This window comes from Triticum aestivum, chromosome 5A, assembly GCF_018294505.1.
Source record: "Triticum aestivum cultivar Chinese Spring chromosome 5A, IWGSC CS RefSeq v2.1, whole genome shotgun sequence".
Classification (NCBI taxonomy): domain Eukaryota; kingdom Viridiplantae; phylum Streptophyta; class Magnoliopsida; order Poales; family Poaceae; genus Triticum; species Triticum aestivum.
The window spans coordinates 504066368-504137008 of NC_057806.1; the positions used below are offsets into that span (position 1 = coordinate 504066368).

Consider the following 70641-nt stretch of genomic DNA (forward strand, 5'->3'; position numbering starts at 1 on the left):
CCATCCGGGAGTTCGGCAACTACTTCAAGTGCAAGATGGATTGCACTGGCGCTCTTGGATTCACCTCCATCCGGAAGTGCACGACAGCGATGAGGATGCTTGCATATGGAGCTCCCAGTGATTCACTCGACGACTATGGGCGCATGGCCGAGTCCACCAGCATAGAGTGTTTCTACAAGTTCTGTCGGGCAGTGGTGGCAGTGTTTGGGCCACAATACTTGAGAACACCCAATGCGGAAGACACTGCTCGGATCCTAGCCCAGAATGCAGCAAGAGGATTTCCTAAGATGCTTGGAAGCATCGACTGCATGCATTGGAAATGGAAGAATTGCCCATTTGGTTGGCAGGGGATGTACAAAGGCGCCAAAGGCGGTTGCAGTGTGGTGCTTGAGGCGGTAGCCACACAGGACCTCTGAATTTGGCACTCCTTCTTTGGTATGCCAGGAACTTACAATGACATCAACGTGCTGCAGTGCTCTCCTATTTTTGCCAAGCTCGTTGAGGGCCATTCTCCTCCGGTGAACTTCGAGATTAATGGGCACCAATACAACAAGGGGTACTACCTAGCAGATGACATCTATCCGAGATGGTCGACATTTGTGAAGACGATCTCAAACCCTGCGGCAGGAGGCAAGAACGCCTGGTTTGTGAAAGTTCAGGAGGCTTGCAGGAAGGATGTCGAGCGGGCATTTGGTGTGCTCCAATCTCGATTCGCTGTTGTTCGGTACCCCGCTCAGACCTGGTCCAAAGATCAAATGTGGGAGATTATGACTTGCTGTGTCATTTTGCACAACATGATCATCGAGAGCGAGCAAGAAGACCCAGTGTTTAACACTGAACCATACTACAGGCAGGGTCCTCTAGCCGAAGTTGATCACCATCTACCGGCAACTTGGACTGCCTATCTCAGTATGTGTCAGGAGATCTGAAACCCACAGGTGCATCATCAACTGCAGAAAGATCTGATTGAGCACCTATGGAGGCTCAAGGAGGACGCCGTGTGATGAAATACGAGTTTTTATTTGTTGAACTATATAATTTGTATTGAACTATTTGTTGTTGTACTATTTTGTTGAAGTATTTGATTTTTCTGTGATGAAATATGTGATAAGAAATAATTGTGTTGATAATTGAACGCCGAGACACGGCGAAACCACGCCAAATATGAGCCTATTCTCGCCCATATGGGCCCTTTATTCGTCGAAATTGGGCTGCAAAGTGGGCCAATTTCGGCGCCTGGGGGCGACGACTGGGCGCAAAATCGCCCCCAGCGCCGATTGTATTGCCGGCTCGCCCACAGGGAGCGATTTTTATGCGTCCTGAGGGGGCCAACGGCTGGAGATGCCCTTAATGGTCTACTCATGCAAAGCCTGAGAGAGTACGATTCCTTAACTAGTTGTTGCCATTGATAGGCAGCTGTTTGACCACCTATAAGCAACAAAGATGAAGATCAAGAAGGCCCAACCGCTCCTGAAGAAGGCAGCAGCTATGTGGAAGAGCAAGAGCAGGATGGCCACGGTTGATGCCATTTCTCACAGGATCCATGCATTCATTCTGGCCGGCCGGGAAAAGTGTTCAAAAGTGGATTACCACAAGGCTCTCATGCTCTGCAAGATCGCGAAGCCGACGTGTCATGGCGGTGAGATGGTTGATGCCACCCACTATTTAGCACTGTTTTGTCAAGAGGATGGTTTTGGTGGCTTCCCTGACTAGACACTGCACCCCAGCTTCAGCAACGGTGACGATTTCTATTACACTGACGAGTACGACACTAATGGTGATGAGGGAGACGAGCCCTCGGTGATGAATGCAATGAGGAGCAACCTGGAGGCTGAGGGCTTGGAATTCAACATGGACGACGATATTGACCAGGCTGCCAAAATGTTCGTCAGAAAGTTCCGTGAGCAGATGAACGCAAGTTTTTCTTGATGTTGTCTTCCATGCAGGGGCGAATCTACTAGGGGGGCTTTAACAGGCTTGAGCCCCCCCTCCAGCACTGCAAAAATTTTTTTTACTACTAGTTTCATGGCCCAATTCAGCCACTTGCAACCCCAATCCAACAGATATTGGCATGATACAGGCTTTGAGCCCACCCTCCAGTTTCTGTCTAGATTCGCCACTGCTTCCATGTATACCATGCCCGGTAGCGCACATAGTGCTACGGCTATAACAAAGTGACTATAGAAGTGGTGAGAGTGAGACGATATCGTAGATAGGCCATGAACATTTGTGTCCATTCCCCAGGATACAAGATTCTGAACATGTCCTAGTTAGAAGTTTTTGATACATACCTTCCTGCCAAAGTCTGTACTTGTAGGTGTCTCAAAGGAAAGAAAAAACATTATATAATTTTTTTAGATTGCAAATCTTTTTTCTAAATTGTTTGAAATAGCTCCAACTGTTATTTATCTAGCCGGCTTCCACCAAACCTCGACCACTTGGCCGCTACGCCCTCCCGAAATTCCACACCTCCGTTGCTCACCAGTCTTGGAGGGTATGGCCCGCCACATTGAAGGAAACTAGTAAGGTTTGGCTCCCAACCCCCTTATTATCTCTTCTGAACCAAGAATCATAAGAATATTTACCCGCAAAAAAAGCATAAGAATAAATTAATTAGTTGCCCATGTTAAAGTCGGACAAGTAGAGCGAGTTTGAGTAGAACGCTTCATAGTGATAAAAATATAAAGATTGAACACCCGCAAAAATAGTTTGTGTCTCACTTAGCTGTATAGTAAAGATAGGTTACGGGACTTGACCTGGAGAACTTGGGCGTCCCTTCGCATCAAGATCTTCTTATGGCTCGCCTTTAGAAATCGATGCTGGACTGCTGAGCGACTCGCCCTGGACTTCCGCATGGCCCAGTGTGCACGCACAGGAGCCAGAGACCATGACGTGCCTGCTCCCTGGGTGTTCGGTCCGGTAGGTATGGCATGAAATCATGGCTTCATGTTGTTTGATGGTGACTATCCCCTCCAAGGACGCCCTATTTCTAGACTAGCTCGCATCTTTAGCCACCGGCGCACACACCATGTATGCGCCGCGGCTTACCTCTTTGGCTCTCCTCACTGCTTGGTGCATATGGAAGCAATGTAAGAGCATCTTCAATAGCCGCGCTAAACTAGCGCCGCGCCGCAAATTAGGCCATTTTAGCGCGCGCGCAATGCGGCGGGTCGCTCCAGCGGGCGCGCAAAAACGGCGCGCGCGCTATAACGGGTTGGGCGCGCGGTTAAAAACACTTACCCGCGCAGCGTATTTCGGGCGCCAGCTACAGCGCGCGGCACATTTGAGCGCTCGCGCCGCACTCTCTCCTCTCCTCGTCCTACGCCCCGCGCGCGCCGGCGCCGGCGCCCTGCCACCCACCCATGGACGCGCACACCGGCGCCGCGCTCACCCCGCTGTATAGCCGCGACCCCCCCCCCCCCCCCCGCTGCCGCCGCCGCCGGAAACCCTAGCGCGGGAAGCGCTGGCGTCGCCACCGCCGGAGCTCCGCCGAGCGTCGGCCTCGCGCGCAGCCTCTTCTTGCCGTCGCGGATGACCACGGCACCGGGTGGCGTCGCGCCGGCGCCGTCCCATGCCGCCGCCGCACCGTCGAAGAAGGTCCCCAATGCGGCGCGGACGAAGAAGGGCAAAACATCCGCGAAGAAAAACAAAGCGGCGGACGGCTCCGGCACCACGAAGGCGAGGGGAAAGAAGCTTGCAGGGCGTTCGACGGCCGCTGCGGCTACCAAAGCGCCGGCGAGCTCACTCGTTGAGCCAGCCGCCGACGCGCACCACGTGTTCGACGAAATGCCCCCAAGGTGAAAAAATTTCCAACTTTTCTTTTCTTCTAATTTTTTCAATGCGTCATCATCACATATAGATAGCTTATTTGCATTGTTCAAAAAACTTTATAGTCTCAACAATGATGCATACATGTCCACTATGGGTGTTGGGTCCAACAATTCGCATTGGTCTCAAACCAATGACATCCATTTCGAAGACCATGAGTTTGAGGTGGACGAGGAGGGTGAGGGAATTGTCGAGGCGCCGAAAGAAAGAGCGGGCAATTACTCAACCAACGATGACAAGTTACTATGCCATACTTATTTGCAAGTGTCGAGGGATCCATCCATTGGAGGTGATCAAAGTAGAGACGCGTATTGGGGGCGAATGAAAGAACACTTTGATGCTCACAACTTGAGTGGAATTGACCGCTCCGAGAGATCACTTCGGTCCCGATGGTCGACAATCAACTCGGATTGTCAAAAGTGGGCGGCCGTACAAAAGGCAGTTGACAAGATTAACCCAAGTGGCACAAATGAGGATGATCGAGTAAGTGGCATCTCATATATATTCATCATACTTGTTTTTGGTGACCGAAGTGCTAACTTGTTTTGTTTTTCTTGTAGTACAACATTGCACAAAACTTGTTCAAAGAAGAGACAAGGACAACCAAAAAGGGGAAGATCAAGAAAGGCAGGGTCTTTACCTTGCCTCATTGCTATGAAGTGTTAAAGGATGATGAGAAATGGAAGAAGCGTGATGGTTTGGAGGATTTGCATTTGAGCAACAAATGGAAGCGAGCAATTGAGATGAATGATGAGGAGGAGGAGGATGATGATGCATCAAGTGATGACGGCAAGAGAAGCCCCACACCCAACTCAGTTTCATACTCGAAGCCAAAATGACCGGATGGGTGCAAGAAAGACAAAACCGAAAAGAAGAAGAGGAAAGGAGATGATGAGCTCAAAAATGCTATGGAAGCTATTGTGAAGGCAAGGGTCGAAGCCAATGAGGTGAGGAAAATGGCAAGGAACCAAGATGTTGTGGCCGAGGAGAGGAGGTTGGCGGCCGAGGAGAGAAGGGTGGCGGCCGAGGAGAGAAAGGTGGCTTTGGAGGAGAGGAAAGTGAGCAACGAGGAGCGAGCTAAGTTGTTGGAATGGGAGAAGCACTTATTCTTCTTGGACACATCTAACCTCAATTCGGCGCAAAAAGAGTATGTAAATCTTGCCCAACAAGAAGTCTTGATCCAAAAAAGAGCCTTGGTTCGTGCAATGGGTGGCGGTGGCCTCGGCGCCATGGGAGGCATGGGTGGCTTCGGAGCCATGGGAGGCATGGGTGCACATACGGCCGCCATGGGAGGCATGGGTGTACATCCGACCGCCATGGGAGGCATGGGTGCACCTCCGGCCGCCATGGGAGGCATGAGTGGCTTTGGAGCACCCTCCGACGCTATGGCCGCCATGGGAGGCATGGATGGCTTTGGAGCACCCTCCGACGCTATGGCCGCCATGGGAGGCATGAGTTTTGCTTCTCTCATGGGAGGCATGGGTGCACCTCCGGCCGTCATGGGTGCAATGTCTTTCGATGTGCCTTCTCACACACATTCCCATGAAGATGCCGTTGAAGATCTTGCCAACACCGTCGGAGCTTCACATGATGCGGTGCGTGATGCGGTGCGTGATGAGGAAAGGGAGGAAGATTCATCTTCGGAGGCGGAAGAGTCGTCTTCGGAAGATGAGGACGAAGATGAAGATTGATGTGTCTTTAGGCCTTGAACTTTAGTTTGCATTTGAGCTTGGTTGGATGAACTTGTGGGCATGATTTTGAACTTGTGGGCATGAACTTTTATTCATCAACTTGTTTGTGTCAAATTTCACATGTTTATTTTTTTCCAAAATATCATATATGCAAAATGCCCGGCGAATCACGCGCGCTGTATTTTTTCGCTCTGCTGGAGCGGCGCGCGCGCTGCATTATAGCGCGGCTGCTGGAGCCAGCGCAGGCGGGCGCGCAAAACCAGCCACAGCGCGCGCGATAAACAGGTTTTTTTACGCGTGGCGCTTAGCGCGGCTGTTAGAGATGCTCTAACACCCACGTCTTCAACGCGGAGCGGCCATCCATCTCACACCTCACCTCCATGATCAAGGATGAGGCTAGCAGCTGGGCTCGTGTGGGTGCTCTAGGACTAACACATCATCATACCAGAGACATAGCCTTGCTGCCTGGGGAGCACACACCTTCACACTGTGTTTGTGCGCACTTAACTCTGACTGCCACGTCACGTCTTCATGTTGTTAGAGGTCCCCTGTAGCTACTCTATGCTACTTTTCCTACCTATCAGTGTAATACGCAAATTTTTGCGTATTCGCGGAAAAATTAGATTTGTAAGCTCAAATAAGAAGGAAAAAACACAAACGCCGTACTAATGCCCATGGGGAAATCCAGACAAAGCTGAAAGTATGGCTTGATTTTGATGAAATACAAGATTCTTTTTTGTAAATATGGCGGCAGTCAAGAGGTTGTGCCCATCTCTTCTCCATCCAACGGCTAGAGATGCATGGATGCAACTGATACATAGATTCGCCCCTTGCACTAGATACGTTCTCTCCCGACCAAGATTTCGGCTACCTGATGCCATTTTTTTTCTCTAGGACAGCGGATTTCCCGGTTACCATTGTAACCACAAAATTCAGATGATGCTAATTTATGTACGCAAACGTTTAGATTCAAAAAAGCCACGCTCAATTTATGTATGCGGATGTTTAAATTCAAAATATTTAAAATGTTTGCTATTTTTTGTCCAATACTTGCATTTACCCAGGGGCGGTCAGAGACGTGGTTACCGAAAAAGACTTTCGCCCCGCTTTATATATAAAGCAATGACCGACCACAGCTCAGATACAAACGCACACCACCACAACACACGCACACACCCAAGGCTGGATACATAGGCGCTGAGTGCAGCAACACTACCCCTAGTACTACAAGAGCAACCGGAGTCCTCAACCGCGGACACGCCAACGCGAAGAGAAGAAGCCGCATATGACGAACCGTGTGCTCCAAGGCGGCGCCTTCAGGAAGGTTACGTCACCAGAGCGCCGTCACTACCCGACCCGAGGATCAGAATTTCCCCTAGAGCAACACGAAGGGCAATGAGAGCCGCGACGACGCCTTCAAAAAAGAAGCGAGCTTCGCCGCCGCCAGTCCGTCCGAAGATAGATCAGGTTTTCACCCCGGCCAACACTCACCATCATCGGACGCCACATCCCATTGACCACGCTGTCCACATGGCCATGGCCACCGGGTAGCACCTAGCCACGGGCTTTGCCCAAGAGCACCACGGAGCCACCACCAGGGCCGCCGTCCTGGCATCCAAGACCTGGACACCACCTCACTCGAGATCCATCGCTACCCCAACCAAAGATACGAGCAGAAAGGAACTGCCTTTCGCACCCTTGGGCTTCCCCCAACGCCGAAACCTAAAGGCCGGCCAAAATTGGCCTCCATCGACCCGTCTTGCTGCCAGGCGCGAGATGAGCACGGTCCTGCTGCCGGGCGCAAGACGAGCATGATCCTGCTGCCGGGCGTGAGACGAGGTCGGTCCTGCTGTCGGGCACGAGACTTGGTCAGTCCTGCTACCGGGCGCGAGACGAGCTCGGGCCTGCTGCCGAGCGTGAGACGAGCGATGGACTGTAGTCGGGGAAGGGCCGAACCTTCGACGAAGGTAGCAACCAGACGACGAGGAGAGGGCCCAAGGTCGAAACAGGCCGCCTACAGACAAGCCGACACCGGAAAGCTAGCCGCCGCCCCAGTCAACCCGCCGAGTTGCCGTGGAGCCGGCACGGCGAAGCCACCTCGCCGCCGCCACCCACAGCTGGGACCGCAGGCATGCCGGGCCGGGCCCCAAACCCGCGCCGCCGGCCGGCAAAAGGCGAAATCCGGCCGGCACGCAACACCACCGCCGCCACCATGCCTTGCCGACGACGACGGGCGCATCAGCCCCCGCGCGCCGCTGGCAGGCCCTTGCCGCCGACCCGCCGAACCAGAGCCGCCGGGGCCTCCACCACGCGCAGCCACCGTGCCACCCACACGGCCCAGGACGGCCAGCACCGCCGCATCTCGCGGACGGTGCGCGCCCACCAGATCCGAGCAAAAGAAGCCCCGATTCATCGCCAAAACGGTCAGCCGCCGCTCCTCCATCGCGAGGGAGACAGAGAGGAGGAGGCCGCCGCTCCCTGGGGCTGCCGCCCCAGCATCCAGTGTCGTCGCGCCGCAGAAGAGGCCGGAGGGCCATATCCGCGCTGGCGCGTAGCTCCGCGATGCACGCCCCATCGTCCAGGGTCGGCCTTCGCGCGCGACCAGAGAGAAAGGCCCGCCGCCGCCGGCAGCCGCACGGGCTTTGCCCGGCGGGGACGCCCGACGGCGGCGAGGGGGGAGAGAGCAGGTGGGGGTGGCGGCGGCGGCGGGGTTAGGTCACCCGAGCCGCCCTCCTGGAGAGCGATGCGGTTTCAGAAATGTGGTTATCGGGTGATAATCAAATTGTGGACCAAGGATAAAATCACCCGATTCTAAAGGTTGAGATAATTAGCACCCCTTGCGCGCCAAGCATCACCATTCAAACACTCAAGACGTATCACCCGGCAGAACAAAAATATCTTCCCACGGTTAAAATCCGGAAATATACACCCACGCGGCCACGCCATGTATAAATGAGAATTGATGTGGTTGTTGTCACAGGACGCCAAGTCAAAAACTCCATAAAGGTGTTTGGAGACTTGCGAAAGCATGAAAAAACACGGAAGCTCCCATATAGATCTATCACGGAGATTGCTCCCTTCTACTTTCTGCTAGTTGACGAGCGAGCAGGAAAGCGGCCGGAGGAGAGGCAAAGCTACGCAGATCTCACGTACAGCAACGCAAAGCAGCGGGGAAAACGAAGGAAAATCAGAGACGCGTAGCTGCAACCTTTGGAATTCCGAGCGTGAATCACACGACCGGAGACCCGGCAAGGAAAGCTGTCCGGTCTGCTTATTATTCTAAGCCATCTATCAGCTAGCTTTACCACTTGATTAAAGGAGAGATATTGGCAGTTTGGTACCCCAACCCAAAAGGGCCAATCCTAGCCCTGGGACAGGTGCCTTTCGTGACTTATTAATACATACTTCCCCATAAGTTCCTTGCTTAGTTCCACTGTCAACATTCTTATAGTGCTCACTCCACATGCCTATTTTTTCTCTCTGGTATATGCTATTGCTAGCTGCTTTCACATGCTTTATCACGCGAGGAACCAAAAGTTTGATCCTGACATGACCTATGGTGGTTGCAATGTTAATTGCATGCTCAGCTTCCGACTATAAGTGCACCATTGGAGCCTCAGGACAAAGCCCATGCCTCATTTCAAGACAGCTTCTCTCATCTCTGTATCCCAGTGACCTACCCGATTCCAAGCCTGAGGCACCATAGCTTAGCATCCCACTTATTTCCCTTCATAACCAGCTCGACCATCTCTCAGAACCAAAGATGAAGATCGGGAAGGCTCCTGAGCTCTTGAAGAAGGCGGCAGCAATGTGCAAGAGCAAGACCGCAAGGCTCCTCATCCTTGCCTCGCTCCAGCGCCGTGGGATGGCTAGAACAGCCGTGGTCTCTCGCAAGATCGACGCGCTTATTGTGGCCGACTGGGAGAGAGTGGACCGCCACAAGGCTCTCGCGCTGCGCACAATGGAGAAGAGACCAATCATCGTCCATGAGAGTGACTTTGAGGCCAATTTCTCTCATCACTTGGCGGTGTTCAACCAAGAGAATGGTCATGGTGGCTGCCCAGCTGAGTGGACACTGCATCCCCTCTTCAACAACGACCACGACAACTGCCGTTACACTAAGGATGATGATGTGCTAATTCATGTGATCAAGACAACGATGATGAGCCATCTGTCGTGGATGTGATCAGGAGCAACCAAGAAGCTGAGGGGTTGGAGTTCGACATGGAGGAGGATATTGACCAGGCTGCTGATATGTTCATTAGGAGGTTTCGGCAGCGTCTGAACGAGGGATTTTAGGGTCTTGTTTGTACATGCATGTACCTTGGCTTAGGGTGTTGTCTTCTTTTTAGGTGCCCAAAAATTAGAAAATTTTGTAGAAATCAATATGAGTGGGAGTTGAGGCTTGACAAACAGTTATCCTTATCATCATTTGTTTTTGAAATCTTTTGTTAACATCCAAGATCCCTCAGCCGTACCCACCTCTATAGGAAAAACCATCTACACCGAGTACTTTGCGGGTCGCGGTGTAAATCCACAGGCACTTGGCATACATACAACATGTTTGCCGAGTATCGTGTAAATTAAACTTGGCAAATAGAAGGTACTTGGTAATATTCGGTCTTCGCGAGTTTCTCCCCAAAAAGAACACTCAGCATAGAGAAAAAGCCCGAGAAAGGAAGCAAAAGACACTTGGCAAAGAAAAAAAAATCTCTGGAAGGAAAACATGTGCTAACCCATGTGTTTGACGGTCCCGTTACATCAGGCGTTGTTTGCCGACTGTCCACGGACACTCGGCTTATCTTTTCACATGTCTTTTTTTTAATGGTGTGACCATTTGCCGAGTACCCTATGGAGAACACTTGGCTTATATTTTTTTTTATTTTACTTTTTAAAGTGCAGTGATCATTTCGTGAGTACCCGATATCCAATGCCTGGCTCCTCGTCCTTGCCTCGCTTCATCGCAGGATGGCCACGGTTTGCGCCATCTCTCAATGGATCGACGCCCTTATTGTGGCCGGCCTGGAGAAGAGTGCCAAGCTGGACAACCACAAGACTTTGGTCCACAAGGTCGAGAGCCAGGGGTATTGGGATGGTTGAGGATCTATCTCACTATTTAGCACCGATTGATGGGGAGGGTGGTGCTCGTGGCTGCCCTAACTGGACATTCCAACCCATTTTCAGCGACGGAGTTAGTTGCTATTACACTGACAAGTACAACAGCGATGAAAATTTTGACGGAGGAGACGAGTCCTTGGTGATTGATGTGATGAGTAGAAGCCAGGGGGCTGAGGAGTTGGGATTCAACATGGACAAGGATATCAACCAGGCTGCCGAAATGTTCATCGGAAGGTTCCCTAAGTTCATGAACACAAGTTGGAAGTTTTGACACATATTTAGCTACATGCTAAATTGTGTATTTGGTGTGTGCGGGCGCACATTGAAGGAAAGAAAAACGCTTAACTAAATTGTTTGGATTACAAATCTTTTATCCGACAAAGAGTAGATATTATTGGCTCAAAATAAAACATCAAGAGAATACAAAACAAGATGAGCACACACTTGGCCTCTGCATAGCTAGAATGCAGACAACCAACACCAACACACACGCAAAAACATGCCAACAACTAGGAAAGTTATATAAGATAAAAACTATGCTATATGTAGACGAGGAAAAAAGAAAATAGCCCCAAAGCAATCACATCCATCTTATCACACCAAATGGAGAGATTGTTCAACAGCAAAACTTTCACGAAAGGAGTGACGCTCAAGCGCCACCCTCGCCGGATCCAACGACCAAGGCCAGAATATAAGTTTTCACTCTGAAAAAATAGTCTGAGCATATTCGAGTAATGATTCAACAAGGTAACGACCTAAAAAAAATCGTCATTGCCAGGTATAACCAACTCGGTTCAGATATAGGCTTTCACCTCGGAGCTCGACAACGAGGTGCATGAGTAGCACCACCGTCACAGTCACTTGTGTTGTCACCACCACTTTTCCACAACCCCAACAGCTAAATGCGATATGTGACCGCCACCGCTGCGCAACCATCCCTGTGTGTCAAGTTGTCGTCTGTAGTTTGCATCTTACCGCCGAAGTCAACCATCGGATCTGGAGAGATGAACTACTTAAAGATCTCTTGGTGACAACCGTTGTCGTGGAGCCACAAGTGGTCGTTCCAGCACAATCTGCAGCAACCGCCACCTAACCGATTAGACCCGCGTCACCACCAACAAGCCCGCCAGATCTTATATTGACGTATAAATGTATTGACTAGTCTCTTTCATTAGATCGATCTTTTGGTTGCATTGGCTAGAGCATGCACTTCTATATGGTATCGAAACCAAGAGGTCTTGAGTTCAAGACCCGGCTGACGCAATTAAAGTGCGGCCCACGTTCGGTCCCCGTTTAGGCCTGAGGGAGCCACACATGGGGGGAGTCTTGACGTATAAATGTATTTCCTAGTCTTGTGGTTGAATCATAATGAACTTCCGCTTCATGCACAACCAAGAAGGAAGGTTATACAAACATAGAGTCACAGGCCAGGTGGTATGGTTGCTGCACTGCTCCCCAAAAGGATTAATGACATCTGCGCTTAGATCAAACCATACGTTCCTTGTGTCACCTGCAAACTCCTTCCTGTACTTTCTCTCTATTTTTCTCCACTGCAACCCGTCAGGGGGTACTCTTAACTTTCCGTCTTTCTTACGGTCTTCTCTGTGACATCGCATCGCCTTGGCATGCTCTTTGTTTAGGAACAAACATTTCAATCATGGTATTATAGGAGCATACCACGTCACATTGGCAGGAATCTTCTTTCTGGGGCGCTCGCCCTCGACATCATCAGGGTCATCGCGGCTGATCTTATAGTGCAATGCACCGCATACCAGGCACGCGTTCAAATCCGCGTACTCACCGCGGTTGAGGATGCAGTCATTAGGGCATGCATGTATCTTCTACACCTCTAACCCTAGAGGGCAGACAGTCTTCTTTGCTTTGTACGTACTCTGGGGCAATTCGTTGTCCTTTGAAAGCATCTTCTTTAACTTTATCAGCAACTTTCCAAATGCCTTGTCAGATACACCATTCTATGCCATCCATTGCAGTAATTCTAGTATGGTGCCTAGCTTTTTATTGTCAGTTTCGCAATTCGGGTACAACAATTTCTTGTGATCCTATAACATGCGCTGCAACTTCTTTTTCTCCTTTTCACTTGCGCAGTTTCTCTCTGCATCAGTAATGGCCCGACCTAGATCATCAGTTGGCTCATCTGATGCCTCTTGTTCAGCTTCTTCCCGCATTGCCGGCTCAGCTTCTTCCCACATTGTTGTATCATCGTATTCAGGGAACCCATGGCCAGAATAGCTATCGTCGTCCTATTCTTCTTCATCTTCTTCCATCATAACCCCTCTTTTTCCGTGCTTGGTCCAAACAATATAGTGGGGCATGAAACCGGACTCAAACAGGTGGACGTGAATGGTTCTTGAGTTAGAGTAATTGTGATCATTCTTACAGTCAGCACATGGACAAGGCACAAAACCATCCGCCTGCTTGTTTGCCTAAGTTGCAATTAGAAAAGTATGCACGCGCTCAACGAACTGGGGAGAGCATTGGTCATCGTACATCCATTGATAGCTCATCTTCATTACACAACACCAAATAGACCAAATTAATACAAGTTCATACAATACTTATTCTCATAAAGTAAACATATAAATAACTCTCTAGCTAAAGAATTTAAATGCAACAACAAATGCGATCAACATCGCAACTAAGGTAACAATTGATCCAACAACATAATGATACCAAGCCTCACTATCAATGGCATATTTTCTAATCTTTCTAATCTTCAAGCGCAATTTCTCCATCTTGATCTTGTGATCATCGATGACATCCGCAACATGCAACTCCAATTTCATCTTCTCCCCCTCAATTCTTTTCAATTTTTCTTTCAAATACTCATTTTCTCTTTCAACTAAATTTAACCTCTCGACAATAGGGTCGGTTGGAATTTCCGGTTCACATACCTCCTAGATAAAAATATCTATGTCAACTTGATGGGCATAATTTGACATAAACACGAAATGCAACAAAATAGTTATAAAAGAAAATATACCACATCCGAATCCTAACCCGGACGAGGGCCGACGGGGACGGATATCAAAACCATGGCACTATGAATAACAAACAACATACGGGTAAGATAATTATACAAGTAACTATATATCTAAATCACACAAACGTGATTTTTTTATATAAAAAAATAAGAACAAGAGGCTCACCCCACAAGATGGTGCCGACGACAGGACGGTGCAGACGATCGATGGTGGTTAGGACGGAGACGGGAAGGCAATAAGTAAACCACACCTACATATGCAAACTAAGAGTTATTTTGAGCTCAAATTGCATATAAATCAAATAAACTACCACATATAATTCCTCCCAAATTACTAAAACCCACAAATTAATGACTATATAAAGCATTGCAAAATCTAATCTAGCAATGAGAGATGAAAGGACAAAGTTGCTTACTTTTGTGATCACTTGAATGGATGGGGGCCTTCAAATCTTGAAAAAATTTGAGCAAAATGTGAGATGAGCTCGAGGTAGAGGGGAAGAACAGAGAGGAGAGGGGAAAGGGGAAAAGCAGAGATAGCTCAATCGCGGGTGGACAAAGAATTGATATAGGACGACCTTTAGCACCGGTTCGTGCCAGAACCAGTACTAATGGTGCTGGAGGTGCCCCAGACTGACAACATCCTGCCACCACTCACTTTAATACCAGTTCGTGGCACGAACCGGTGCTAAAGGTTCGCCACGAACCGGTATTAATGAGAGCGGCCCAGCTAGCCGTTGGAACCGGCACTAATGATCACATTAGTGCCGGCTCAAATACAAACCGGGACTAATGAGCTGAACATTTGACCCTTTTTCTACTAGTGACATGCACTCACCGTGTGACTCTCATTGGACCTTGGTGAAGTGTATTCTCCATTACATACGCGGCACCACGTCCTTGGGACTCACCTTGGCAGCCTCCGCCTCCACCGACCTCGTCGCCTACTCGGACGCCGACTGGGCAGGCTGCCCCGACACCCAGCGCTCTACGTCCGGCTATTGCGTCTACCTTGGGCCATCGTTGATCTCTTGGTCATCAAAGTGACAGCCCACGGTCTCCCGCTCCAGCACCGAGGCAGAGTATCGGGCCGTGGCTAACACCGTGGCCGAATGCTCTTGGATCTGTCAGCTGCTCCAGGACTTGCTTTGTGTTGTTCACAAGGCCACTCTTGTCTACTGCGATAACGTCAGCGCGGTCTACTTCTTCGTCAACCCGGTGCACCATCGACATACGAAGCATATTGAGTTCGATATTCACTTCGCGCGAGAGCAGGTTGCCCTTGGCCATGTTTGGGTTCTCCATGTTCCGACTATGCAACAGTTTGCTGATGTGATGACTAAGGGATTGCCTACTTCCGTCTCTGAGGAGTTTTGGTCCAGTCTCTGTATCTCTGGTGACGCTTCGACTGCGCGAGGGGAGGGGGGTGAGTATATATGTGTTGCATGTATTACGTATATTGTAGCCCACCTCCTGGTTGTCTATAGTTCAGGTCGAGGCCTACCTGTATTTATATATACGTGCACCAGCACCCAATCAATACAATGAATATTGTATTGCCAAATCATCTCTCTACAATTAGTTTGGGTGTATGCAGGGATCCCTATGGACCTTGTACTTTTCTGTCTTGGGGTCCCCGTGCATAATTTTCAGGACATCTGTCAACTCCCTAGTTTCTCTAGCAGTCATCACATTTGTCGGTGCAGGTATTCGGATTGTTGAGTAATGATACACGGGTTTATTCAAAAACAAAAAACTCTATTTTATTACCCAAGAAGGCTTCGTGCGCCGCTTTATAAACAAAGCAACCCCCGGATAAAAGCAACACCCAACCGAAAATGGAGGTCTACAGAATACAATAGAGATTCACAGCTAACGAAAAACGAAAAAACAAATAAGTATACGACGCATGTTGGGGGAACAGCAAACACGCCCGCCAAGCTCTATATATGCATGCATGTTTGAAGAAAAGAAACCGAGGCTACGTACGTGCCGTGCGCTCACTCTCACGGCAAGCACGTGCCGTGTGAAACTGAGACTGCGTAATTCCAAGTCCCAAGTCTTCATCTCCATAATGGTATTGTGACTTTTGACTTAATGAAGAAAAAACTCCCATCGATCTATCACGGAGATTGCTTCTACTTTGTACTACGAGCGAGTAGCAAAGCACACGGAGGAGAAGGAAAGCTAATTAAGCAGATCCCACGTATAGCCTCACGCCCACACAAAGCAGCGGAGAACAGAAGGGAAAAACAGAGACGCGCTATAGCTGCAACCTTTGGAATTCTGAGCATGAACCACACGGCCGTAAACCGGCAAGGAAAGCTGCCCGGTCTGCTTGCTTTGGGCAAAACTATTCTAAGCCATCAATCAGCTAGCTTTACCACCTGATTAAAGGAGAGATATTGGCAGTCTGGGACAGATGCCTTTTGTGACTTAATGGAATATATATTTTCCCATTGTCCACTGTCAACATCCTTTTAGTGCTCACTCCACATGTCAATTTTTCCTCTCTAATGCTAGCTGCTTTCACATGCTTTATTAGGCGAGGTACCAAAAATTTGATCGGGACATGAGCAAGGCTAGTTGCAATGTTAATTGCATGCTCAGCTTCCGACTATAAATACACCATTGGAGCCTCGGGACAAAGCCCATGCCTCATTTCAAGCAAGCTTCTCTCATCTCTGTATCCCAGTAACCTAACCCATTCCAAGCCCGAGGCACCACACCTTCTTACGCGTTAAGCAGCTCGACCACCTCAAACAAAGATGAAGATCGGGAAGGCTTCTGAGCTCGTGAAGAAGGCAGCAGCGATGTGCAAGAGCAAGACCGGCGTGCTCGCCGCCAGGCTCCTCATCCCCGCCTCGCTCCAGCGCCGCAGGATGGCCACGGCACCAGTGGTCTCTCACAAGATCGACGCGCTCATTATGGCCGACTGGGAGAGAGTTGACTGCCACAAGGATCTCACTCTCCGCACGGCCGAGAAGAGACTGGTCGTCGTCCATGAGGATGATTTGGCGGCCAATTTCTCTCATCACTTGGCGGTGTTCAACCAAGAGAATGGTCATGGTGGCTGCCATACTGACAGGACACTACATCCCCTCTTCAACGACGACCACAAGAACTGTCGTTACGCTTACAATGGTGATGTGCCACTTTATTCATGTGATCAAGACGATGATGATGAGCCTTCAGTCATGGATGTGATCAGGAATAACCGAGAAGTTGAGGGGCTGGAGTTCAATATGGAGGAGGAGATTGATCAGGCCGCCGATATGTTCATTAGGAGGTTCCGGCAGCGGTTGAACGAGGGATTTTAGGGTCTTGTTTGCACATGCATGTACCTCGGTCTAGCGAGTTGTCTTCTTTTTAGGTGCCCACAAATTAGAAAATTTTGTAGAAATCAATATGAACAGGTAGGAGTTGAGGCTTGACAAACAATGATCCTCTTTATCATTTATTATTTTAATAATTTTGTCAACATCCAAGATACCTCGGCCTCGCCTACCACTCCCCAGCTCCCTCTCCCATTACGCCCAACCACCCCGCGCCTTAGAAAACCCACGGTACATATGCATCACTTCTACAAATGGGGGCACTTCCATTGCCCCCTTGTGTTTTCTTTAATTCTCTTCGGCCTTCTTTGGTTTGGAGAAATTTCATAGAAATTTTTGTGTTTTCTTTCTCTTCAGCCTCCTTTGGTTTGGAGGAATTTCATAGGAATTTTAGATGATAGGATTTTTATATGATTTTTTCCTTTAGAGCCCTTTGGTTCATAGGAATAGATTTTTATTCCTATTTAGGATTGGTTCCTATCCTTCACATTTCATAGGAAAATAAAAATGAGTCTAGACTCAATGAAAAAATTCCTTTGGTGTCAACCAAATGACATCTCGTTTCCTATTCTTATTCATAGGATTTGAGATACATGTCATCTCATTTCTTACAAAATTCCTATTTCTATAATAATCCTATCCTATGAACCAAAAAAGGCCTTCAAGTCCCTAAAGATTTTACCAAAAAAATTCACAATTTACATAAGTTGCATCTTCTAAGTATGCCGCTGCCATGGCGACTAGTATCTCTAACTCTCAAATAAGAGAGCTAGCCTACTCCCCCGCACGATCCAGAGGATGCTGCTCCGGCTACTGCTGCTTCCTTTCCTCGGGAATATACAAATGTAAATTTCAGGCGACTTGCATTAGAGCATCTTCAACGGGTGCACAAAAATATCGTGCCCTAAAATAATTTTATCGTGTCACTATAATATTTTTAGTACGCCGGACCCAACGTTGCTTTAACAAATGCCAAAAAACACGCGCTCAAAAGAACATGCAGTGTAAATTATGAAGCGCGCGCAATTCGGCGCCTCGAATTTGTAGCTTTCGATAGCGTTTTTTAGCGCGCGTCCAATCATTTTTTGCACGTGCACTATTTTACAGCTTTCGCTGGAGCTGTCCGGCGCCTAAAAAACCTAGATTTTAGCACGCGGTTCTGTTTTTGGGTGCCTGTTAGAGATGCTCTTAGCTGAAGTGGAGTAGGAAAAAAAGGTTGTATGTCCAAAGTAAAAGGAGGCACGTGTGGCGAAGCCGTATATATGTTGCCCTTAGAGCATCTCCAACAAGCGCCGAACGCGCTGCGCGTAAAAAATTGCTTTGCCGCGTGCCCATCGTCTGGTTTGGCGCGGCGCAGCGCTGGCTCCAGCAGCCGTGCTAAATGCAGCGCGCGCAACTCGCCGGGACATTGCATATATGACATTTTAAACATAAAATAAAGTTGAAACATTCAAAATGCAATGAACATGACATATAAAATTTCACACAAACAAGTTGATGAAGAAAAGTTCATCCAACCAAGTTCAAAATGCAAATTAAGTTCAATACACAAATGGAAGACACATCATTCCTTATCCTCGTCTTCGTCCTCGTCCTCATCTTCGGAAGACGATTCTTCCGCCTCCGAAGATGAATCTTCATCCCTCTCCTCATCGCGCACCGCATCACGTGAAACTCCAACGGTGTTGGCAAGATCTTCAACGGCATCTTCATGGGAATGTGTGCGAGGAGGCACATCGAAAGACATTTCGCCCATGGCGGCCGGAGGTGCACCCATGCCGGTGCGTGCGTCCATGCGGTGCAGTTCGCCGGGGCCGGCGCGCGCGGGGCGTAGGAGGCGGAGAAGAAAGAGTGCAGTGCGAGCGCTCGAGTGTGCCCTGCGCGGAAGCGGGCGCCCCAAATACACCGCGCGAGATAGCGAATCCGACCGCACGTCCAACTCCTTATACCGCGCGCGCGGTTATTGCGCGCCCGCTGGAGCCACCCGCCGGGTTGCGCGCTCGCTAAACTGGCTAAATTTGCGCCGCGGCACTTGTTTAGCGCGCCTGTTGGAGATGCGCCGAACGGCCGCGCGCAAAAAACTGCTTTGCTGCGCGCCCATCGCCTGATTTGACGCGGCGCGCAGCGCTGGCTCCAGCAGCCGCGCTAAAAAGCAGCGCGCGCCGCTCCAGCAGCGCGCGCGACTCTCGCACAAACAACATATGCATTCCAGAACAGAAGCAAAAAGATCAAACACAAACAAAAATAAATCAAAATAAATAGTTCAATTTTTTTATTACAACTCAAACAAATAGTTTATCGTTCAATACAACAAATAGCGCAATAAACACAACAAATAGTTCAACAATACAATATCGAAAGCACAAATCATGATGCTCTTTGTCGTCCATTCCATGCCCATCACTCCCTAATGAGATCCTTCTGAAGATCATTATGCGCTGCGGGACGTCGAATGGCATGATAGGAGGCAACAAAACGGGCCACCCTTTCAGCCCTCCGTCGCACTCGCACGGGGTGTCCCAAGAGCTCATACTGAGAGTAATCTACATCTTGGCCACGCTCATTCTCGATGATCATGTTATGCATGATCACACAAGCGTGCATGATGTACCAAAGCATTTTCTAGTCCCAAAATCTAGCCGGTCCTTTTACAATAGAAAATTGGGCTTGCAAAATCCCAAAAGCTCTCTCCACATCTTTTCTAGCCGCCGCGTGAGCATTATGGAAATCAAGATTTTTCTTACCTTCTGGCTTTTTCAACGGCTTGACAAAGGTATGCCACTTTGGATAGATGCCATCTGCTAGATAATAGCCATAGTTGTATGTACGTCCATTTGCTATAAACTGCACCGGTGGCAACTCACCATTTGCAATCTTATTCATCAGTGGTGACCGGTTGACAACATTGATGTCATTCAAAGATCCAGGCATTCCAAAGAATGCATGCCAAATCCAAGTCTCTTAATCGTCCACTGCTTCAAGGATTATAGTAGAACCCTTTTTTTGACCGTGGAATTGCCCATGCCATGTCTTTGGACAATTCTTCCAACTCCAATGCATGCAATCTATTGAGCCAAGCATGCCAGGAAAGCCGCGAGCTTTGTTCATCACCAATAGCCTTGCGGCATCTTCAGCATTGGGAGATCTCAAATACTCCTCGCCAAACACTTGCACAATTCCGACTGCGAAACGCTTGACACACATGATGGCTGGGCTCTCACCCATAGCCAAGTGATCATCAACTAGATCAGCCGGTATACCGTATGCCAACATACGCAAAGCGGCTGTCACCTTCTGAAAAGTGTTATGCCCGAGCTTTCCGGCTGCATTCCTTCTTTGCTGAAAAAAGCGGTCATGGCTCGCTAGTTTCTCTGCAATGCGCCTGAACAACTCGGTGCTCATCCTAAACCGACGACGAAAATACGACTCGGGGTATGTGGGATTCTCCGTAAAATAATGCCTGATCAATCTGTTGTGGGCATCGATCCTATCCCTCCAAATTTCCTGCCGACCCATAACCAAACCATAGTGCTTCGATTTTTTATTGATATGCATAGATAGGATCATTGCAAGATCCTCCTCCTCTTCCATATCAAATTCTTCTTCAGAAGAATCATACGACGAACTCATCTACAATGTTCAATACTATGCTATAAAAACTACAATCAACATGCACGAAATTCATGGCTTTTGAGCAATACATACCTTCTAGGCGTTTTGTCGAACACCTTGCGGGCGCCGAGCGGCAGCGAGCGTGCGGGCGCTGTTCGTCGGAGGACGGACGCGCGCGAGGGGCGGCGGGACTAGAGGAGGGGCCGGAGAAGCCGCCGCGGGCGGGGATAGGTCGTGGAAGCATTCAAAATGGTCGCCGGGTGGCGTGGTCGGCGGCGGCGGCGTGGCTGGATGGGGGGTGGGAGTTGCGAGCGAGCGCAGCAAATAAGTGGCGCGCGATTGAGTTTCGGCCCGCGCGCTAAACTACATATGCCGCGCGCTAAACTACATATGGCTGAAGCAACTATACCGATTACGCGCGCGCTAAAACGGGCAATTTTACGGCGTGGCGCTAGTTTGACGCGGCTGTTGGAGATGCTCTTATATATTCAGGAGCATCCAACAGCACTGCCAGTCTTGCACGGACTTCTGTCAAATCAACGAACTAATTTATTAATCCTCTAACCACTGAACCCTTTAGATTTCGTGTCTGTGGCCAGAGCCTTCGTGCTCGTGTGTGTTGATTATGGTTGTCATGTTTATTAATTTATTAAAGCCGGACGCCCTAGTGTCTTCAATCTAAAAAAAATATTAATCCAGCATCATGCATGTCAGAGCTGGAGGTGTCATGCCGATGCCGGGAGCACCACCTGCCGGAGAATCTGGTAGAGAGCCCGGAGGAATCCCTTGTGTTGCTCTTCCTCAGGCAACCTCAGCATGCTCGCCACCTTATCGAACTTGTCATGTCCAACTGAGGCGTCCCCCGGCGAGGGCACCGGCCCGACCCCCAGGTCCTTGTGGAGCTCCGGCGGCGACAGCGCCCATTGCATCGCCCAGATGGAGAGGGGCCGCATGTAGTGCAGCCCGCGGTAGCCGCCCTCTGCCGTCCAAGCCTCCGGCGTCTGGAACGCGTAGCCGAAGCCGTCCTTGGACCAGCTGGCGTCGTGGGCGCCCTTGGCCGTCCGGAAGCCGGCCTCCAGCATGCCCTCGTGGATCATGGCGGCCGCCACCGCGTAGGTCGTGCCGGGCCATATCTCCTTGGACTGCGTCGACGACATGTCGATGCCGCCGTCCGGCCGCATCCCGTTCACCGCACCGACCGTCCCGCCCTTCACCCGCATGACGTTGTAGTCCAGCACCGTCCCCAGCGCGCTCCGGGCCTTCTCCTCCTCCACCACCGGCTCCAGGCCGCACGCGCGAGCGTACCACTGCCCGGCGAGCTGGTCGGCCATGATGGAGGAGCTCGTCTTGCCGCCGCTGTTGTCGTAGCTGAAGTAGGCGCCGTTCCAGAGCTCCTCGTCGTACACGCGCCTCGCCATGCGGTACCGCGCACGGAAGTAGAGCTCGGCGTCGCCGTCGCCGACGATGCGCGCCATGGCAGCGGCGGCCTGCAGCGCCGCGACCCAGATCCCGCCGGTGTAGGCGCTGACCCCGGACACGGACCACAGGTCGTAGGTCTGGTCGGGGCGGCCCTCGTTCTCGACCATGCCGTCCTGGTCCCGGTCGAACTGGTCCATGTACGCCATGCCCAGGTACACCGCCGGCCACGCCGCCCTGGCGAAGGCGACGTTGCCCGTGGCGACGACGGCCCGGTAGACCTGCATCACGAACTTGGGGTTGAGGTCCTTCCAGCGCGACGGGTCGTGGAGCATGTAGGCGTTGAGCTCGAACCACGGGTCGTTGAGCCCGACGTCGTGCGGCACCGAGCCGAGGACCTTGCGCGGCACGGTCTTGCCGTCGTTGAGGGTGCGCATGGGACGAGGGTCGTGGAGGAGGACGGCGCGGGCGAAGTCGCGCTGGAGGCTCAGCTCGATCTCCGGGAAGAGGGAGAGCAGCGCGAAGGAGGCGTAGAAGTGCACGTCGTAGGTGTTCCACATGTGGTACTCCATCGACTCCAGGTACAAGAACTGCCCCACGTTCTCCTCGCCGTCGCCGAGCAGCGTCGCCCCGAACGCCGCCGCCGACCGCAGGCGCTCCGTCACGGACGTCATCTCGCCCAGGACGCCGTCCACCACCGGGACCGGGGTGCCACTGCCTTGCAGGTCTGTGCGGCGGAACACGTCGAGGGAGAATGGGTCTTGGGTGCCCGTCCCTGATGAGGCAACGCTCATCCTGGGAGGCCGTCCATCTGTGACGACATTTGCCAGAGATTTGTTCTCAGCTCCGTGGTACGATCGAATTCAATTCTGCACGGCATGCAGATCATAATATACTTGCTGATGGTGATGGAGATACCTGTCCATATGGTGCCTCCAGCGATCAGATAGTAGAGTTCGTTGAACAATGCAACCGGATACCATTCGGGCAGCCTTTTGTCCTGCAGAATAGGCGTCTGCCACTCTTGGATTTTCGACTCCCACTCCATGTGTTCTACACTCACACAAGGAAGGAAGGAATATCAAATGAGCATCATCAGAATCAAAACCAATGTCGTTTCGTTTCTCCGGCCCCTGTGTGTCCAACAAAACAATCACCAGGGCTAGCTTACCAAGAAGAGCATCATGAGCCAAGCTCTCTGCAGCAGCATCTCGATCCAAGCCACAGAACTTGGTGTACCTCCTGCTCCAAAAAGCTTGTCAGTTATCACAATGAAAAACAAACAGCTACTACCTCTGTAAAGAAATATAAGATCGTTTAGATCACCTGTGATACGTTTTCCCGTCTGTGAACTTCACCTCGGGGCACGACCACGACAGAGCAAACGACACCACGCGGCTCCCCCCTGCCGGCACCGTCGTGGCCGCAGCGACGGCCGCTCCGATGGATGATCCGGGCTTCAACACCCTCGGCTCTTTGCCGGTGCGGGTTTCGCTGAGGGAACCATGTTGTTTGATCTCCTGCCACATGTCCTTGGCCGTGAAGTCGCTTGACTCCGACGATCCCATCGTGAAGAAAGGGCAGTCCGTGACGCGAACGTCCTCCGTTTCTTGAGCCGCAATGGCGAACGTCACCAGCGGGTCCCATCCGCAGTCCTACATCATTTGGTGCCAGCCATCCCAAGTTTCCTGTTACGCTTGCAGTTCATCTGTATCATTTCAGGTTTTGCAAGACGAAATGTTTACCGAAAAAGGCTCACGCCCCGCTTTACATATAAAGCCAATGCCAAAGCCAACATCCAACAGGTCCACACACAAAGTCCACACGCACACAGAGTCCAAACAAAAGCAAGCATCAAGGGTTACGGCTGAGGGCACAGCTCAACAAGCCCAACACACACACACAAAAAGGCACACGCGCCAGGAGGGAAACATCCTCTAGTCGGGCTCCGGGGGTGGCGGCGGGAGCGGAGGCGCCAGGCGGAAGGCCAACGAACGGAGGTCGGTGAGGAGTCTGTTGATGGCGTCCCGGTCCTGAGGGCGGCTAAGCGGCCGCCAGAGCTGCAAGTAACCACACATTTTAAAGATGGAGTCAGTAGCACGCCGAAGGGGCACCTTCTGAATGACAAGCTTATTGCGAACCGTCCACAGCGTCCAGGCGAGAACCCCGACGCACAGCCATCTAATATGTCTGTAGCGAGGGGGGGAGGCTTGAATTTCCGCAAGCAAGTCAGGGAAGTTGGTGTTGCACCACTGTCACCGTTTCGCGGAAACAGGACCAAAGGAACTGTGCCGTGTAGCAAGAGAAGAAGATGTGATTAGCGTCCTCTACCGTGCCACACAGGGGGCACATTCCATTGCCAGGACCATGGCGCTTAAGAACCTCAACGCCGGTCGAGAGGCGGCCGCGGATCCATTGCCAAAGAAAGATCCGAATCTTTAGGGGGAGGCGGATGTCCCAGATCAAACCGAAGGGCTCCGAGGCTGACGAGGGGGCAATAGCCGCGTAGAGGGATTTAGTGGAGAAGCAGCCGAAGGGATCTAGGCGCCAGGAGATGGCGTCCGGAGAGTCGGCCACGTCCATAGGTAAGAGGGCGATGTCCTGAAGGAGGATATCCCAGGCAGCCACCTCAGTGGGGCCAAAAGGGCGGCGGAACGCGAGGCGCCCTAAGTCAATAAGGGCCGCCTCGACTGAGACCCGAGGGTCAACTACAATGTCGAATAGGATGGGGAACCGGGCGGCTAGAGGGGCATCTCCGAGCCATCTATCCAGCCAGAACAAGGTCGAGGCTCCAGTGCCCACCGAGATGGATGTGCCTATACGCAAGACCGGCAGCAGCTGGACGACGGCCTGCCAAAACTGGGAACCGCCAGAGCGTTGGCAGAACGCGAGTGGCTGTCCACGCAGGTACTTGTTCTGGATGATAGTGAGCCAGAGGCCTCCATCCCCATTGGCAATGCGCCAGAGCCAGCGGGTCAAGAGGGCGATGTTCATGCGCCGAGAGGACAGAATCCCAAGCCCGCCCTGGTCCTTGGGTTTGCAGATATCTGGCCAGCTAACCATGCGGTATTTCTGCTTGCCCTCCTCCCCAGCCCAGAAGAATCTGGACTGGTATTTGGCGACCTCCTGATGGAGCGTTTCATGAAGGCTATAGAAGCTCATGAGGAACCACAGGAGGCTAGCTAGCGAGGAGTTGATAAGGATCACGCGCGCCGCCTTCGACAGCCAACGCCCTTTCCAGGGCTCTACGCGATGTTGCATACGGGTCACCGTGGGGCGGAGGTCCGCCACGGTGAGGCGCGTGTCACTAATGGGGATCCCCAGATAGGTCATGGGGAAAGAACCCAGCCGACAGTTAAGCCGGTCGGCAATGGACTGTGCGTCCTCTGAGGGGTAACCGAGTACCATCACTTCGCTCTTATCAAAGTTGATGGTGAGGCCCGACATTTGTTGGAAGCACAGAAGAAGGAACTTCAAGTTGGAGATCTCTAGGGCGGAACCCTCGACCATAATAATGGTGTCATCCGCGTATTGGAGAAGGGAAACACCTCCCCCTCCAACAAGGTGCGGGACAAGGCCTCGAATATGCCCAGCAGCCGTGGCCTTATCCAAGATGGCGGCCAGGGCATCCACGACCATGTTGAACAAGAACGGCGAGAAGGGATCTCCCTGCCGGACCCCGCAAAGGGTAGGGAAGAAGGGCCCAATGTCGCCGTTGATGTTCACCGCAGTCCGACCACAGGAGACGAGTTGCATGACGCGGGTCACCCAACGGTCATCGAAGCCCTTGCGGAGCAGGACCTCCCTCAGGAACGGCCAGTGCACCGTGTCGTAGGCTTTGTGGAAGTCCAGCTTAAGAAAGACCGCCCTATGGCGCTTCAGGCGGACCTCGTGGAGGACTTCGTGGAACACCAACACCCCATCCAGGATAAATCGGCCTTGAATGAAGGCGGATTGGTTCGGGTGGGTGATTGAGTCCGCAAGGAGGGTCACCCTATTGGCGTACCCTTTAGCCAGGATTCGAAAAATCACATTAAGCACTGTGATGGGGCGGAACTGGCGAATATCGGAGGCGCCCGGGACCTTGGGGATGAGGGTCACAACCCCATAATTAAGGTGCCCCAGGTCCATGGAGCCCGAGTAGAATTCCTCAAAGAGAGCCATGACCTCAAGCTTGATGGTAGGCCAGAACGTCTTGAAGAAAGACACTGGTAGACCGTCCGGTCCCGGGGCCGAGGAGGGGTTCATCCCCTTAATGGCAGCGAGGACCTCGTCCTCGCTAAAGGGGGCAACCAAAGCCGCATTGGCTTCATCCGAGACTACGTGCGCGCCCGACCAAATGTCGGGGGTGAGACTAGCCCCACCGCGCTGGGTGGGGGTAAATAAGGCTCGATAGAAGCCATCCACATGAGAGCGGATGGCCGCGGGGAGAACTAACGGCGAGTCTCCATCCCACAGGCAGTGGATGGAGTTGCGACACCATCACGCTCTCTGTGCAAGAACAAAAAACAGAATGGCAACAACCAATAATTAAGGTCGTCAGTCAGAGAGATTAGATTGCTGCTGCATGCATGGCATGAAACACAAAGTGTGCGGAAAATCAAAAATAATTTGACGCTCATTACATCATCTTGGAGTTGGTGTGATTTCCAGTCAGCTCTGATCTCCCACCAACTGAATTCTAGAGGATGAACAAATAGATATTAGGTCTTCACTCACTAATAAGGTGTTTTTTTTTCTAATCTTCGTGATAAAATGGCAACGTGTTGGCTTATTGCACTTACAGCCCATGTGAAGAGCAATGTTACATCTGCAGGTGTTCTCCCAGAATTTTGCACCTGCAGCAAGACAAATCAATCATAACTAAGTGCTGAGCTGCAACATGGAAAGTACATGTGGTGTTATTGGATTAAGTTGCTGAAGAAGAAAATGTACCGTAAAAGTGAAAACTGCAACAGGGAAGCTGCTCTCCTTGTAGTTGTGAGGGATGATCGGCGATATCTGACGGCAGGTGATCTTGATTTCAGGGTCAGGCTCACCTACATGGCAATTAGTATACATGGTGTACCACAGAAATCTTCAGTTAGTACATGTATCTATCAGGTAAAGTAAAACATAAGAGAGCATACAAAATCTTGGAATTTACCATCATAAACTGTCCAAGATCTTGGAAACAAGGCATGATAAGTACAGTTTTTCTCCTTAAGCTTCCAGTCCCAAGATCCAATAGTGGCCTTATCGACTCCCCTGCAAGTATGCACAATGAATGATATCTCTGCTCTATCTGAATGGGCAGAAATAACCTTGTCGAGATCCACAGCTTACTTGAGGGCATCAGCAGTCGGCGCAGACAACACCGTCGAGTAGCTCTTTCCGTTGGGACGCGAGACGAACGCCTAGACAAGTGAGTAGTGGCAATCATTTACAAGTTCTTTACAGTTAAGACTTATTATAAGAGTGACACTAGGAATTGCCAATTGGGAAATGGAAGAGTTAAGTATAGTTACTGAAAATTGGTTTGCAAGGATAGGTTTTTCTTCATATAACGCTGGGAATATCTGAAAATGCTGAAAGTATCCTCTGTAGCTTCTCCCAATGCTTCCTGCACTGATAAGAGGATGTGTTTTGAGAACAGGCATGTAGCATCTAGAGTCAATCAGATATAGAGAACATGTTTGGGTTAAAAACCGCCATGGCGAGTTTGAAGGTGATAAAAAAGCCTAGACTTTTGCCGGCTTGGATGGCGGTCCAGCAATAGGATAGGTGTTTAGTCATTGTGTCCTATTTTTGCCGGTTGTGGCGACTTTTCTACTTTTTTCGCTTTTGTTTTCGTACTTGAGATGGTACTCGTATTTTGACACTACATTTGATTAAATAAATGGCTGTGTGCATCGCTTGATGCAGAGGTTGGGGGTATTCCTCCTTTTCGGAAAAAAAGAAGAAAAAAAACCACCATGGCAAGTTTCAAGGTCATAAAAAAGCCTATATGTACCTGATTGGCAGTGAACTTAGCTAATTCAGATTCTGCAAAGAAAAGGCAGAAACTTACCCAAGGCCACCAATGGGTAGGCCACGGTAGCAGTTGTCCATCCATTTCCTGAATGGGTCATATTGTATATCCTTCGCAAAAATGAAGAAATTTTCGTTAAGTTCCATGACAAGGCAGATTAAATTTAGTCAATGGTATATTTATATATGTTCAGCACTCACCCCGCCTTTTCCCATTTGATCGGCATTTACCATCAGTCCCTTGAGAATCAGAGGTATCTGAAAGACCACCAACAAGAATTTGTTTAGTATTAAGTTCACAGAGGAATAACATATGTAGTACCCGTTGCTCAAAGCAAACAACAGTGTTGTTTCATCTGTCGTCAGTTGCTTGCTGGCATGGCTGAGCAAGCCATATGCAGCATGTATCATTGCCAAATGCCATCAGGTCTTGCAAAGTGAACAGTATGGGAGAGTTCTCAAAACAGAGTATTGTATTTGATAATTTTGAACCTTTTTTTTTTGCATCGCCTTCTTTTGAAACGAATGAGCTAGTCATGTTTAAAATACTCTACCATTTTGATAATTTTGAACCTTTCATATTCTTCAGAATATGCTCAAAACAGAAACCTCGGAGCTATAAAGTATGTTCAAATACGTACGATTGATATCATGTCATTCATGGTCATGCTAAACTGTTCGATCTTCTTGCCTTCATCATCAAATTTCCTCTGCCAGGTTCTTGTCGCTGGTTGTGCACAATTGATGTGCAAGCGTGCCTAAAGTGGAAAAAAATACAGAACCCATTAGTGCCAGTTTAGTTTGCTGATAAAGGCACAGACAGTACGGACAGAAGCATTTCTAGAAAAAAGCCTTGATCCAAAAAAGCTTGCCCTCACCTTTGTTTGCTCTAAACCTGCACTTCCCATCTTGGTTACAGTACAGACACCGTTTGGGTTGAAGCAGATCAGCTATTTGGATGTGTAGGCAACAGACATATGCATGGTTAGAACTTATAAGGAGAGAGCCACAAACAGTTCTTGGAAAAAGGAGCTGAGTCGCGATCGAGTATAACGATCTCCACTTATAAGACAGAAAAGAAAATGAAAATGAAGCGCTGGCGACGCAACGCAAAAATCTATGGGTTGGACGGACCCCATGTTTCCTGGAAAAATTCCATTTTCCTCGCTACTCCTTTTGTCTCCATCATCCGCATTATTGCTGTCCCTCTCTTTATTAAGCTTTTCTAGGGACATCACATCTTTGTTTAATGTGACATGTTTATTGGAACATCATTATGGAACAGATGATGACCACTGTATCCACCCCTTGTGCAAATCATCAATGCAAGTTTCATAGCCCTTTATTTCAGAAAGAAAAACGAAGAAAGATGTGGAAAAACACAGTCATTGCTAGATTCAGTTGCAGAAATATCCCGGCACTAAAACTCATGTCTTCCTGCATCCAACTTTCAAGCGCCAATGCAAGAAACCATACAGAGGTAGAGGACTAACCAAGGGAGAAGGCCAGCAGTACCTGGATCTGAATGCTTCCACTCTACCACACCAGCTGCATCTGCATTGGTTGCTTGGCTCCTTCAGGAGATCCTCGGCTTGTCCTTATAGGACTCAGTTACTCAACGCAATGCCCAACACGAGGTCTTATTGTCCTACAAAACAACAAATTTATTTTTTATCCTTGTGCGTCAGGATGGTTGAACTGTCCTTTTTGCCCCCTTTTGTTAATGATAAGAAGTCACATGGGCACAGATTAGTGCCAAGGACACTAGCCATTGAGGCTGCCAATCAAAAACCTCGCAGTCAATTGTTATTTGTTGGGTAGCCTTTTATTGTCTTAGCCATATGAGTATAAAGGAGTTGGATCCTTGTATGGTAGCAATATGTAAAGTGGATGCTCAAAAGCAAACGGATAGCTAGCAGGACAAAGACGTTATGTTAGCTTTGCCAATGGGACTGTTGAAATTAATCGCTTCGCCAATCACCCCCCCCCCCCCCCCCCCCCCCTCCTTCTTTTTGCAGGTGAGCCTCTACAAGAGCATGCAGGTTTGTTACATCAAGTCTTCAAGATATAAATCCGATGCAGAAAGCAACCTCTAGCTCTAAAATGTAATGTATTCATGATGTCGACAGCTAACCAAGAAGCTCGTCCTTTTAAAACAAAACAATGAGGCTAGAGATGCTGTTTTGCAACTTGAGTTGGGGTAACGTCTTGGTAGCAGCGTACGTTTGCATATCAACATCTTGCCCATGTGCTCATTGACATTGAAAACACTGTAGTACAACGAAAAACTTGTAGATGCATAAATAATGTAACATCTGACCTCAACCTGCTGAAGATTGCAGATCTACTTTGTTTGGCTCCACCTGCATAGTTATTGCTAAATATTTGCAATGTCCTGTCTTGCCTTTTCCAAAAGGAGCTTAAAATGAGGGCAATGAAGCCCTAACTGGTGAAAATCCTTGGACACAATGGAGTACCCTCTCGGTTCTTTTGGCAAGCGATGAACGACCGACAAAAATACCACATGGTGAAGTGGGCAGACATCTCCTTGCCAAAGGACCTGGGAGGCTAGGCATTCTTGCTTTCCTGTCGCATGAATATAGCACTCGTGCTTAGGTGGGTTTGGCGGATCATTCGAGGGGAGGGGGGGTCCTTTGGCTACAGCTTATAGAGGCAAAATACTTTCGGGGCTTGCCGTTCCTTGCGTGTTCACGCTCGGAGGGTTCCCAGTTTTGAAAGTCCATCCAGAAGATCAAACATGAGATTCGCCTGGGGCTTTCATTCTTTGTTTTCAATGGCGAGGGAGCGATGTTTTGGCTTGATTCTTGGGTGGGTGGAGCCCCATTATGTACGAGGTTTCCAAACCTGATTGCCATTTGCGTTAACCCGCTGCTATTGGTCTCCGAGGCGGACCAAAATGGTCACTGGAACATCTTGTTTCGTCGCTCTTTTGGGCCAGCGGAGGTGTTGGAATGGGCTAATATGCGGGCGGCCCGACCTCCGGTGCTCGCGGATTATCCGGACACCACTTCTTGCAACCTCTCTCGCTCAGGAGATTTCTCTATCGCCACGGCATATCACGCCTTATGTCGTAGGCCTGTTATTGGGTGGATTGGGTCCCTCTGGAAGGCGCCCCTGCCCCTGAAGATCAAAAAAATTGTGTGGCAATTGTCGAGAGATCGCCTCCCATCAGGGACGTAGGTGCTCAAGCGAAATGGCACCCACTAGCTAGGTAGCGGAACTATGACCGTCTGGGGCAGATGTTGAATGTGCTTCATGTCACCACTCAACGCCTCTCCTTGTTGTGGATCCCTACTTGATGTGGCCACTTGGTGGTCTTTTTTCTCATTCTCATGTTTTCTTTGGTTGTGCTTGTGTTGTTTCCCCGGCAGACTCTTTTGTCTTGATTGTCTTGCATTCATGGTGGTTGCTTTATTTATAAGGCGGGACGAAAGTCTATTATAATGCAGGGTGAGCTCAGCGCAGCCGATGGACACCATGAAGTACTGGAGCATCGTCAGCATGATGCGCTACCTCATCCACAGGCCAAATTTGGTGTTTTGACCCTTTGCCCGAAGTTTACCAAGATTTGACCCTTGTTTCAAAACATTTCGGGATCTGACCTTTTTTCTACCGTCGTAGTCCTTGGCGGTAGGGTAACACAGCCTACCACCATAATCCTTGGCGGTAGGACTTAACTGTGTCGTCACGGCCATTTAAACGTGTAAAACACCTTACCGCCAGAGCCTTTAACGATAGGCTGTGTAACCCTACCATGATGCTTCTTGGCGGTAGGCCTATTCATTGTTGCAGTCTGCATGCGAGCACTGCTCTCTCTCTCTCTGGCGCCATATTTGGCCTATTTTTGCGTGAGGAATGGCCAAACCATACACATATTCTAATCTAGATCACATACATGCATCTAGTACTGCATTGCCTTTGTCATTTTCCTTTGGACACACACCCACTTAAATAATTGATGTCCATAGGAGCGCTAGCACTGGAAGTAGTATGCAGCGGGGCATTACTGCATGGGCTAGTCTGAAAAGTTATTGTTGCAAGTATCCGGTACATAGGGTGAGCTAGGATATATCCAGTGGCCTAATCAAACAATAAGGGCCTCTTTGATGGCTAGGATTTTGAAAACATAGGATTAGGACAAGTGTAGGATTGGAGTGGCATGTCCATTTGAATCCTATAAAATTAGCAATGATTGTTTGATGCCACGGGAAAAATAAAGAAATTGTAAAAAGAGGTTGAAGTGGATGTTAAATTTCCTATGAAATGTAGTGCAGAAGATTCCATAGGAAAAATTCCTATGAAATCCAATCCTATGAATCAAAGGACCAACATAGGAAAAAATCCTAAGGATTTCAATCCTTCAGGAATCCTATTAAATTTCTTTGAATCAAAGAAGCCCTAAATGAACTCAAATATAATGCATGCATGCGTGCATGTATATCTACTCACAAGCCTACCGCCAAGAACCATAGCGGTAGGGTTATCCAACCTACCGCCAAAGTCCTTGGCGATAGGGTATTTTTCACGTCGAGCAAGCCGTGACGGCACAGTGAAGTATACCACCACTAATTTTGACGGTAGACTATGTAACCCTGCCGTCAAGAACTACGGCGGTAGAAAAAGGGTCAGATCCTAAATTTTCTTTTGAATCGGGGTCAAATCCTGCTAAATGTTGGGCAAAAGGTTAGAACACCAAATTCAGCCTCATCCACACCAAGCTGGATCTCATCTTCTCCGTCGGCTACATGTCAAGGTTTATGCAGGAGCCAACAACCGAGCACATGGCGGTAGTGAAGCATATCCTGCGCTACGTCGTGGAACTTTGCACTAGGGAGTGCACTACTCCAATGGCCACCACGGTGAGCCTCTGATAGGCTACAGCGACAATGATCTAGGAGGCGACGTTGACAGCAGGAGAAGCACCACAGGAGTCATGTTCTTCCTCGGCAACAACTTGGTCAGCTAGCAATCACATAAACGGAGTGGTGGCCCTCTCGTCTTGCGAATCTGAGTACATGTCGGTAACCATGGCGGCGTGCCAAGGAATTTCGCTCACACGGCTACTCGGGGAAATTAAAGATGAAGAACAAAAGGCGGGGGCGCTCCATGTCGATAACAAGTCTACCATATCCCTGAGTAAAAACCCTGTTTTCCATGACCTAAGCAAACACATTGAGGTTTGCTATCATTTTATTCGGGAGTGCGTGGAGAATGGGAAGATCCGGATCAGGTTCATCAGATCGAAGGAGCAGCTCGCCGACATGCTCACCAAGGTGCTTGGGCGTTTCAAACTTCGGGAACAAGAAGTAAAGATCAGGATGATCGAGATCAACAGGGCGCACAAGGTTTAGGGAGTAAATGATGACTTAAACTTGTACTACCCCGTCCCGTTGCCATGGCAGAGCATTTTCACCGGCATGGCAGCCAATTTCCTCTGCCCCGGCAGCTTCTTCTTTGGCTCAATAACCGTTGTTGTTTTTTTCAGCTAAGTAGAGTCTAATAAGGATTAAACAAATATATTTTTACTGAGTTGGATGAGAAAAAAAGGAAAGAAGAGGAAGGCATGCTGTAGCATGTGCCTCCAAGAAACATTATCAGAGTGTAAGGTGAACCATGCATTAATAAAGTAGTACTTCTTACCAACTACTCCCTCCGTTCCAAATTAGTTGTCGCAGGTATGGATGTATCTAGATGTATTTTAGTTCTAGATACATCTATTTCTGCGACGAGTAATTTGGAACGGAGGGAGTAGGTATTAGGGCATGGTTAATAATATAGCCAACAATTGGCTATAAGCAGTTGTCATGTCATCTAGAGCCATCTTAATAGCCCATCTTAAAATCACACAAAGTGTCTTGGGACTCGTGCTATAGTCGACTCTTATTCTACAGCCCACTTTCGTTCTCTCTCCTTCAACTAAGCAAATATATAATATTTAAATCTTTATAGCCTGCTTATGTCACAATATTGTCCTTGCTATATGTGATGGCAACTCCATATAGCCGGTAGTTGACTATATGCAACCAAGATATGACCAACAACTTAAAAAAAACAAAAAGAAATGACCAACAAACAAACAGTTCACTTATTTCGTCTCCAACATCTGACCAAGATACGCAACCAAACAATTCACTCATTTGATAAGTACATACATACTCCGTTTCATAATATAATAGCGATTTTGACAGTTTGCTATATTATATTATGGGACAGAGATTTTGCTATTATATTATGAGACGGAGGAAGTACATTACAAGTTGTTCCATTGCAGTCCTGATTAGTTTACCAATAGTTAAGGTTAATAATGGCTTGCAGCCTATCACTTGCTCTGGGAGTGTCTTAGGGAATTTGGAAGGAGGCTGCGACATGGCAGGGATGCAGAGCGCTGAACCCGACCAACTGGGACAACAATGCTGACAGTACTGTTAGAGTTTGAGTAGTTTACTTCATGTAATCTCAACTTATCGCTATCCTTCTCTCCCGTATCCTTCTCTGTCTCTTAACCGAACCAGATTGGAGTCCTCTCTGGTTTCTTTCTTGTACGCCACGGCAAGACATTGTTGCCCCATATAAATATACACGATGCGGCTCCCTTGAGGAGTAGGAACACTTATACCAAATCTTACATGGTATACAGAGCTAGCCTCTTCCCTATCATCTAGCAACACAAAAAATTCAGAATCCTAGCGCCCTTCCATCGTCATCGTCATGAGCTCCAGCGCCGTCGGCCTCAACCTCGGCGCCCCACCAACAGAGAAGCTCGCGAGGGGGAATTATCTCCTATGGAAGGCGCAAGTTCTGCCGGCCCTGCGAGGTGCACAGGTGACCGGTCTTCTCGACGGCAGCGATGCAGCGCCGCCGAAAACAGTGGAGGTCGCTAAGGCGGACAAGACCACGGCCGTCGAGCCGAATCCACTGTATGGCCCATGGATTGCCAAGGATCAGCAGGTCCTAAGTTATCTGCTAAATTCGCTCACTCCAGAAATCCTCGCGCAAGTTATCGGTAAGGAAAGTACCCTTGATCTATGGACTGCTCTTACCACGATCTTTGCTGCGCAGTCGCAATCGCGAATAACAAACCTGAGGATCGCCATCTCCAACACCAAGAAGGGCAACATGTCCAGCAACGCTTTCATCACCAAGATGAAGAGCCTCGGAGACGAGCTTGCAGCAGCAGGTCGTCCGGTGACAGATGGAGAGATGGTGGACTACATCCTCGCCGGACTCGATCGGGACTACGATCCCGTCGTTGCAGCAGTTGGCGCCATCAAGATTTCAATCTCTGTTGATGATCTTTTCTCGCAGATTTCCGCTTTTGATCAGAGGATGGAGATGCTTGGCGACGGACCAGGCTTTCGTTCGTCAGCCAATGCCATGTACAGGGGGCGCGGCCAGTCTCGGGGCAGAGGAGGCCGCGGACGTAGAGGACGTGGTCGCTCTGATCGTGCTCCCTCTTCTCCTGTTCGCACCGGTGGGAATAACAGTTATCAGCAGCGTCAACGCCAGCCATCGCAGCAGCAGTATCTGCAGCAGCATGAGGAGGATTACCCCGAGTGTCAGATATGTTACAAATTCCATGCTGGTGGCGCCAGGGACTGCTGGGATCGGTACAAGGAAGATCGTCAGGAAAGGAAGAAGGTCAACCTCGTCACCAACTCGTATGGCATCGACACTAATTGGTATGCAGATTCGGGTGCCACCGAACATATCACAGGAGAGCTTGATAAATTAACAATGCGGGAGAAATACCACGGAGGTGACCAAGTTCACACGGCAAGCGGAGCTGGTATGGATATTACTCACATTGGTAACTCGATTGTTAAAACCCCTCAGAAAAATTTTCACCTCAACAATGTCTTACATATCCCTCATGCATCAAAAAATCTTGTCTCCATTCATCATTTTACACGTGACAATAATGTTCTCATCATATTCTATCCTTACTCTTTTGTGATTAAGGACCTGGCAACGAGGAGAGTCATCCTTAGAGGAAGATGCGAGGGAGGTCTCTATCCAATCACATCTTCTTCTTCTTCGTCAGAGTCAAATAAACAAGCTTGGAGTGTCACCAAACCATCTTCAGAAAAGTGGCATCGACGCTTGGGTCATCCTTCTTCAGTTATAGTTCAGCATGTCATTAGCAAGAATAAACTTCCTTTTGTGTCTAGTATTGAGTCAGTTTGTGATGCGTGTCAACAAGCAAAAAGTCATCAATTACCTTATCCCATCTCTACTAGTGTGTCTACTGCTCCGTTACAACTTATTTTTTCAGATGTTTGGGGACCAGCCCCCACTTCAGTCGGTAGATTTTCCTATTATGTAAGCTTTATTGATGACTATAGCAAGTTTACTTGGATTTATTTGCTCAAGAAGCGATCCGATGTCTTTCAAGTTTTTAGCAACTTTCAAAGTCTTGTTGAACGTCAACTGAACTCTAAAATTCTTGCCATGCAAACAGACTGGGGAGGTGAGTATGAGAAACTTAATTCTTTTTTTCAAAAAAATTGGAATTTCTCATCATGTATCTTGTCCCCATGCTCACCAACAGAACGGTTCCGCTGAGCGAAAGCATCGTCACATTGTAGAAGTAGGACTAGCATTGCTAGCTCATGCATCTATGCCTCTCAAATTCTGGGATGAAGCCTTTCTCGCTGCAACATATCTCATCAATATTCGCCCTAGTAAAGTCATCAAATTTGAAAATCCTATCACTCGTCTTTTTGGTATTACTCCTGATTACACATCTCTACGCATATTTGGTTGTACATGTTGGCCGAATCTTCGACCATACAACACACGCAAACTTGCATTTCGTTCCAAACAATGTGTTTTCTTGGGTTATAGTCCTATACACAAAGGAGTCAAATGTCTTGATGTCTCTACTGGCAGAGTCTATATATCTAGGGATGTTGTCTTCGATGAATCTGTTTTTCCTTTCAAGTCTCTTCATCCAAATGCCGGTGCCCTTCTTCGAAAAGAAATTCTACTACTTCCGGAGTTTGATCAAAGGGGTGATAACAATTGTTCTAACCAATGTGCTAATATTTCTTCTAGTTCTACTCCTGGTAATATGCCTGTGCAGGTGCATGAAGAAAACGGCATTCACAACGGTCAAGATGATCAAAATCCGGTACAAATTGATGCTATATTTGATGTGTATGAGGAAGAAGCAGCAGGCGTGGAGCACGAGGAGGATACGACGGCGCCTGCCACGCCTGTGCGCCGATCCGCCTTGGATCACGGGCGGAGATCCGCGCGGGATCGCGCGCGGCAGGGGGATCAGCCGTCCCCGGCCCGCTCCGCTTCTGCCACGTCAGCACGCATGCAAGGCACAGGAGAGGGCGCGGGCACGCACATGCAGGAGACAGGATCTCCCTCGTCCGGCGCGCACATGCAGGCGACGGGATCGTCAGGCTCGGGATTTTCTGCGCCAAATTGTTCTGTGGACTTGGCCACTGCTAGTTCGGGTCAAGCCACACCGGGTTCTACTGGATCCGGTACACCAGCCCAGTCAGCACACATGGATGGATCGCCAGGATCTTCTGCCACCAGTCAGTCTATGCAATCTCCTGTGCAACAGCAAGAACAGCCTGTCACTACTTCAAGGGTTATGACCCGGCTACAAAAAGGTATTAGAAATCCCAAGATAAGAAAAGATGGCACTATACCATATGGTATGTTATGTGTTTCAGGTGAACCAGCAAGGTTGAGTGATGCAATTGGAGATCCTAAATGGAGAAAGGCCATGGATGAAGAGTATAGTGCACTCATGAAGAATAAAACATGGCACTTGGTGCCAAGTCAGAGAGGTAAAAATATTATTGACTGCAAGTGGGTCTACAGGATTAAAAAGAAAGCAGATGGCTCCATTGATAGGTATAAAGCACGTCTAGTTGCAAAAGGATTTAAGCAACGATATGGTATTGACTATGAGGACACTTTTAGTCCAGTTGTAAAAGCTGCTACTATAAGACTTGTGCTAGCCATTGCTGTTTCCAGGGGATGGAGTCTTCGACAGCTAGATGTTCAGAACGCGTTTCTGCATGGTGTTCTGGAAGAGGAGGTCTATATGAGGCAACCACCAGGATATGAAAACAAACGAACACCTCATTATGTTTGCAAGCTTGACAAAGCTCTTTATGGTCTGAAACAGTCACCTAGAGCTTGGTTCTCAAGGCTAAGTTCACAGTTGAAATATCTTGGGTTTATTCCATCCAAGGCAGATACATCTCTCTTCATTTATAATAAGGCAAACACAATAATTTTTGTGCTCATATATGTGGATGATATTATAGTTGCAAGCTCTTCACAAGATGCCACTAATGCTCTTTTGCGTGATTTGAGTTCAGAGTTTGCTTTGAAAGATCTTGGTGATTTGCATTTCTTCTTAGGCATTGAAGTTAGGAAGACTCAAGATGGCATAGTATTGAATCAAGAAAAATATGCCACTGAACTTCTAACTCGTATGGGAATGAAGGATTGCAAACCTTCACCTACACCACTTTCTTCTTCAGAACAACTTTCAGCATATCAAGGAGAACCTCTTAATGAAGAGGAGAGCACAAAATATAGAAGTGTTGTTGGAGCCTTACAATACTTAACTTTGACACGGCCAGACATATCATTTGCTGTAAATAAGGTTTGTCAATATTTACATGCTCCTACCTCCACTCATTGGACATCTGTCAAAAGGATTGTACGATACATTAAGCAAACTGTGAGTTTGGGACTTCAGTTCAGACGTTCTAGTTCCACACTTGTCAGTGCTTTTTCTGATGCTGATTGGGCAGGATGTGTTGATGACAGAAAGTCAACAGGAGGATTTGCAGTATTTTTTGGTTCAAATCTTATTTCTTGGAGTGCCAGAAAACAAGCCACTGTGTCAAGGTCAAGTACAGAGGTAGAATACAAATCACTAGCAAATGCCACTGCTGAGATAATTTGGGTGGAGTCTTTGCTTCATGAGCTAGGAATCAAGCAACGTCGTATATCTTGCCTATGGTGTGATAACTTGGGGGCAACCTACCTTTCTGCTAATCCAGTGTTTCATGGTAGAACCAAACACATTGAGATTGATTTTCATTTCGTGCGTGAAAGGGTTGCTGAGAAGAAGTTGGATATACGGTTCATTCCATCTAAGGATCAAATAGCTGATGGATTCACCAAAGCTTTTCCGGCCAAACCTTTTGAAGAGTTCAAGAGAAATCTCAATGTAGGATAGTTTAGATTAAGGGAGGGTGTTAGAGTTTGAGTAGTTTACTTCATGTAATCTCAACTTATCGCTATCCTTCTCTCCCGTATCCTTCTCTGTCTCTTAACCGAACCAGATTGGAGTCCTCTCTGGTTTCTTTCTTGTACGCCACGGCAAGACATTGTTGCCCCATATAAATATACACGATGCGGCTCCCTTGAGGAGTAGGAACGCTTATACCAAATCTTACAAGTACAACAACTATGGTTCAAGCCATAATTCGTCAGGCAGCCCCAGGCCAGGAGAGAAAAGCCATAAAATCAATAATCATCCTAATCACTTGGGAAATATGGGCAGGAAAGGAACAGCTGCACTTTCAGGGGGGGAAATCGCCTGCCCTGCTGAAGTCGCCAGCAAAATTCGAGCAAATTTAGGTTTTGGCGCTTGGCAGGGACAAAATGTTTCGAGCGCCCCTTCGTTGGTGCCCCTAGGGCTTGTTCTACTTTCTGTTTTTCTTCATCCATACCATCGCTTGATCAAACCTTGTTCTCCGCTCTCTCCTAATCAATGAATGCCAGCAGCATGCTGGATCTTTCAAAAAAATAAAATTAAATGGCTTGCAGCAGGGTGTGTGTGACCCGGTCTGGGTCAGCAAGTCCTCAAAGTTCAGTCTTGGGTCATCCCATCCATCTGAAAGCCAAGGACCATGACCAACATGCAGCAAGGCACAGACAGTACATCCAAGTCTCCATCTAGCTAGCTGTGCACGAACTAACCATGAATTCCTCGCCAGTGATCAATCGCCCCGTGTTGACTGCAAGAGATAACAGCAACGCACAGCTGCATCATGCGTGCGTGGTCCAACTTATATCGACTATATTATGTAACAAACCTCGTCCTGGATCGGGTGACCACACGCAACTAAAGAAACAAGAAGATGCCAAGCGGCGCCAAATTTAAAACAGAGGGCTTCGGTTCCAATGTATACCCTAACCTATGCTGACAGCGCAGTTATATAGATTAATTACCAAACAGGGAGGCATCACTCACCGGATATGCTTGCGATCCCGATTCCATTCCGTCCACCATCTCAAGAACACATTATGTAATCAGTTCAGCAACATTGTTACTTGCAAGTCAGGCCCAAGGTCATTGCATTGCATTGCATTTTCTGGTTAGCAGCAGTTAAGGTTACAGCTGAGCTGACCGATCGGAAAAGTTGACCCCGTCTAGCCCAGCAGAGTCTTGAGATCTCTGGCTTGGATCATTATTTCAAAGATGAGAAGCTGGTACGTTGACCGTTGACCGGCCACAAAGATACCGTTGGCATATTCCAGCTGGCCAGCTGTGCAAGAACAAGCAATGCATTCCCTGCCATTGATTGCTCTCTGTTGACTGAAGGAGATAACAGAGCTACTGAAAGAGATGGCCCGTGGCTAAGCAGGCCAGGAAGCTTCTCAGAAGCAGCTGTCGCCGATCTCCGGCCTCACGTTGAAGGGTTGGATATCTTCTCCGCCGGAAATTCTGAATGACATCTACGATGGACGTCGACTGAATTTGCCGGTTGGAGAACGACCTTCAAGCTCTGGGACCAACTTCTTGTTTGTTTCTGCATCACGTTCACAGAAATATTGACCCCCGGGCTGAGAGAGCAAGGGAAAGCAGCCATTTGTTTGCTCCTCCTTGCTCCTATCTGCCTTGTCGCCTTGGCTACCAACAACAACAACAAACTCAAAGGGTAAGGGTATGCACTTTTTCACTTTTGTTTCCTCTTCTCTTGGGAGATTGCTTGCCGCTTTCTCTCGTGGTAGCTAGATAACATATGCACTTTTTCACTTCTCTCCTCTGCACTCTGAGAGGTTGCTAGCTGGTTCTTCTCTGGTGGTAGCTAACATTTGGTGGTTCCACATGGCCGTAGTCAGCAGAGCCCGGGCTTCTCTCCCTTCGCCGTCATCGTCGCCGTTGCCGGCCTTCTCCCCTCGGTCGCCGCAGCCCGAGGTGGCGGAGAGGATGTTCACGCGTGGAGGGAGCGGCCGGTCGTCGTCGTCCAGTGCCTGCGGGGCTAACAGGAGCGCCAGCCTCAGAGAGATCGACGAAGAGGCCGCCATCTTGCATGATGCTGATGATGATGACGGTGGAGGGAAGCTGTATGTCGCCGTCGGGAAGGACATCAAGGACAGCAGGTCCAACCTCATCTGGGCAGCTCGGAACCTCCTCGCCGGTGATCCCAAGCTTGTCCTGCTGCACGTCCACCAGCCTGCCGACAGAATCATGATAGGTAAAAGGGTCCGGCTTAGCTTCAGTATGACTTTTTTCATCTCATCTGCATCAACTTGACCATGGAGAAGAAAGGATTGTGGCTAGTAGTCTGATTTTCTTGTTATTTCTGTCAGCACTTCAGTCGTTTCAGAAGTAGTTTGCGTATCTATGGGGAAAAAACAAACCTTGATCTTACTGGATTTGATCCCCATCTCCATTTTCCTTTTCCATCCCCTGTTTCGCAAGAGAATATGCTGAAACGATACAAATGAAATTAGCAGCAAGCAGAAGTAGTCCTCTTTTGTTCGATGTTGCTGTCAGACAGTTTCAGAAAGCACTCCCCTGTTTTCAGTAGGCATTGCAAATACTTGTTCAGTAATCTATGCTGATTCAACTCTAATGTTGCCGGCGCAGGATTATGCAAGGTTCCAGCAAGCCAGGTCGAAGAAAAGGAGCTCAAAGCATACAGAAAGATTGAGAAGGAGGAGATGAACACACTTTTAAACCAGTACCTCAATTTCTGCAGAGTTTCTCTCAAGGTCAGTTAAACTAATTCAGGAAAGGCTACATGGATTCTGAAATCATATTCACTTGCGATTTCTTGTTATATGTCATCTGTATGAAATAAAAAGTAGCAAATTTACAGATGCAAGCTGAAACGCTGGTGATCGAGAAGAACAGTCCTGCAAATGGGATTGTTGAGCTCATTGATCAGAATCGCATTACAAAGCTTGTTATGGGAACATCTTCCTTCTCAGTGTATGTGCAGATGCATATTCCAACTTTGTAATGAGGTTTCATGAAAAAATACATTGCAATTATTTCCAACTGCACTATTTTCGTAGAGCAAAGCACCATGAGTAATGTAATTAGATGCTCGACTGCTATATATATGTAAATTTCATATTTCTTTTTTATGGGTCTGCTGTTCTAACAAGTGGCAATAAGGAAGGCAGCAGAACCATTTAGTCAATACTTCGCTTAAAACTCCCAGTAACAAATAACTACGGCTTTACTAATTATCATCTCTCCCTCCGTCTAAAGTCTAAACTAGAAATAATCCAAGTTGTTTATGTTGATTACGAATCTTTCATGAACAGGAAGAGGAAAGTACCAAAATCAAAAGTTGCAGCCGGTGTGCATGCACAGGCCAAACCATACTGCCAGATCTTCTATATTTGCAAAGAGACTCTTGCTTGCTCTAGGTACGAGTGTCATGCATCCCTAAGTCAACATAAAGCAAATACTACACAGAATTTGCAAATTTCAGCTCGAGCAACTACTCAAAATTATATCTAGCCTGACAAACAAAATGGTGCCATGTTTCTTATCAATTTTCAGGGAGGCCACTCAGCTTTGTGCAAAAGTAGAGTCACCCCGAAGTAGCTGCGCAAGCACTATCTCAGATCAACCTGAGTTAACTCCAAGATCCCTATCACTGCCACCAGGACATCCAGGTCTTTTAGGCTCTACAGGCCAACAACCCCTTCCACGACGGTCCAACTCAGTCAGTTATCCCTTGTCTGGAATGATAGCAGACAGTGTAGAAAACATGTCACCTGCAAGGCGGCAGTCAATTGATAGTCTCTTAGGCTCTACAGAACAAAAGGCCCTGCCACGACGGTCCAACTCAGTTAGTTATTCCTTGTCTGGATCGATAGCGGGCAGTGTAGAAATCATGTCACCTGCAAGGCGGCAGTCGATTGATATGACACCAACAGGTTCCTCTCCGAGTTCCAGCCAGCAAAGCACTGGTGGGTCCTCATTGGGTCTGAGGGATTTGGACAGTATGGATGGCTCACCAGTGCCTGTTTCAGTTGCAAGCTCTGAAGAAGAACATCAGCACTCTACGGTAAGCTATATTGGACTGAGCTGAGTTCTCTAACCATAGCCACACCTTTTTTTTTTGAATTACAATAATTTTACGGCTGTGTGTACCCTATGGGTGCAGAGGCCCGGAGAACTATCCCTCCATTATTTAAACAAACAAACTTATTAGACATAAACCAAGTACTATGTAATGTTAGAACTACGTTTAAAGAGGCTTTGGTCCTAGCACAAGTGTAGAGGGAAATGGTTGACAATAGAATGTCTTCATGGCTGTAGTAACTCTCAACCAGTAGTGTCTCTACTGTTTGCCACTGGCACTATGGAAAAAATCCACGTTGTTAAATAAAATCTTACTTCTATTGCTCTATCATCTAAATTTTGGTTGATCAACCAAGGTCTCAGTTGTAATACTTATTAGATAACGTTGTCATGCTTATTGAATTCAAAGCAAACATAATGTTTTACAGGTGGAAATACGTGAAATGTTTGAGCAACTGCACCGAGTCCGCAATCAGCTAGAGCGCTCGAAAAAGGAAGCGTCTGAGGGCCGGCAGAAAGCCGAGAAGAACTTGTTTGAATCTTCTATGATGGTATGTTATTTGTTATTGACAGATACCTTTAGTTACCCACTATTGTTGTTTAATCTACTGTATTTTCCCAACCTTTCTTCTCTGAATACATGGAATTTATATTACATGTATCTCTTAAGTAAGTGAACTGTTTTCCTGTAGTTCAAAGCACGGGAGAGTTCACTCTGCAAAGAAAAAAAGGAGGTAGAGGAAAGGCTAACAAGAGAAAAGGCTGACCTTGAAAAAGAGCACTTCCATGTATGCAACGAGCTGCAGAAGGTAAATGAGCAAAGAGCAGAATTGGAGAGCAAGCTTCTCCAGACAAATGCCCTAATGGAAGAGCTCCAACAGTTGCAAGCAGAGCTGCAGCGTGAGAAAGACCATGCTGTTAAAGAAGCTGAAGAAATGCGCCAAACAAATGGTAACAGTGTATTTGGCTCTACTAGTGCTGTTGCCCTAACAGAATTCAGCTACACAGAGATAGAAGAGGCAACGGACAACTTTGATGACTCCAAAAAGATTGGCAGTGGTGGGTGTGGAACCGTCTACAAGGGATTTCTCCGTCATACTACCGTAGCCATAAAGAAATTCAACCGTGAAGGCACAACAGGAGATAAAGAGTTCAATGACGAGGTAATTTTCATCATTAAGAGTAAAACGTGCTGTCAGATGAGAATAAGTAAAACAGGTAAAACGGTGCATCTAAATATGTGATTTTCCAATATATTACAGGTAGAAACACTTTCTAGGATGAGGCATCCAAACCTTGTCACTCTGATAGGAGTGTGCAGGGAGGCCAAAGCGTTGGTCTTCGAATTCCTGTCGAACGGAAGCCTAGAGGACTGCCTGCAGTGCGAGCACCAAAGAGAGCCACTCTCATGGCGAATGCGCATCAAAATCGCTGCCGACATCTGCACGGGACTTATCTTCCTCCACTCTAACAAACCAAAAGGCATTGCCCATGGCGATCTGAAGCCTGACAATGTCCTTCTTGACACTAGCTTTGTTTGCAAACTGGCAGACTTTGGAATCTCTCGTCCCTTGGATCTGACAAACACCACCGTCACCCCTTACCACCGAACAAACCAAATTAAAGGCACAATGGGATACATGGATCCAGGATACATCGCCTCAGGGGAGATCACAGCTCAGTATGATGTCTACTCCTTTGGTGTAGTTCTGATGCGGTTGCTGACTGGCAAGAACCCCCTAGGCCTTCCGAATGAGGTGGAGGCAGCCTTGAGCAATGACATGTTGCAAGATATAATTGATACTTCTGGAGGGGAATGGCCACCTGAGTACACTGAAGAGTTGGCAAGACTAGCACTGAGATGTTGCCGGTATGAACGGAAGGAGCGGCCTAATCTTGCAAATGAAGCCTGGGGTATCCTGCAAGCTATGATGAACTGTCCAGATGATAAATGCAAGCCACCAACGTTTTTCATCTGTCCAATGACACAGGTCAGTTAACAGCTTTCTTATGTTTACAATTCAGTCGTTACAGTAGTTAATATCAACTCTGATATAATGATGGTTTATTTGCTTTGAAGTAAGGTGGTCAGCATCGTCACCTTTAGTTTGATAATCTTGCATCTTTGTAACATTTTCAGGAGATCATGAGGGATCCACACATTGCTGCCGATGGATTCACATATGAAGGTGAGGCCATCAAGGACTGGCTTCAAAGGGGGCATAAAATGTCCCCCATGACCTACCTCAGCTTCACACACCATGAGTTAATGCCGAACAATGCCCTTCGTTTTGCAATTCAAGAATGGCAAATGCAACAGCAACCGTGATTTTTAACCTTCCATTTGATCTGCGCAGTCGTGTTAGGAAGTGAAGCAAATGGTTTGCAAGTTTGTATAGTCTGTAGAGAATTCATTTTCCCCCACTTTAGCAGTTAGCGCTTTCTCAATGTTTGGGCCCACAAACGAGAAGTGATGTACATGTTTTCGGTCACATGTTCTTGGGATGAACTGACATGGCATGTAACTCTCCAAGAGAGAGTGGGTATTCAGGTACATTGAAAAGTGATGGTGTATGGACATTTTAATTCCCTCTCAGTTATGCAAAGTTGAGAGTTAGAGTCAAATCAGCGTGGTCCCCAAAAAAACTACAGTAAATGAGCAATCAGATAGATCAGAGCACAGACGGTTTATAATAATGTGATTACTCATGAATTAGCTATGCACGTTCGATTCTTACTGCAGATACAGGCATGCCATTTTTCAGGAGATAATGAGCACACTATTATCTGTACTACGTCTGCCAGGTCAGCGGAAACTGCGTAGGCAAAATCATTTAGCTGCTCTGACTGACCTACAATTTAGCCCCAATCCACTACCGCTAACTTCAAAGTAAAGGTGTATCGCTTTCACATTCCCAAACAAACGGCTTACAAGACAGGATTAGGCAGTTGCATGCCAAACAACCAATTAAGGGCCTACTCCTCCAAGATACCTATCTATCTTCCTTGAGTTGAGCGAGAACATGGGCTGGGCATTTGAACAAACAGGTGGTGCGCAACCAGAAGCTGACCACGAAAGCAGAGGAGAGGAGCAGAGAAGAAGGCTTACAGAGGAGGGAGGTGAAGTGAAGCAGAGAGGACTTGTACTAGTCACTAGTCAGTCAGTCATCCATGAGAAAGGCAAGCACAGCACAGCTAGCTCCTGCCATGCCATGGAAATTGCAGTGGCACTGTTGGGCAATTCCTTGCTCTGCGCAAATAAATCACCATCAGTCACGTCAATACAAAACTAGAAAACAGATTAAACAAGGAGCAACCAATACAATACAAAACTACTCCTACAAAACAAGGAGCAACAAGTCAAGCCGGCCTGGCCTGGCAGCAGGTGTGTGTACTGGCCTAGTACATACACTATGCACAATTAGCATGGAATGAGTCGGAGAAAGATGAGAGAATTACTATAGTATAGAATGGTGTGGATGTAAGAAGCAAGTATAAAAATGCAGAGGAGCTAGCCAAGCGCAGGGGACAAGTCCAAAGCTGGCCTGGCTGAGAAAGCCAAGAGAGAAACGAGAGACCAGCTACCTATCTATCTGCCATGGACGCGGCCTGCGACTCGCCGGAGCCGGAGCAGTCCTCCTCCGAGTCTGGCGAGAAGATGAAGAAGGTGTACGTGGCGGTGGGGGCCGGGTCCGACTCCAAGGCGATGGTGCTGTGGGCGCTGCACAAGTTCCCCAGAGACCCCACCGCCACCTCCTTGGTGCTGCTCCATGTCTACCCCCAACCCAAGCTCATCCCCATCAGTACGAGCATCTCCCCTGCCCCTGGAGTCTCTTTTCCTTTCCCCCCTTTTTACTGGAATCACAACTACTGTCTCTACCGTCAAAAAAATATGTCCCCTTTGTGCAACAAAATCATTAAATCAACCTGGTGATTTTTGGTCCCTCCGTTTCTTTCTGTAAATCATACTGATAACTCACTGCGGTAAATATTTGGCTAGCATTTTTTCAATTGTCATCATGCAATTTATGGGGCGTAAAAATCAGTGTCATTCAGCTTGGTATCACAAAAATATCTACTTATGATTGTGACTTTGTATAACACAAGCTAGGCACATATTGATATAGTGATGATCAATCAAAGTCTTCTCTTGACAAATCAAAATACGCTCTATATTAACTTCGCAACGGAGAGTAGTAAACTATGGATGCAAAGATTTATGTGTCCGATGCTGTTCACAGTGGGTGCCAGGATCCCTGCTAGCCAGGTGCAGGAGCAGGAGCTGACTGCGTACAAGAAGATGGAGCTACAAACAATCAGCAACACTCTGGATCAACACCTGCTATTATGTGCACAGGAAAAGGTTCAGACATGCCATTGCCAGCTCCAAGAATGCCAAGAAAACTAGTCTATGCAATCAGCTTCAAACACGTCGACATTGACACATGTATCTGCTGCGCAGGTACAAGCTGAGAAGCTGGTGGTGGAATCAGAGGATGTAGCAGAGGGACTGGTGCAGCTCATCACTGCGCATCATATCACTGCTCTTGTCATGGGGGCAGCAGCTGATAAGCATTACTCAAAGTATGTATGTGGGCAAACTTCTGACTAATCCTTTCAGAACATGTATGGATGATCACCATCTATAATTAATTAAACACTTCGCGATTGTTCGCGAATGCCATGTTGCCACACACACAAAAAAAACTGATTCCTTGTTCAAGAGTTCAGGGAAATGAGAGCTCTCAAGTCCAAGAAAGCGCGGGCTGTGGAACAGCGGGCAGAGCCTTCCTGCAAAATATGGTACATTTGCAAAGGAACGCTCGTTTACCGTAGGTATGGTTCGGTTGGTCGACTGCGGATAATCTTCACTTTTGTTCATATGATTGATTACATTGTAGCTGAACTCCAGCCTGCATTTGACATGTTTCCCTCCCTCTCTGCTTTCTCTACAATAGGAATGCCGTGCCCCTTGGCCATGAAGCAATGCCGGAAGGTTCGCAAGAGTCTGCTGCTCAACAGTTTTCAGTGGATAGGTCGACTAGCTTGTCGGAGACGTGGTGTGTTTCAAGCACATGGCTACACAAACCACATGCCAGGCTGCAGATGGAAAGGACAAGTCCACGTGGATCAGACGATAATGGAAAGGTAAACACAATCCATGACAATAATAGATGAACAGTACATCATGCTATTTTATCTAGCAGGCCACCAGTTTGTACTTGAAATCTAATTTTACTCCAACTTCTAGAACTCACATTGTGTCTTAACAGCAGTAGGTTGAAGATGGTTAAACATTCAAGAATATCTTGACTGAAGTTTTTACCTTATCTAAACCAGGAAATTGTCAAAGAATTTGACGAGGCTGACATAAAATTCCAGCATATGCTCAGGGAGTTGGAGAGTGTAAGAAAGCAAGCTTATGAAGAAAAACACGGTCGTGAGAAAGCAGAACAGGATTTATTTGAGGCTTTCCAAAGAGTAAGAGTATCTTAATTTGCATTTTTCAGTAATATCGAGTATGCTGATGGAAGGATAGGCATGGCACAGTAGGGTTCGATGCGGCCTCTCTGCATTGCACTGTGCAGGGGGTAAGGCTTGCCTCGTACAATCCTTTCCCAGACCCCACCTGGTGTGGGAGCTTCTAGCACTCGGTCTGTCCTTATCGAGTATACTGATGTTGATAATTGTTTCAATTTTATGGATATATGCCAGTGAGAGCATTATTTGGAAGAAGCTCTCGCTACTGTGCTTGTGAAGCACTTTCAGAAACTTTACCATCAATAATAAATTTGTAAACAATTTGGAGCAATGGTTCTGATAGCTGCCAGCTAATTTTTCTAACTAATACTTTCTCACATTTAGCTTGTCTAACAGGCACGAGTCTCCGAGAATATGTACTTAGGAGAAGTGAAGCAAAAGAATGAAATCGAGGAAAAGTTGGCAACAGTAATGGAGGAAGTTGAGAGTCTCACAGAAACAACTGATGGACTTTGTGCAAAGCTTCAAGAGGAACGCAAGAAAAGATCGGCCCTGGAGAAAAGAACTGCCCATTCTGACCGTATCATCAAGGATTTGCTGTTGCAGCGCGACAAGGCTGTAAGAGAGGTAGAAGCACTACATGCAAAGAAAGGAGAGTCCAGTGCAACCGCGGAGGGGACGATGCACATCACGGAGTTGTCCAGCTCAGAGATTAAGGATGCAACCAACAACTTTGATCACTCACTGAAGATTGGAGAAAGTGTTTATGGAAGCGTGTACAAGGGATTTCTTCGGCACACAAATGTAGCCATAAAGAAGTTGAATCTCGAAAGCACACAGCCACAGTCACAGTCACAGTCACAGTTCAATCAAGAGGTTGAATTCTTGCTTTAAGTTAATTATTTGCTTTCTTTCATCTCAACTAAACTGGTATTTTGCTGGTTCAAATAAAGTACTGTGTTGCAGACAGTTAAGTTGTTCATGATGCCTCCTTTGCAGATAGAGATACTCAGTAGGGTGCGACATCCAAACCTGGTCACTCTTATTGGAGCTTGCAAGGATGCTCAAGCTCTTGTCTACGAATACATGCCGAATGGAAGCTTGGATGACCGTCTGGCTTGCAAGGACAATTCTAAACCTCTTAGTTGGCAGCTGCGCACCCGCATCATTTCCCATGTTTGCTCGGCACTCATCTTCCTCCATTCGAATAAACCCCATAGCATTGTCCACAGTGACCTGAAAGCATCGAACATTCTTCTAGACGGAAATAATGTAGCAAAGCTCAGTGGTTTTGGCGTGTGCCGAATGGTCACTGATGAGTTCAGGGACACAACCACCCTATATAGGCATACCCACCCAAAGGGATCTTTTGTGTACATTGATCCTGAATATGTTATGACTGGTGATCTAACACCACTATCTGACGTATACTCTTTCGGAATCGTGCTCCTGCGCCTCTTGACTGGAAGACCAGGATTCGGGCTGTTGAGAGATGTGCAACGGGCTGTGGAAAAGGGTTGCTTGGGAGCAATACTGGATTCATCTGCTGGGGGCTGGCCAGCTATGCAGGCTGAGCAATTGGCTCGGGTGGGTCTGAAATGTTGCGAGATCAGAAGAAAAAATCGTCCAGACCTGCAAAACGAGGTTTGGACTGTACTTGAACCAATGTTGAAGCCTGCTTCCATTATGTTGTGTTCCTTGTCATTCAAATCAGTATCAGAAGACCTTGGTGGTGTGCCGCCCTACTTCATCTGTCCAATACTACAGGTGAGTCATACATTTTGCTTGGTGAATATCATTTTCTTCTGCTGTCTATTTTAATATTTTAAAGCATGGAGGGATATCTTTAAAATATTCTAAGCATGTTTGATTAGCCTTAAATGCCCTCTGAATTGTTCTTTCCAGTTATCATTCTTAGTAATCTTAGACAAGTCGATTTCTTGCATAGAAAGCATTTGTCGTTTCAGGTTGTTTCACCTTCACATTTCTACGGTGCAGGATGTCATGAGGGAGCCTCTAATTGCTGCAGATGGCTTTACCTACGAAGCCGAAGCTATAAGGGAGTGGATTGACAGTGGCCACCATACATCACCCATGACAAATCTTGAGCTACTCCACCGTGATCTTTTGCCGAACCATGCCCTCCGTTCTGCAATCCAAGAATGGCTGCAGACAGATGCATAATAAATGTTATTTTTATCATCATGGAACTTACAAATGAACTAATACTATGTCCTTAACTTCTTTACGCACAATAATAGGTGCATACCTTACGCATAAGTAAAGATATACACATCATTTTTGTTTTGCTTTTCAGCAAAAATTTGTATCTAAAATGTAAGACTTGGAGCTCCATCAGCGGCATGCCAGTATTTGTACATGGATCTGTACAGTCAAAACTGTCTTCGTGATAATATTGCTGTTACATGCTACATGGATACTGCACTATGTTTTTTTTCACTGCTTGATCAACAATCGGTGTGTTGTGGTACTAGCATCTGAATGCTGGTCGAGCATGGAAAGTACGGAAGCATACAGTTCAAATGTCGCTAATTACAACTATTCATTTTACGTTGTCATCTTATATGTGTTTATATGTCCATAAGTCTAATTCCCATCCAACCTGTTTATTCTGAATGTCTAGAACAATCAACAATAACTGCTCAGAAGGTAAATGATGTAGCAATCAGATAATAATAACTTCATCAGTACGCCTGCTTCTGTTGTTGTCTTGTTAATACCAAAAATACATTGAGATGGAGAAAACCATCCTTGAAAGATGTGTGGTGTGCGCAAATTTGCCAAAGTTTCTTACCTATGCAGATCACTCAGCAAGTTATTCTCAACAAGATGTGTTGTGTGCACAAAGTTGCCAAAGTTTCTTACCTATGCAGATAGCTCAGCAAATTCGTCTCGACAAGCACTTCCCTCCAAATGAGTCAAATGGAGCCTCCAATGCATGCAAGCTGCAACCCCAATCTTCGCATATTCTAGTTATCATGCTGGTATATGCTGTTGACAGCTTGACAGGAGATGTCTTGATGTGCATATTAACATATTAACAGCTTGACAGGAAGAATTATGTGAGATGCATTAACATATTGACAGCTTGACAGCAAGAATTATGTGAGAGTACCTCCTGGGAATGAACAATGCTACCAAGTGCCAAGTATCTAATTATACATGATCTATTCTGGACAAATTTTTCGCATCGTGAAAGTAGCCGTCTATTTGGAACTGCCGGCCAAGTGAGATGGGATGGCCTGTAATGATCGTCACCTAACGGGACAACTTCATTGCTAAGCATCAAAAGTCAGTCAGGGAGGACATTCATGTTTAGAAGCGACTTGGAAGTAGTAGAAACTTCGCGGAAATGCCAGGGTTCCTATCAGGATTACGTGTTTTGTTGATAACTCACAGTTATACTTGCTAAAAAATGAGCGGAAGCTGATGCAGTTATCATTTCTTATAGAAAAATCCCTGACTAGAGAAGATAATAAGACGATTAATTAAGTTCTAAATAATCAATGACAAAATATAGAATGTATTGGTATTATCTCCACGCCAGCAAACATTCATGCAACATGTCTTATTTGCTTTTTAACCAACCAGTTGGTCTTTCCACGCCTTTTGAAGTACGCAGGACTCAATTTTCTGCCACCAAAATACAATAAAGTTATTATCAGTCTGGTTTTCCTTTTTTATAAACTGGAATGGCTACTACAAGGGGGTTAACCGATGTTTCCTAAATGGAACAGGATTTTTTTTTAATTGGGCAACACTTGGGACCCGAAGTCAGACATTGACTTGATGATGCACTCACTGCTGCTAGATACAATCAGACAATAACCAAATCCAAGGCCACTCTTTAAAACCATCACCAGTCTACTCTCCCATTTGGGCCTTCTAAAACTGACACTACCTGGGAAAGACCAAGGCAGAACAAGGACTAGGATGACAATCATATCGACGCCACAGAGCTGAAGAAAAGTGGTCCAGCACATTTAGGTACTTCCCCAAAACTTTTAGAGCATTTTCAGAGATCTTCACCTTTTGTAGTCTTAGGTTGTGTGTCTTCAGCTCTGCTGAGCCAGATAGCAAAACCAGAATATAGATATGATACCAATTCTTGATTTCTCAGGGTCTGTGTAGGGAGTAAGAAAGATGGATGAAGAAGAGGTTCATATCGCGATCGGGAAGAACTTCAGAAAGGAGAAAGCTAACATACTATGGGCTGCTGCAAATTTCCCAAGGGCTACCATAGTTCTTGTCCACGTTCATTGGCCATCCAAGTGGATGCCCTTCAGTAAGTTTTTTCAGCCAAATATTTTCCATGCTTTGTAAAGCTCTAATGGTTAGATGCCCTTCAGTAAGTTCTTTTCAGTATTAACAGGATAAAGTATAACCTTGTGTTTTATTAGCTGTATAAATAATTGTTTGTTTCTAACCAACAACTGCAGTGGGTGGAAAGCTGCTATACAAGTTTGCAGACGAAAAGGAGAAGGAGATGCATAGAGGTAGAGAAACGGAAGCAATGGTCAAGATGCTATCACAATATAAAAGCCTATGTGATGATACAAGAGAGGTATCCTACGATTTAGATTCAGATTAAAATAAATAAGGTCAGAGCGGTGCTTATTAGAGTTCATCCAAAAAGCACTCTAGTCATGTGATATTTGTTCGCAATCATGATGAATTAAGTGTAAAAACACTATAATTTAAATAATTATTTATCTGATGATGAAAGTTAAGCAAACAAACCATGTGGAGAGGGATCAAATCAATACAACACTAACATAATTATTTCACAGAAATATGTTTCCTAAATGGGCCTGTGTCCTTGCAGGTTAGGGCACATTACCTTACACATGATGACATTCTTACTGGTGTTGTAAACCTGGTAAAGAAGCTCAAAATCAAGAGAATTGTCATCGGGTCAAGGTGAGATCATAGCATGAACTAATACGCATAAGGAAGCAATTGCCTCTTTGTATATGTTATTGAATGTAACCTGTACAAATGGACATTGCCTTAGCCCATAAAACAGCATAACAGTATAGTAAGTTATGCAGGAACATGTCAAAGAAAGCGGTTCTTCGTAAATGCTCTCAGGTTTGGGTGGTGATTAATGGCAAATATCTGTCCACTAGGTATAGTTTCTCCAAAGACCATAACTGCACTCCCGGTAATCTATGAATCATATCTAGAAATTACTTGATGGATGAGATCGTTCTTAAGTGCAGCAATGATCATCTGGAGCATACTGGAGGCACTGGATATGGAGGGAGCTCTGAGTTTTTGCCATCTATGCATGAGCTGAGCGACGAATCTGATGGCTATGCAACACCATCAAGTGATTTTGTGAGCAGACTTCTTAGCAAAGCATTACACACATGCAAACAATAACAGTTTTAGTTCACAAGTTTAAGACCATGGTTCAGAGTTTTGATACATGCCCGTGGTGTATTCCAGTATGTATCATTTCAGGAAGACGATGTCATGGACGAGGATGGGGTGATTCCAATGGATGGTGATGAACAATTGGAAAAGGTATAACTTGCCTTTTTTTTTTCAAGACAACTACCACAACATGTGCATTAAAATGTCTGCTTACTCTTTAAGTTTGACGACACACACAGAAACAAAATTACATCTGATTGAGTTTACTCCATGCTCAAGCATGTTTGACAATTTTAGATTTACCACCGTTGGCTCAGATGCATGTTGATTAACTATGTGTCAAAAAATAGGTGTTACTTATGACTTCTAAAAGTGCAGCTTGTGTTGATAAAATAAACTGATTGCTCCATTCCAGTATGATGTGCAGGAAGCTGAACAAGACATTGAGGAAATAAATGCTTCTGAGGAAGTGGGCAAAATTTCTGGTGATGGCATACGGAGTTCCAGAAATATGAGTGAAGAGTCTGAAAAATTGATGGTAAATGTCACACGATACTACCTTTGTCAATGCCTATTTCGTTTAAAACATGGCTAGATGAAGGTTCCAACTTATGATGATGATAATTTACTCAAAATAGAAATAATAGTAACAAAGATAGGTTGGAGACATCACCAGTCAGAAAGAGAAAAATAGATGACAGAAATCATATGGAACACGGTGTATGTCACAGAACATCGGTACAGCGTTGAATCCCTTAACTACTTCAATACACCCCGTTTGGTTTTGTTCAGGAGGAAATGGAAAAACTACAAAGGAGATTGAAAGAGCTGCAAGACGAGGGGCATAATCATGAAGAAAGCATCTTGTCGCCAAGAAGAAAGAATGTATTGTTGATGGAGAAAACGTTACCAAAACAAAGATACCCAGAGCTGCAAATCCCAGAACATATTGTGCAGTACTCCATGTCGCGTATTGGGAAAGCGACCAATAACTTCTACTCAAGAAACCTCATAGGGGAAGGAGGCTATGGCCTAGTGTACAAAGGAAAACTAGGTGGCGTGCCAGTGGCTATCAAGCTGTTGAGACCCCATGGTAAACCCCATGGTAGACAAGGTTTTCCAGAGTATCAGCAGGAGGTAATATAATGAACTCTATCCAGTCATCCTTTTAACTGTCTGAGCATGCACACAACATAGCCTAACAATAATTACAAGAGGAAACAAACACTCATTTCATACAGAGTAAGATGCAAGTATTTCCATCTGAACTGTACCATAATTTTGATAGGACCCTTGTTTTCCTGCAGTTCTTTAAGAGAACTTTTTTTACACATTTAACACCACATTGATGGATAATCACCCCTCCTCCTTGCTTATCTCAAACAACTCCACAAAGTAGATAAGTAGATGGGCAGAGTAACAAGCTCGCATACCTTACTACTTGGAGAAGAATCCTCTGAGCTGCGCTACATATAGTAACCGGAGGAAATGTCGATCATGTTTGGAATTCCCCAGGTCGTTGTGCTGAGCAGAGTCAAGCACCCACACATCGTGAAGCTGATCGGCGTGTGCCCGGAATCATGCGGCCTCGTCTACGAGTACCTCCCCAACGGCACACTCATGGATGGGCTCTCCAAGGGGCTTCCATGGAAGGACCGTATCAGGATCCTCGCCGAACAGCGTTCCGCGCTGGCGCACCTACACTCCAGCCGGCCCAACGCCATCATCCATGCGGACCTGAAGTTGACGAACATCCTCCTCGACGCCGGGAACGTGAGCCGGCTAGGAGACTTCGGGACGGCGCGCGTCGTGCAGATGAAGCCGCTGGAGGAGGACACCATCTGCCGGCGGACGAACCCGATGGGCACGATGGGGTACATGGACCCCGTCTTCTTCACGACAGGCGAGCTCACCGCGGAGTCGGACGTCTACGCGTTCGGCGTGGTGATCCTGCAGGTCCTCACAGGGCTGCTCGACCTCAACATCGTCGAGCAGGTGCAGGAAGCGATGAAGATGGACGCCGCACACGGCCTGCTGGACGCGTCTGCCGGCACCTGGCCAGAGGTGCAGGCGGAGCGGCTCATGCGGCTGGCGCTGAGGTGCTGCAACCTGGAGCGGAACCGGCGGCCAGCTGCCACCTCCGACGCCGAGTGGCGATCGCTGGACATCCTGCGGACCATGGCAACTGCAAGTAAATCCCGGAAATGGAGTCATGCAAACTGAAGAACCATGCCAGCGCATCGGCGAAATGCCAACAGAACATAATGGGTTTAGTCTGTGAATCTAAACTGCATTTGCGTTTAGTTTGTGATGCCATAGCATTTCTCTTGTGAATGTACTCCCTCCGTTCCATATTACTGTACTAAATCAGGGACGAGTAATATGAAACGGAGGGAGTACATTCTTAAACTAGTTAGAACATAATGTACGATAGGACAGAACAGTGCGCCCCTCCCATTGCAAACTTTTTTTACCATGTCAATGCGGTGGTAAACAATAGATAAAGCGCAGTCCAAACATCTCAGGATCCAATGACCGCATGAAGCAATGTCGAATGAGAGAGGGGGAGGGGGGGAGGGACGGGTTGGTTGGTTCAGGAATCGGCATTACCTGCCTGCCCGCCTCGCATTACGCCGCCGACGCCTCTCCGGGATCCATCGCCGCCGTCGACGCCATAGGAGAAAGGGGAACGCCGCCGCGCGTTCCGACAACCGGACAGACGCCATAGGAGAAAGGGGAACGCCGCCGCGCGTTCCGACAACCGGACAGCAGGTCTTGACTCTGAGATGGGCTTAGCCGCCGTGTGTATTATGGGCTTCTAGTAGCCGGGGATGATGTATCTGCCGCACCGGTGCTTGTGGTGCTATCGTAGCGCATTTACAAATTTTTTTATTTTAAAAAAGAAAAAATAGCACATTCACACAACTTCGGTCTATGTTGCCGTAAAATTTCAAATCAAAATTTAAAGTATTGCTTGAGGTACAAAAAGAAAAAATTTACACTGAATAGTACATACCATAAGTTGGCTTTAAATCTGGCCCATTATCACATTGATGTCAAAATTTTCATTTTTGCATCTCGTGCAATGTTTCGAATTTTGATATGCAATTTTCTGACAACATCCCTTGATGTTGAGTCAATCTGCTAGACTTTTTATTTTTTGAAACATTTTAAAATGCACTACGTGTCCGGTGCACCGGTGATACATTCCCTCTACTAGCCTTATGTGCTCAGCCCTAAAAATATAGCCTTAGGGCAAACTCCAACACGGGTCACCAAATGGGCATGGCCTGATCCAAAGAAATTGTGATGGAAAAACTACGAAGATCTGGAACCACCGAACCACAACAGTTGATTGCCTAGGGATGACAAAATGAGATCAATTGTTGCTATCGCTGAAAACCCCACCCAAGTTTGTTAGCGAATTAATTCTTCCGAACATGCCATCTTGGGAGAGAAGGTCACATGGCATTTCGTCGCTACGTATGTCGACTCGGTTCTCTTGATTCCTCTGTGCACAAGGAAAAATGGAAGGTTTTTGGTCATGGAACTTTGACAAGAATGGCTTGTTCTTAGTGCGCTCAGCTTGTCGTATGTTGTCTATACAAAGTTTCGGCATGAATCCTAGCAAGAAGAATGCTCGGGACTAACTCTGATCGTAATGAGAGAAGTTGGACTGAGATGTGTGACAGTGTTATGGCCCAGGTGTACCTCACAATATCGGCTGTCGGCTTGGCGCACCCCACCCTCCCCCTTACATGCTTTAAAGAATCCCGGTTATAGTAAAATTTACAAGTTTTTTTAAAAAAAAATTCAAAACATGTTTTGGAAATTTTCCTAGATTTAAAGAAAATGTTTGGACTTCCAAAAATGTCTGCGTTCTCAAAAAATGTTTGGGATTTTATAAAGAAATCTTCATGTGTTTAAAGAATGTTCCAACAAATTGAAATTCCTGGAACTAAAAATATGTTCACATTTTCAAAAAAAGTTCCTGTTTATGAAAAAATATTAGGAATTTTACAGAAAAATGAGAAAAGTGTTATTATTATTTATTTTATTTTTAAAATTTCGAAAAACACATGCGTTTTTCGAAAATGTCCTTATTTGAAAGATGATCATTTTTTGAAGATTCTTCCAAAAAATATAGAAAATGTTTAAAAAATAAAAAAATCATTCATTTGCTTTTAGAAATTTTTATTTTTTTCAAATAAATGTTTGCCCTGTTTATTGGGAAATAACTCTTGATAAAAGTCGCTAGTTTCACTCGCTATAGCGACCGCTACCTACGACTCTGCGACGCTGGAGTGGCAAAACTATGTATCTAGCGTCCTATAGGTGCTCCTCTAGGAACCTCAAATATGACGTGTGTTGCGTCAAACAGTCGGTGCTTCGCACAGGCGTGCCCCAGACTTAAGCGACCCATCGGCGATGAACTAAAGTGTGCCAGCGCACTGTAGTGAGTGTTTTCTTTTTCAGCTGGTTTTTTAAACAAAATATACAAACTTTCTAAAAACATGACCAATTTTTGAAAAAGTGATTATTGTTGGAAAAAAGTACAAGCATTATTTGAAAACAAATAAGAATTTTAAAAATGAACCTTTTTCCAAATATTTGTGAATAAAACTGGAAATAACATGCATAATTTTTGAATTTGTTTTATAAACTCAAACATTTTTATTAAACATGAACATTTTTTGAAATTCTTTTGGAATTTTTGAACTTCTCCCAATATTATGAACATTTTCATAAAAATTGGAACATTTTATGAAAGGTGAAAATTTCAAATATTTAGGTAAAAAGTTGGAAAGGGAAATGGAAACAAATAAAAAATAACACAAATCTAAAAATGCAAAAGGCAAACAACACAAAGAAAAATAAACCGAAAGCTTCTATAAGGTTGTCAAAACCGATAATAACCAGGGTCCGAACATCTTCTAAAAATATGGATTCAATTTTCTCTATGGTTCAACCTATAAATCGAATCACTTTTCTTTATGGTTCAGCTCAAAGAACACTTTCTAAAAATTGGTGACTAAATGGGCCAGCCCATAAATGGAATTGCAAGCTGGCTCCTACGCAAAATACCGACAATTAAATGCAACACACGTGAAATAGGAATTACCAGGAGGGCACAACACGGAGGGCACAAGTCGCTTTTGTTTTTAAAAAGTCACTTTTTTGGAGAAAAAAGGGAATATACAGGAAATACGAAAACATAAACGGAAAAAACCGAAACGAAAACGGAATTTGTTACACAGAAATGGATACAAAATTGGACTGCTGTTTTTCCGGGCAACAAACACGAAAGCGAAACTTTTCATTTACGTGAGTATGACATTTTCGTCTGTACTAAGAACTAATAGATACTTTGCAGTCCAACCATCAAACAACGCAAAATGATGGAGTGAGCGGAATGGCCTATGTGAGACTCAACTTCTTGTGCCATGCATGTACTCAACTAGACTCATGCATGTACTCAGCTAGACTCAGACAATTGTTCAACACTACTACAATAATATGCTAAGCCACTAACCTAATCATCTCATTTTATAGCCATGTTAAAAATTGATTAAATTTGTTGGGATGCTTGAGTTTTTCTCTATGGTTCAAAGAGTTTTCAAGTTTCGATCAATAGCCCATTTCGTTGTCATGTTCGCTCCATATTCATGCATCATGTTCGTTTCGGGTATTATCTGTTTCCGTATCCATTTTCAGGGCTTCTATATTTGTTTCCGCTTTCGCAAAAACACGGAAACAAATGTGGTAACACCGCGCTTTGTCCATTTTCATCCCTATTTATACGGGTCAAATACCCTTACATTGTGCTAGCTCTGCCCTGACACTGCATGCCATCGAGGAGGGAGGCCGCATGCCGCGCATGTCATAACACACACCACCATTCCTTCCACTCAAGGTATAAAACTTTCAATCATCTAAAAAATAGTGATTTCACTTCTTTTTTTTTAAACATGGTTCAATATTTCAAAGAACTATTTCATTTATTTCAAAAGAGGGTATTCATTTTTTCCGAATAATCGTTTCAAAAAACTATTACACTTGTGCACATAAGTGATTTCAATTATTTCATATACATCCTAATTAAATATTGTTTTAGAAATATCTCATATTTTGACAAAGTGATTAATTTATTTCACAAAAGAAATTTATTCCAAACATTCTTGCCTTATACATACATGTGCATTTGGATTTACCTTTTATGTATATATCCATGTTAAAATGGTTGGTTTGGTCGACTAGAGGGGGTTTGAATTGGTGACTAACAGTTTTTTTAACTTTGTTTGCAAATTTTAGGTTCAACAATAAAATATGTTGTCTAGATATGCAACTAGATGGACAACCTATATGACACACACAACAAGAAGAACATAAAGAGTTTTCACAAAGTAAAGATAAGAAGTAACCGCAAGTGAAGACGGGGATGTCTTTTCCCTCCTTCGTGGGAGGTTTATCTCTGTTGGAGGGGTGTGGAAGTACGATGCTCCCCAAATAGCCACTATGGCTCATCCTATTCTCGTCACGCCCTTGCACGATGCAAGTTGCCATGAATCCACTAGCGATGCTCTTGAAGGTGGCAACTGGGACCTTTAAAAAGAAAGTTGGGTCTTTCTCCACAACTCAATTGGAGGATCCCACCACCACCACAATGGAATGTGGCTTCGCGGTGACCTCTTTTAGTCTAGGGTGCCCAAGCACCAAAGAGTAAGTTGATGAAGATTAACGAGTCTTGGGAACACGAATCAGTTTTGGTGCGACTGTAGATCGGGTGAATCTCCTCCAATCCCCAAAGTATTGGGGAGTTTGGGTGGACGAGGATGGAGATCTCAAGCTTTTTGTTTTTGGCAATGGTGCGGAAAGATTTTTGAGAAGAGTTTAGGTCAGGAGTAGAAGAAGGGGTATATATATCCCTCGGGGGAGAAATAACCGTTGCACAGCCACAACTCCGGGCACCCGGACCATTCAGAGGGTGGCAGCCTGCCCCGGGCACCCGGGGGACAAAGTCACGGGGCACTTGGACAGAACAATTGCCAAGCATGCATGGGGCGGTCACTCGGAGGTCCAAGACCCCGGGTACCTGAACCATCGAGAGAGAACATGCTCAACTCGAGGCACCCAGACGTGACCGAGGCCATTGCCCATTCTCTGGTGCCTCCGGCCACCCAGACCAAAAATAGTCCGGACACCCTGACCTTTGGAGGGGGTCACTTCTTCGGCAATAAAGTTCTTTCGACAATCATGAAACAAGTGGAGAAATATGATAAGTGGAATTTACCGATCTCCTCAACACCCTAATCTCTGCAACCCTTCTTAATAATATGGATGTTCCTATGACTAAAAATTAACCGAAAAACTTTTCGAGCCACCAAAGAAGAACACTATCTTTTGCCCTTTTTGAAAAGATGGGGTTACCGAAGTCCGTAGATCAAATAGAGAAACCAATGTCCTGTGATAAACTTGACAACCGACATTAGCTCTCGCAAATCGTATTATGATCAACACCAAAATTGTAGCTGAGTGACAATTGCACTTTCACTTGTCCCCGTAGCTACAGTGAAATGGATACGTTGAGGTCTGACCCAATCCTGCCTCCGCCATTGGATTTGGTGATGGTTACGGTGGTGGTCCCAGAAGCGACAATGCTCTTCCTTGATTTGCTAATGATCCCTCTGATGTCAGCCATCCACGAGAAAGTGTATATACCGACCACCTCAAAACTTTCGACCAAGAATTAAACTAAAACCATTAATGAAAGGGTGAGCAACCAGCTATGCCAAATGGCACCTGCTGGTTGGATGCAGTGAGAACATTTTTTCTTTTCTTTTTTGGAACATAAAAGTGAGGCTCTTTTTTGGAGATAGATGTGAGGCCCACGTGTCATCTGCTAAGTGGAGGAGAGAGAGTTTCTTTTTTGTGAGATGAAGGTGAGGGTTTTGGTTTTTGTTTAAGTTGAAGAAATGAGAATACAATGTTCTCTTGATTGTCTTGCCCAAATCAATGTTCTCTTGATTGTCGGGGTACCAGCCGCCAGCAAAAGGGCCTCGTACCCAGTCGCCGCTAGGGTTTTTCTACCTCATGCCGGTGCCGGTCTGCCTCGCCTCTTGTGGCCTTAGCATCATGGAAGTGTGGTGGATCCCAGCCCTTGCCGGTTGGAGGGCTTCGTCCTTATGGATCTGGATGTAATTTTTATTATTTCTGATATTTGTTTGTATACTATCATAATTGATGATGAATAGATTAAAGTTTTTTTACTGAAATAGACTAGAAATTTTATGAAGAAAAGGAAAAGAAATGAGCATACACCTTCAAGGCACCTACTAGAAGTGCCTAATGCCACAACAATGGCGGAGAGAGCCGTGACTTACTGGACTTCCGGTGATTGCCGGCGACTGGCGTGATGTCGATCCCCTTCTTCCCCTCTTCTCCCCCTTCCTCTCCTCTATCCATCCTTGGCCCCTGGCTGATTCGCTCTTTCCCCTCCTCGTCGCTATTTTTCTTCCATCTCTTCCCTCCCAGATCTCCTTTTCTTTGTTCCAGCCAGATTCAAGCCGGCGGCAATCTTCTTTGCTGGATCCGGTCTCCTCCTGATCTGAGGCGTATTCCGGCGATTGTCCGGCGGCTGGCGTGCTGCCGTATCTTCTCCTCCCTTTCCCTCTTTCATCTCCTCTCTCGTCTATCGGCCCATTCTCCTTTAGATACCCTTCTTCCCCTCCTCCTCATCTCCTATCTGCTTCCCCTCTTGCCCTCTCTCTGTTTTGCCTAATCTTCACCTCTGTCGCCTGAATCCTGGGTTGCGTCGATCTTCTAGTTTGGATTCATTGTCGCCTCCTCCTACCCAGATCCCCTTTGCCCGGCAGCGGCGCAAGGCCCCAATGTGCCTCCTCCGCCATGAAGGCTATTGCCTGGAACTGCCGAGGTATAGGCATGGGCCTTGGCAGTGAAAGGATGCTTTACCTTGCGAATCTTATGCGGTCCACTAGAGCTCAGGTAACTTTTGTTTCTGAAATTAAATCTTCTAAGGTTACTTCTACTGATCTTGTTAATAGGTTTGACGTTACTGATGCTTGTGTTGTTCCTTCTAGAGGTTCTTCGGGGGGGCTTTGGCTTATGTGGACCGATGAGCTCAAAGTTTCTGTTCATACTGCTGCTTTTCACTATATCTTAGCTAATGTAGTTCATATCGCATCTGGGGTCAGCTTTTGTCTCATCTGTATATATGGAGACCCTTATCATAAGCAGACTAATGTCATCTGGGACCAAGTAGCTTCTTTTGTTTATGATAATATAGGAAAGCCCATGGTTTGTATGGGAGACTTGAATGATATCCTGTATGAGGTCGATGGTTGTAATGGCATATCAACTACTACCGTATGCATGCCTTTCGTTCTCTTGTCAAGAACTGTGGCCTCCTTGATATTGGTTATAGTGGTCCTGCTTACACTTGGCGAGGTAGACAAAATACATCCAAACCTATCCATCGTCGCCTTGACCGTTGTTTAGTTAACTCTGATTGGTGTGCTCATTTCCCTAACACTAAGGTCCTCAATCTTCCCATTATTCTTAGTGACCATGCTCCTATTTTGATTTCCACTGATAGTCACTTTGTTAAACCCAAACAATCTTTTAAATTTAAAAACTGGTGTCTCACTGAAGGTGACTTTAATTCTTTTGCCAAGAGTTCTTGGGAAGCTAGCACGCTTAACTCTTTTACAGCTAAATCAACTTCCTTGGCGAACACTCTCAAGGCCTGGTGTAAAAACAAGAAGCCCCTCCAACAGACTCTGAGCATGTTGGAGACCAAAATCAATGATTTGCAAAAGCTGCCTCTTCAGCATCATAACCAAGACTTGGAACAATCTCTTGTTGCTAGGTATGAATTTACTCTCAATCAATTGAATCAGTACTACAGACAACGCAGCAAAAAGAATTGGGTGTCCAGAGGTGATAGAAACACCAAGTTCTTCCATCAGGCTGTTCTTAAGCGCGGGAAAAGAAATACAATCTGTTCTGTTAAAGATGAAAATAATGTTCTCCATTATAAACCATCTGCTATCATGCAAACCTTTGTTAATTATTTCAGATTCATTTTCTCATCTCCTAATGATGCAACTTGCAGGCATTTTCCCGAGCTTAACTCCTTTGGTAATAATGATGACTTCACTTATTCAGTACCTGACAAAGCTGAAAATTTTCAGATTCTTAAGGATATGAAACTGAGTGCTTCATCAGGTCCTGATAGCTTCAATGTTGAGTTTTATCTAGCAACTTGGGACTGGATTGGTGATGACGTAACTCAGTTGGTGTCTTCATTCTATGTCACAGGTATTCTCCCTCCACACATTAATGACACTAATATTGCTCTCATTCCCAAGAAGTTAGTCTCCCTTGTTCCTATGGATTATAGACCCATTAGTCTTTGCAATGTCATCTATAAAATAATTGCTAAATCTTTGGCTAATAGACTTAAGTCTCATCTTCTTGATTATGTAGATCCAGCTCAACAAGCTTTATTGAGGGTAGACGTATTACTGACAATATTATTATTGCTCAAGAAATTGCTCACTCGTTTACTCTTAGGTCTTGGAAACACAATGCCTTCATGCTTAAAATAGACCTGGCTAAAGCTTTTGATCGCTTGGAATGGAATTTTATTGTCTCAGCTCTTTCTCGTAAAGGGCTGCATGGTCATTTCATCAATCTTGTGCATGCTTGCATTTCCTCACCTACTTTCTCTGTCCTTATTAATGGTCAGCCTTCGCCCAAATTTAAGTCTCGCAGAGGTGTCAGACAGGGTTGTCCTATGTCTCCTTATCTTTTTGTTCTTGCTATCAATGAGCTTTACATCATGCTTAATGAAGCTGCGCAGGCCAATCATTTGCAAGGCATCATGCTAGGACCAAATTGCCCTGCTATTCACTCTCTCCTTTTTGCAGATGATCTTTTGGTCTATGGACAGGCTACTGCTCAGGAGGCCCAGAATATGTCTTGTTTGATTCAACAATTTTGTTCCCTCTCTGGTCAAACACCTAATTGGGACAAATCTGATGTTCTTTTTAGCACCCATGTTCCTCAAAACATCATTACTGATATTAAACATATTTTCCCTGTTGCTAATCTTGATGACAGATTCACTCACCTTGGTCATCCTTTAATTTTACCTCCTAAGAATAGAGCTTCGGCTTATAACTTTGTGATTGACAAGTTCTCAAATAAGCTACCCTCTTACAAAGCTAATATGCTTTCTCATGCAGCTCGTCTGGAACTCATTCCATCTGTTTTTTCTGCTATTCTGGTCTACTACATGGCCAACATTTTGTTCTCCAAAAAGCTCATTGCTAAGCTAACAGCTATCATCAAAACTTTTTGGTGGACAGGTATTAGAGAAGATGGTTCAAGAAAGGGACTTTGTCTCAGAGCTTGGAAGCATATAGCAAATTCAAAGAAAGAAGGAGGCCTTGGGATTAGAAATCTTAAAGCAATTAATGAAAGTCTCATCATGGCAGTAGCTTGGAGGTTGGCAAATAATCCCACTTCTTACCTCTCATGTATACTTCGTGCTAAGTACTTTCCTAGTACTACAATTTGGAGGGCAACTTCTTCTCCTCCTAAGTCTGGTTTCTGGGCTTCAATTCTAAAAATGCTTCCCAGGCTTTCTAAACATGCTTTCTATCAACTTACTACTGGTAACATTTTTTTATGGAGTATGCCTTGGTGCCCTCTTTGGAAGTCTATCCATGATTTTCTTATTCCTCAAAATGCAGGATTTATCTATCCTTCTTTGGTTAGTGATTTGTGGCTCCCAGGGCACAAAACTTGGAACCATCACTTAATTTTCAATCTGTTTCATCAAACTTTTGCTTCTCAAGTGGTTACTGTAGACATTATTGATGATGACATAAATGATCTTCTATGCTGGCCTTTGGCCACTAATGGCATATGTTCTCCTAAATCTGCTTACAAGCTTTTTGTCTGCAGGAGATACACAACAATCCTATTGCAGCTCCAATGCAGGTTTCTTCAGATCTCAAAAAATTGCTTAAGATAGTTTGGCGTGATAAAGATTTATTGCCAAAGGTTCAAACTTTCGCTTGGAGGCTGTTGAGAAGAGCTTTGCCAACAGGTATGAGAGCGGGTAGGTTTTCTGTACATATCTCCCAGATTTGCTCAAGATGTGACATGCAGGAGGATGAAATGCATCTTTTTTTCCTTTGTGACTTTGCCAGAGCGGCCTGGTTCTCGAAGCCCTGGTTTATTAGATATCATGATTTAGTTCAAGGTCTCAATTCTGTGCATTTGGCTATTACTCAACTTCTTTCTTCTAATCACCCACATGCTTCTTTAAAGAATATCCTCAATTTCTTATGGTGCATGTGGAAAATTAGGAACGACTTCCTATTTCAGCGTAAGAAGCATCAACCTTATCAGGTTAATATTTTAGCTGCTGCCATGGATCATTCCTTGCAAAATGACTCCCTGTTAAATTTGAACAATTCTAATAACCTGAACAACCAACATGAGTTGCAGATTTTGCCCCCTCAAGGTAATTCTATTAATTCTGTTACGCTCCTAAAGGGTCCTAAAATCTACACGGATGCTGCTTTTAAAACTAAAAAAGCTCCAGGTTTTTACTTTGGTCAGACTCGGACATGAATTGGAGTTTTCTTCTGTATTCCTTTATTACAAGGTGAACTAAACATTCAGGTCCAAGCTTCAGCTCTTCCAACAACAACACCTCTCCAGGCAGAAGTTCTTGCGCTGGAATTTGCAGCTCATCTTGCCAGCGTTCTTCATATTCAACGTCCTGTCTTTTTAACAGATTGTCTTACGCTATTTTCTGTGATTGCTTCTAGAAACTTCTTGCATCCTTCTGCCCCTTGGAGTGCTAGAAAATATTTAGCTGCTATTCTCAATTTAATGTCTCATATGCAGGCGCAGATTTTTCATATTTCTAGGAATAACAATGGGGTGGCACATAATCTTGCTAAGCAGATTTATCAGAACATCTGTGCTCCACCTATGGAATGTTCCCATAATCCCCATAGAAATGCTCTTTGTCCTGTTATTTCATCCTTGCAAAACACCGCTCTTTCAGGTTTCCATATTCATAAGGTGTATTGTTTCTAAGGTCCTGTGCTAAGTTGCAGATTTCAAGCACTATGGCTCTTCTTTTATTTCAAAGGATGTTCTCAGGATGCCATCAAATTAAACAGGACGAAGTCTCACAGATTCTTCTGGCGATCATGCGTCAAGGGGTGATACAAGTGCTAACATTTCTTCTGAAGGGCTTTTGCTGTGTTTTCTTTTAGCCCTCTCTCTTTTCTTCTGTCCTTGCTGAGTTAGATGATGTTCATCTGGTTGATCTTCATTCAACCTACCTATGCTTCCCCCTCCAGCTACTCTGTTCTGGTTGTTCTCCACTTCTGATTTTTAGGCCATTGTAATATCTCCTGTACTATGATCAATGCTGGAAATGAAATTTGGGCACCTTCTAGGTGGCTTGCTTTGTTAAAAAAAACGTACACACGAAGAAACAGTTTGCTGACACGCCGTGGCTGCCGTAGGTTGCTGATCACACGCACACACCTGAAAAGAAAAAGCGCACGGTATGTGTGGTGTTGTGTCTGTTGTCCCAGTGCCCGCAAGGGAAGCACATACTGTCCGTCCAACACCACTCCGCTGGGTTGCCACGGCGAAGCCGAACCTCCTGTACGTGCACAAATTGTGATTGGTCGATGGTGGAGGAGGCAAGCGCACACAGTTGACCCAAGAACAAGCTGAACAAAGATAGGGCTGCAAGTTAATTAAGGTCCAGTTCTTTTGGCCGATTCTCATAATCTTAAGAATCGACCCTTCACTTAGCTTTTCCTATAATTTTAAACCCATATATCTATAATACCTAAATAGTTCATCCCCACTAATCTATTTAATTAAGCATGCAGGTTATCCACATCATCATCCATTCTCCTATGGCCACATCAGCATCAACCCTCCACTATGCTAATCCTTCCGCTTTTGCATGCATGGCATTTTTCTCTACCCTCCACCGTGTCACCAAAAATTCCGCAGTGGTTTGATAAGGCATGAGGTAGCCCAAGAGCAAGTTGGCTCCGCTTTCCTCGGCTCCCAGAGGGACAGCAATTCACGTCTCCACACCAAGGAAAAAATCAACAAATTATGTGATTTTTTTTATTTTTTGTAGTCACCGATGCCCTGGTAACCGAACCGACGGATTCTCTTCCGCTTCACCATGCCCCGGTAGCCAGTCTTAGCAGTTTCCTTCTTCCATGGGCGCGGTTTACCACTGGCCGCATGTGGCCATCGGGTTCACCGCATCCTTATCATGTCTCCACTCCTCTCCCGATCCATTCATCCTTATCTCTCCCATCTTCCTCTGCTCAAGCCCTCGATTACATCACGGTGCACCATGCCTCTGCCCTCACCCCCTTCTGCCACCTGCCTACACCTTGCCGCTAGGTTAGTGATCACCCACGAACTACCGATGTGCCGCGCCGCACCATCTACCTACCATTGCCGAGAAATTGCAAATCCTGGAAGAACAGTCACGCTCTACCTAGAGAAATCGCCGGTGGTGCCATGTTCTTCCATCGCCCGTGTGGAAATTGGGAGGAGGCCGAGTTGGCCTTTCTTTTTGCCCTCGTGGGTTCAAAATTAAGCTCACCTTCCATCCTATTTCCGTTGGCGAGTTTAGCTATTGTCATCTTTTTTTTTTTTTTTTTTTTTTGAACACAGCTATTGTCATCTTTGCTGATTCGCTCTGTGGGGCTGAAAGCCTGCTAGGCTAATTGGATTAGGGCAGCTACAATGGGGGCGCTTAGCATGGGCGCTAGGATCAAATCCCCAGCAGTTAGGCCTAATATCTCGGCCGTTTTTCCTATTCCCGGCTAAGCCCAGGATACATGCTAGCATCGATGCAACTTCTGGCCCGGACGCTAGTTCTTTTTCCTTCCAAGCTATGACTCAAAGTGCGCTCTATTAAGCGCCCGTACCTTCCCATTAGCGTTGGAGGACTGGACGCTAACGCCGCTGCTACAGGATTTCCTTTTTCTTTTATTTTCTTAAGCGCATGTGCAAGCACCTAGCATTGAACATGCCCTTAGGAAGTCACAGCGGCGGTACTGGACGCCTGTCTTGCTAACTGGTGCAAGAGTAGCACGTTCGTATCAACAAAATCGATTGATTATCGATCTCATGAAGTGGCATGTGTTTGTGTTGATGCTTCTGCTCCCATAACCTAGGCGACGAGTAAGGCAGCACATGGCCAACGTGCCCACGTTGCAGCATGCCCTCAATCCTCAAGCGGTCAGGCATTGGTGCAGCACCGACCTGGTCAGCTCCTCCCACAATCTTTGTCAAAAGGCATCATAAATAAACATCGTACTTATGTTAATCAGCTTGTCTAATTCACATATAAATGTTCTCTAGAGATGTCACATCTAAGCTTCCACAAATAACGCAGCAACAAGAAACAAAAAAAAAGCTGGGACAAAAAAAATAGATCACAAACATAGTGGACATGTGGTTAGATGTGACATAGTTATGTCACATCTAGATGTGTCCTAGACAGACCCTATGTTAATTATTAGTTAAAAATTATTTTCTAAAGGTGTTTAAATTCTAGCATTTTTCAATTTCATTCACAAACTTTTCCTAAAGAGGAAAATGTGATTTATTTAATTAGTCTTGCCAAATACAGGTACATCGTTGATCATAAATGGACACATATGTTCCCAGAAAAAAAACATCACAAGAAGTCCAACCTCGCGCTTATGAATTTGCGTAACCATCGAGAAGAATATAGCAGGTTTAATCCCAGGTTTCATTTTATTATTTTCACCTCATAATTTGATGTCACATCTGGTTATTGTAGATGTTATGCAGGATTCGAGGTAGGATGAATTACTCTGCTAGTGTCAACTTTCTTTTTCATGTGGCATCGTTGTGAGTGTATTAACTCAGTAAGAACATGATCGTCCCTTATTTGTCATATATCTTATGTTGTGTCGCCCCTTTTTTCTGAATTTTATATGCTAAGAATTGTTAAATACCCGTTAGGATTGAACTAGATATGTTTGCACCAATTGTCAAAAAAAAAAGAGATATATTTGCATCATTGTTAAAATTGTGTGCCAGGGTTGATTTTCTCCGGCTCTGCAATGTTGGTCGCCACAGCTCAACAGGCAACAAGTGCATCCACCATGGTAACCGCCAACACCAGTATCCAAGAAGAAACCCTCCCCGGTGGCGGTGAGGCACATGATGAAGTTCTCGGTGCATGAGTGCCTCTACAATGCCAACCCGGTGGGCTATATCTTTGTGACGACGTTTTAGTTGTAGCTTGGAAGTTTTCCTCCCTTGCAAAACAAGCGGAGGTGG

General features: G+C 46.3%; 4 protein-coding genes, 1 long non-coding RNA gene and 2 pseudogenes across 6 annotated transcripts; 5 read left to right on the top strand and 2 right to left on the bottom strand.

Moving 5' to 3' along the window:
- The first annotated feature begins 9158 nt into the window (after positions 1 to 9158).
- LOC123107397 (uncharacterized) lies at positions 9159 to 9968 on the top strand (annotated as a pseudogene).
- Positions 9969 to 16305: 6337 nt separating this feature from the next.
- Positions 16306 to 17053, top strand: LOC123107398 (uncharacterized). The gene has a single exon (XM_044529385.1). The coding sequence runs from the start codon at positions 16407 to 16409 to the stop codon at positions 16956 to 16958; it is 552 nt and encodes a 183-aa protein (XP_044385320.1). The 5' UTR covers positions 16306 to 16406; the 3' UTR covers positions 16959 to 17053.
- A 4147-nt stretch (positions 17054 to 21200) lies between these two features.
- On the bottom strand, positions 21201 to 29611 carry LOC123107399 (non-lysosomal glucosylceramidase-like; annotated as a pseudogene).
- An 11046-nt stretch (positions 29612 to 40657) lies between these two features.
- LOC123104356 (U-box domain-containing protein 33) lies at positions 40658 to 45946 on the top strand. 2 transcript variants are annotated; one of them, XM_044526187.1, is made up of 10 exons: positions 40658 to 40960; positions 41141 to 41500; positions 41896 to 42020; positions 42128 to 42240; positions 42582 to 42686; positions 42823 to 43333; positions 43779 to 43901; positions 44043 to 44513; positions 44613 to 45341; positions 45491 to 45946. In XM_044526187.1, the coding sequence occupies exons 2-10, from the start codon at positions 41233 to 41235 to the stop codon at positions 45677 to 45679; spliced, it is 2634 nt and encodes an 877-aa protein (XP_044382122.1). In that variant the 5' UTR covers positions 40658 to 40960; positions 41141 to 41232; the 3' UTR covers positions 45680 to 45946. The 2 variants fall into 2 exon arrangements, with proteins under 2 accessions (XP_044382122.1, XP_044382121.1); XM_044526186.1 differs by having other exon boundaries at positions 40658 to 41500.
- On the bottom strand, positions 45113 to 47168 carry LOC123104358 (uncharacterized). The gene is made up of 3 exons (XR_006450292.1): positions 46936 to 47168; positions 45452 to 46600; positions 45113 to 45325 (listed from the first exon to the last, which is right to left on the bottom strand). It is a non-coding gene; the product is annotated as an uncharacterized lncRNA (long non-coding RNA).
- Positions 46648 to 51263, top strand: LOC123104357 (U-box domain-containing protein 33). Its single transcript, XM_044526188.1, has 9 exons — positions 46648 to 47153; positions 47592 to 47713; positions 47813 to 47934; positions 48082 to 48186; positions 48309 to 48498; positions 48691 to 48831; positions 49228 to 49707; positions 49831 to 50598; positions 50830 to 51263. Exons 1-9 carry the CDS (start codon positions 46949 to 46951, stop codon positions 51013 to 51015), a joined length of 2319 nt encoding a protein of 772 aa, XP_044382123.1. The 5' UTR covers positions 46648 to 46948; the 3' UTR covers positions 51016 to 51263.
- A 1689-nt stretch (positions 51264 to 52952) lies between these two features.
- Positions 52953 to 56454, top strand: LOC123107400 (U-box domain-containing protein 33). Its single transcript, XM_044529386.1, has 8 exons — positions 52953 to 53137; positions 53292 to 53416; positions 53678 to 53772; positions 54039 to 54192; positions 54319 to 54381; positions 54659 to 54769; positions 55024 to 55368; positions 55747 to 56454. The coding sequence occupies exons 1-8, from the start codon at positions 52996 to 52998 to the stop codon at positions 56452 to 56454; spliced, it is 1743 nt and encodes a 580-aa protein (XP_044385321.1). The 5' UTR covers positions 52953 to 52995.
- The last annotated feature ends 14187 nt before the right edge of the window (positions 56455 to 70641 follow it).

What these genes read in the sequence shown, in the direction of transcription:
- LOC123107398 (XM_044529385.1), top strand. Translation starts at nt 16,407, where the DNA reads ATGAAGATCGGGAAGGCTTCTGAGCTCGTGAAGAAGGCAGCAGCGATG.
- LOC123104356 (XM_044526186.1), top strand. Translation starts at nt 41,131, where the DNA reads ATGGCCGTAGTCAGCAGAGCCCGGGCTTCTCTCCCTTCGCCGTCATCG. An exon ending in AAGAACATCAGCACTCTACG is followed by an intron (nt 43,334 to 43,778) that starts GTAAGCTATATT and finishes AATGTTTTACAG; the next exon opens with GTGGAAATACGTGAAATGTT. An exon ending in ATAAAGAGTTCAATGACGAG is followed by an intron (nt 44,514 to 44,612) that starts GTAATTTTCATC and finishes AATATATTACAG; the next exon opens with GTAGAAACACTTTCTAGGAT.
- LOC123104357 (XM_044526188.1), top strand. Translation starts at nt 46,949, where the DNA reads ATGGACGCGGCCTGCGACTCGCCGGAGCCGGAGCAGTCCTCCTCCGAG. An exon ending in ACCCAAGCTCATCCCCATCA is followed by an intron (nt 47,154 to 47,591) that starts GTACGAGCATCT and finishes TGCTGTTCACAG; the next exon opens with TGGGTGCCAGGATCCCTGCT. An exon ending in AGTCACAGTTCAATCAAGAG is followed by an intron (nt 49,708 to 49,830) that starts GTTGAATTCTTG and finishes CCTCCTTTGCAG; the next exon opens with ATAGAGATACTCAGTAGGGT.
- LOC123107400 (XM_044529386.1), top strand. Translation starts at nt 52,996, where the DNA reads ATGGATGAAGAAGAGGTTCATATCGCGATCGGGAAGAACTTCAGAAAG. An exon ending in TATGTGATGATACAAGAGAG is followed by an intron (nt 53,417 to 53,677) that starts GTATCCTACGAT and finishes GTGTCCTTGCAG; the next exon opens with GTTAGGGCACATTACCTTAC. An exon ending in GTGATGAACAATTGGAAAAG is followed by an intron (nt 54,382 to 54,658) that starts GTATAACTTGCC and finishes TATGATGTGCAG; the next exon opens with GAAGCTGAACAAGACATTGA.